We start from the raw sequence: 72,089 nt of genomic DNA on the forward strand, positions 1-72,089 counted from the left end.
CAGGTACTTGGTGGCAGGTTTGTGCGCTCTGTTCAGCCGGTCTCCCAGTTCGTGATCCAGCTCGTTGAAATGGCGAAGGTGGATGCGCGCGAACAGAGACCAGGTGCGGAGCCCCAGAGCTCCCGGGGAGCGCTTGATGAGTTCCGCGTAGCTGAAGAAGAAGTACAGGATCTGCCAGCCCTGGATGAAGGGGGCGAGCACGAAGTTGAGTAGGGCGAAGATCAGCATATGGTTCTGCAGCTTCCTGGCCAGCTCCATCCTGGATGGAGCCTTGGCACTCCTGAAGCTGCCAGCAGTTCTCCCACGGGCTCCAGGGGCCGTAGAACAGAATGAGCTCGAGGTTGTACTTCAGGCCCTTGGAGAGGAAGGGCAGCTCGCCCACCAGGGGCAGAGAGATGTGCAGCGGCAGCAGGCGCTTGTTGACCATGGCCACCAGGTAGTTGTTGTAGCGCAGGATGCGGTGGTAGATGTCCAGCTCCGTGACCTCGCGCTTGTGGATGCACATGTGCAGCTCCTTCTGCGCCTCCCGCACCCTCGTCAGCACGGTGCACCAGCTGATCCACCCCAGGTCGCTGTCCTTGATCTTCAGCTCGTTGTTGTAGAACTGCTTGGTGTCGTAAGCGTAGTACAAATTGTACAGAGTTCTCGCCAACCGGACGAGCCAGATGACGGCGCAAAGCGTGACCAAAAGCCACCACTTCAGAGATATTCTACTCACGCATTCGGGAGCGTCGTAAATAACATCGGAAATACTGATTACCCTCGGATTCTTGACATCGTTGTAGAACAACACGGGATACTTGACACAGTGCACCAGGAAAGTCAAGAAGACGACCACGAAACAGTATTGGAACAACTGAAAGCAATCGGAAACGAGCATAGCTAGAAACCCGCCTTTCAAGTAATATCTATACATCCGGGTGAAGAAGGAATCCAGATCTTCTATGTGCGTCCATCTCCCTTTGTTACTCTCGGGGACCACATGAATTATGACTCCAGTGGCGTCATCCTGTTCCATATCTTGGAGGTTCGTGGAAGTCGTGACTTCTTCATCCGGTTCGGAGTTCGCGGTACCGAAAGGCGGGTAGAATTCATTGTTCAAGGCGTTATAGCTCACTTCCCTAGGTTTATATTTGGCCATATTTAAAACTGTTTTGTTTTCAACTCCGTTTCTGTTTCGCGAAAGTTATAATTACGAGCATTTCACTAATTGATTTAACGTCAACTACAATAACATAAATAAAATAAATGTCAGAAACTTAACAACACATTACATTTTTCAATTTTGAGTCGAGTCCCTTCTCAGCTTTTCTCCGTCTCAGATGTTTGACAGCGTTTGACAATGCATATTATTGGCTATTTTGCTTTGAATTTATTATTCTCATCTATATGGCTTAAAAACACTAAATTGAAAGTCAGCTGTTCCATCAAAGTTACTGTTTTTAAAAATCATTTACGGGGTATGTTCTGCTTAATTTTTTGAATTTTTTAAAATAAATATTTTATCAATTACATCAACATCCCCAGGGGGAGTGTTGATTACACTCCTAAGAGCCTTTAAAAAAACTTGTGAACTTTAATATAAAGGCTAAAAGTTATTACAATGTAATACATATTGTTAATTAAAATTAAATTATAATAAAAGCAATCGGTATGTAGTTTTATTCTACATTTATTTATTTTATTTTTATCGGCGACCCAGTTTTGTCATGCCCGAAATCGTTAGACCGATATTGTTATTATAATAATTAAATGCAGTTTCATCAAGAAATATCAGTAGAATCAATCAATGTGGTTACGTTGTTATTATACAAATTCAAATTATTTTTTAATTGGTGTTTGAATGCGCTGAGCATGAAATAAATGCGCTGATAATTATTTACCTAGTCTATATAATATATATATATATATGTGTTAATTTTTAAGGTACCAAATTTACCGAAGTCAAATGAAAATATATATTTTTTTAAAGGTTAAGAATATATTAGACTCAGTGGGCAAAATATTCATTAAGGGCAAAATTGAACAATTTGGCAGTATTTAAAAAACGTATGAATGTTGCGTGTACTTTTAAAGTTTTGTAATTTCGGAATGTCGGCACTGAGTGGTATTTTAAAATTGTAAGAAAATACAATGATTTTTAAACAAATATATGGTTTATTATAAAATACTTCTTATTTACACTTGACTTATATAATAACCAACAAAGGAGGTAAAATAAATAAATAGCTAAACACTAAAAACACTGGAGCAGTAGAAATAAATGTGTGACTAGTAAATAGCACGGGAATGATTGGTTAGTCCACCTCTTCCACTGTGGGTCCTGCCGCGTGCGTCTGGCCTGCCTGCTGGGAGCAGCCAGTGGCCTGCCCCTGTGCGGGGCCCCTCAGCAAGGGGGCCAGCGCGCTCGTCAGCTCCCGCAGCCGGTGCTCGTACTCCTCCACCTCGGCTAGCGTATTGCCATCCAGCCACTGCACCGTCTCCTCACACAGCCGCTCGGCCGTGCGTCGCTGTTCCTCCCCCAAGGCTGCGCCCGCCTGCAGCAGGGACTGCTTGGCACTGAACACGAAGGTCTCCAGCTTGTTGCGCGCCTCCACCCTCCCACGGGCGGCCTCGTCCTCCACGCGGAAGCGCTCCGCCTCCTCCAGCATGCGTTCTATGTCCTTCTGCAACAGGCGTCCCCTGTCGTTCTTGATGGTGACGCTGTTGGACTTGCCGGAGCCAGCCTCGCGAGCTGACACGTTCAGAATGCCGTTGGCGTCCATGTCGAATGTGACCTCGATCTTCGGCACGCCACGAGGCGCAAGCGGGAAACCGGAGAGGTCGAAGGTGCCCAGCAGGTTGTTGTCCTTGGTCATGGCGCGCTCGCCCTCGAACACCTGTATGCTGACTCCGGGCTGGTTGTCCACGTACGTGGAGAAAGTCTGCGTCTGCTTGCAGGGAATGCGAGCGTTGCGCTCCACGATCTTGGTCATGACTCCTCCGGCTGTCTCGATGCCGAGAGACAGCGGAGCCACGTCCACGAGTAGAACGTCGCGGATCTTGGCGTCACTCTCTCCGCTCAGGATAGCCGCTTGCACGGCCGCTCCGTAAGCCACCGCCTCGTCGGGGTTAATGGAGAGGTTCAGTTTCTTGCCGTTGAAGTAGTTCTGCAGGAGACTCTGCACTTTGGGGATCCTGGTAGAGCCGCCCACTAACACCACGTCATGAATGTCCCCCTTGTCCATCTTGGCGTCTCTCAGCGCCTTCTCCACGGGCTCGAGCGTGCTTCGGAACAGATCGGCGCACAGTTCCTCGAAGCGCGCCCTCGTCACCTTGCTGTACAGGTCTACGCCCTCGTAGAGAGCGTCTATCTCGATGGTGGCCTCCGTGCTGGAGGACAGCGTCCTCTTGGCTCTTTCCGCGGCTGTGCGCAAGCGTCTCAAGGCGCGTGGGTTGCCGCGCAAATCCTTCTTGTACTTGCGCTTGAACTCCTCGGCCAGGTGGGTCACCAGCCGATTGTCGAAGTCCTCCCCTCCCAGGTGCGTGTCTCCAGCCGTGGCTTTAACCTCGAACAGGGAGCCCTCGTCGATGCTCAGGATGGACACGTCGAAGGTGCCCCCGCCCAGATCGAAGATGAGCACGTTCCGTTCTCCCTCGAGGTTCTTGTCCAGCCCGTAGGCTAGTGCGGCCGCCGTGGGCTCGTTGATGATGCGCAGCACGTTGATTCCGGCGATGATGGCAGCGTCCTTAGTCGCCTGACGCTGCGAGTCGTTGAAGTACGCGGGCACCGTGATCACGGCGTCGCGCACGCTACAGCCCAGGTAAGCCTCAGCCGTCCGCTTCATCTTGTCCAGCACCATGGAGCTGATCTCCTCGGCGGAGAAGTTCTTATTCTCTCCCTTGTACTGCACCTGCACGGCGGGCTTGTCTCCCACTGCCACCAGGCGGAAAGGCCAGTGCTCGGCGTCCTCCTGAATCTTGGGGTCCGCGAACTTGCGCCCGATCAGCCGCTTGGCGTCGAACACCGTGTTGCCGGGGTTCATGGCTACCTGGTTCTTGGCGGCGTCTCCCACCAACCGCTCGCTGTCCGTGAAGGCCACGTACGAGGGAGTAGTCCTGTTACCCTGCTCGTTGGCGATGATCTCCACATTACCGTGTTGCCATACTCCCACACACGAGTATGTGGTTCCCAGATCTATTCCGATAGCGACCATTTTCGTTCTTTTTTGTCTTTTTCGGTTCACGAATTTACTGATCTTCTTTTGTTGCACTCGCAAAAATTGTTTACTTGCACCGGTTATTCACTTCACAACTCTAGTTTGCTTGTAATTCTTTATTCTCTTGAATAAGAAGATTGTGTTTAGTATAGTTTTCTTTCCTTCACTATAACTCGCTTTGATTTTCAAATGCTTATGAAACTCCCGCCGAACATTGCCGCGTTATATACCCCTCACGACATTGGTTGGTTTCTAGAATGTTCCACTAATAGAAACTTCGCGATAGTTCTCGAGTACTAGGGGAGCCAAACATTTTTTGTTAGGTCTTTTAATATGAAAAAAAAAGATCTTTTTTTAATTAACTGCATTAATGTTTTATCTTCTCATTGTATTTTTCAGAAATCTTAAGAAAAATTTACTGTTCATAAATTGAACGTAGTTATGCAAGAAGCAGCCAGTCCACAATTTTGTAAAATGAGATTTTTGTATTATCGGCTGCAGTAAGATCTATTCTATGTTCTGCTAAAAACTTCCAGGTCGCTTGCGTGCAAAAAAATGTTATAATCACCTTTTGAAAATAGTGTCGATCACAAAAACGGCATTTCTCAATTTGCAGAAAATACCCACAGAACTAGAATAATCTTACGGTATTTTAAAAATCATAAAAACTGGTCAAATACATAATAAGATTCTTATTCGTAACATTAAAAAAAAGAATGTATTCATTGTTAATCATTTGTCGAAAGTCGAAAACATTCCAACTGTTGTGTAAATTAAATAATTCACCCTTTTCACAAAAGTTCTATAATCTCAGTTTCTTTTTTCTATGGCTGGCTGATTTCTGTATGACTACATTCAATTATGAACACAGGCTTGCATATTTATTTTATTTATTTAGAATACAAACAGATGTACAGGTTAAACGATCATAAATAGAAACTATAATGAAGTAATTATATAAAAATTATTGAGATTCTCAGAATCCCTGAATAAATTATAACTTACCAGGAAATGGCCATCGAATACCAGGGGAATGAAGTATTTTTATTCGATGCCATTTTCAAATTAGGAAAATGTTTCTTGTAGTATACGTACATATTACAATTAAATAAATGTTCACTACGATTTTATTAAATAAGTTAGGAAACATTATAATATTTTGATTGTTAATATTATTTATTAATGGTTTAAATAATTATGAGTTTATCGATAATCATTTTTTAAACTTATCTTTTTATGTATATTAGGTACATTATATAATTAGGTATATTTGAATTTTTGTGTGATAAAATAATAAACTTGTACATGTTGGAAATGATTATAAATGCATTTCTAACAATGTATTTTACAACTATTTATGAGCATGCATTTGAATTGTTCTGCCAATGTGACTTTACGTTGTGACAATTTTGTGTGACACTATGATATTTACTTTGACGTGACAATATGTTATTTTAATATACAATTTCGTTTAAAAAATGAGCCACAATATGAAAACTTTAATATTTTTTACAAAAGTACAAAGAATGTATTAATTTATTTATGAAAATGCACCTCTATTAATTTTGAAAATGACTGACATATTAAAATGTATCTTTAGAACCATAATTTCCTTTTTTTCTGTAGATTCTCTCTACTTCTCCTTTCCAAACTTCTTACTCAATCTGACATGTTATTCATACTTTTCCCCATCGTATAATATTGTATATGAGAGCAGTATTTTTAATTTTATTTAAAAAATCTATTTGTACAAGCTCTATTTGCCAAATTGTAGACCCTACGAAAATAAAAGGAAAGTATAGAGACCACAGAGGAGATGGACTGACGACATCATCAAAGTCGAAGGACATAGGTAGAAACAGAGTACCTAGGACAGAAAAACGGGCTGATAAGAAGAAGAAGATATTAAAATACGATTTGATTCGGTACACCTGAGATACGCATAGAAAGAACAAAGAAGAATTTACATAAAACACAATTTTAGGATACGTAGAGTTTATACACTTTGATCTGTTTCTCTTACATGTATATATTACAATCTTCGGTACTCACTAATCTGGCCAATCGTTTACTACCACTGGCTGAAAGTATCATGTTCAAGAATCAACAAGAAAGCCTAGAAACCAGAAACAAACAGACGATTCTAGAGCATTCGTGAGCGTCTATGCCAGTTTATCCGGTACATATTTCATTTTTCTATGAATCAATAAACTTGCGGGATCTGTCAAATCTGTTTGTTGTGTCAGCAGTGTCAAAATAACCTCAGAATATGGAAACATTAGTCGATTTGTGTCGGAACAGTAAAGTTATTCTCGATTGAAAGTAAAGTTTATGAGCCAAATGCTCGTAAGTTGCGGCAGCTTTTAATTTTCTGTTTCAATATGAAGAAATCTGGGGCTGAGGCTTATTGAATGCTCTCAAAAACTTATGGCGGGGCCTCTATTAATGAAAAAGGTTTCAATGCTTCAAGAACGGTGATTTTCACATCGAAGGCTCTTTTACTTTAAAAAAGTCAACAGATATGTTTAAACATAGGCAGAATGGTGAATGTTACACAGTGTGTAAAGTGGCCACTTAAACCAGACAATTCCAGGCCATAAGCCCTGTAAATGCCTAATAAATGAAATCGATGGAAAAATTTATGTATAAAACAGGTCAACAACCTTATAAATAAAAACAAAAAACGTTTGTATATAAATTATTGAATAAAATTTTTATAAGCTTAACACATCAATTTTTATTCATAAACTACCCCAGTTCAAATACTTAACACGTTTACGATTATGCCGTCAATAGCCATCAAAATCGTGCGTCTCGTTTAGGAAATGATGGCAAAAGCTGTCAGTTTAAAAGACATTGGTAGTAAAAAGATGACTACAGCCTACGTGGAAACGCAGTAATTATATGGCAGATGTTGTGTCCCTATAAAAAACAGTCAGCAACAAGTGTTCCAGTAGTCAAATAAGATTTCCTTCAAACCATCTATAATAGTCCAATCGGAAGTCGTCTGTGTGAGACGATACGCTGATATAATCTCGCAATGACATGTGTTAGAATTATAATTAGCGTTTTGCACAGTGAATTTATTCAGGGCGTCAATTATTTTTATGTTTTACCTTACACCGGGGCTGTCCAAATCAGATATGATCCCGGGCCAATCCAAATAACTAAACAGATTGGACGGCCGCAGAAACAAACACTTCAAACTTTTTGAAGGAAAAATAAAAATGCAGGGATGCTATTGTTATAATGTATTTAATTTGATTAGTTCTTCATTAATTTATTTTTTACAATTCTGTCAATATCAACATGAATATGGGTTGTTGCCAGACGCAGTACGTGTGTAAAGCCCAGAACACACAGTGAAACGCAAAAATTACAAAACTGCAACTCTAAGTTACTTTTTAGTTTATGTCATATAAAATATAGAAAACCACACACGACGCAACAAATTTGAAATGCATTTAAATCAGTTGCATTGAAACTGGCTTGCAGGAAACTCGTGTCGTGTTTTATTGTTTTTGCTGCGTTTTTTCTGTCAACAAAATGGCTGAGGACGAAAATAAAAATATTTACTTTGTTTTGGAAGTAGAAAAGTATCCTTGTCTGTACAAAACTTAATATTATTAATTCTAAATATTGATATTTCTAAATATGAATAATCTCAATATTAGTATTGTTAATTCTTTGGCAGCCACAAACAGACGACAGTTTACATTATTCTCAACGTAAGGATGTATCCACATCGTTCTTCTTTTATGCCTCCTTGCTTGTCGAAGATATAAATACATAACAGCAATATCTTCATCACTTGAACTCAACCTATTGAAACAGATTGAGACAGACATCGGCTCTCAAAGAAAACCAATGACTGTATGAAAATTTCATCACGTTTAGGTTGCGCCGTTGGTGGAAATAGCCTGAAACTGATTTTAAACTAAGAGTTTCATAAGGGTTTAGTTGCAGTTTCGTTTCACCGTGTATTCTAGGCCTAAGTGACATCATCGACACCATTTTTAAACCAAGATTCGTTAGTTTAAACCCCCTGCCTTACGCGTCAGCTAATGAACTGGACTATCAACTTGTCAACCAACATTTGGACATTTTTCTGTATTAACTATTTTGGCAAGTACCCTTTAATTATTTTAACATCATCGACCGGCTTATCATTGTTGTCACACTCGACGAGTCCTATTCTTTTCACGACGGCCATTCCCGTCTGCACCCGTCCGAATATGGTGTGTTTTCCATCCAGCCACTGCGTGGGGGCGAGCGAGATGAAGAACTGGGAGCCGTTGGTATCGGGGCCCGAGTTGGCCATGGACAGGATGCCAGCACCCGTGTGCTTCAGGTCTTCGTGGATTTCATCAGGGAACTTCTGCCCGTAGATAGAAGCGCCACCCCGGCCCGTACCCGTGGGGTCCCCGCCCTGGATCATGAAGTCGCGGATTATTCTAGAATGAAAATAATATTTTTTTTAACTCTCCCTTCCCAGTGCTGTGTAGCTAGTACACATTGCATCTAATAACTTTAATATCTCCATTAATATAATAAATGATGGGTTGAGATCTTCGGTATTCCTTCGTTATACATTTACGTATCGGTAAAAATGTTTTTTTTATTAAATAATTAATGCTTATTGGGGACATAAAAAGCATTTTGTCAAAAATCGGAGATATCACCAATACAATAGAAAGTTTACCAATGTGTCGCATGTTGCGTTTGTCGTACAAGAGTAATCATAATATATTATTGTCTCGCACACTCTTTACGTCTCACTTTCGATAATACGGGTATATTTGGGAGCGAGAGAGACAATTTTTAAGCATCACACGCACAAACAGCAAAGTTTCTTGTACTTCTCCCTGACGCCCGTAAGCTGCATTAGTAGCTACCGGGCTTTCGTTGGGGGCGGTTCTTTTGCGCTCACTGAGAGCATGAATTAATGTTTTTTTTCACGTTTTTAGCAATTAGATTAAAAATATCATCACTTTTGACTTCAACTATAAATAATTGAAGCAATTGCCGATGAATATTACACTTTTACCATTTAAAATCTCTCATTTTTTGCATGTGTAGTGACTACACAGCTCCGTAACTTGCGGAAGTTTTTAGAACAGTAAGGGAAAGGTTAAAAGTGGCCAAATAACCACTATTAGTTTTGTTTTGACCTTCACCTCCTTATGTGATTGTCCGCTAATTCCGATATCTGCATCCACTAAAATTTGCATCATAAATCTTTTTAGCCATTCTTTCACTGTCCGTTCGATCTTTATGTCCCAATCAATGCAGCACTTCTTTCTAGATTTTGTCAATAAATAAGTCTGCGAGTTTCACTGGAGTGTTGGAAATTGGATTTCTAAGAAGTGATCGTCTTAGACACACAGGTTTATTTCATATATTGATACTATTATGTAAGTCTAAAATTAACCTGAAGTTCAGTTACCTGTGAAATTTGGTATTGTTGTAATATCCTCTCCGAACCAGTTCCATAAAATTTCTACAAGTGTTTGGTGCGTGATTCCAGTACATTTCCACTGTTATGTCTCCCATCCTATAAAAATTGAGATTAAAACACCAAATAAACAAATACAAGCATCAGTGGCGACTTTAATAAGGTTATGTTTTACTTACGTTGTTTCTATAATCGCAACTGGCGGTTGCCACGCTTTATCGGGTATCCCAACATTGCTTCCCAATCCAGCCAACATATTACTCGATTAATAGAGTTTTGCAAAATACAATTGTGAATGTTATTTTAAAACATTGGGCTATCAACGAATCTGACAGCCAGTACGCCATTCAAATTTTAATGTTGCCAGCATGCCAGCTATTATAAATTGATGTGAATAATTTGTGGAGGCACCTACTTACTGAGTATGCATATAATTTTGTCTTGGTTCCCCTTGAAAATAAATCATGTATTATCGTAACGTAATTGTTATTTCTAAGAATAATAAATTATTTACTTTTATTCAGTTGTTATAAAAAAGTATTGATTCAACCTTTGTATAAATTATAGTTTTATGTAAATAATATGATAATAAAATAAATAAATGAAAAACCTAGGTCCGACTTATTTTTTAATACTGAAATGCTAATAAAATTTGTTAGAATAAGTATGCAAATATTAAATTAGACTACGGTCAATCATACAGCTAAATAAATAAAGTATATTATTTTCTATAAAACCTCATTCTGATTTTAGAAATGGGGAATAAAAAGAATGAAAACAAAGTAGGTAATAAATATTTAAATGAGATAAAATGAAATCACATTTGTTTATAAAAATGAATAACTTTTATTTTAGGCTTAAATTACAATAAATAAAAATTAACAAAAACAATAAAATTGAGTTAAATAATACACATAATTTATAAATAGTCTTTTATTTACAAAACATATAATTTTAGTATACAAATAAGTAAATGTTAAGAGCTTTTGTGTATGTGAAAACTTCGCCTGGCTTGGAATTTCCGCTCTCTTGCAGCCATATATTCCTTGCGACATGAACTAGATTGTAATTTAAGTATTCTATTTAATTTTTCCACTATTTCTTTCGCTATTGAACTTTCGCATTCAAAGTCATGATGCTTAAATATAGTGGTACTAGTGTTTAGAAGGCCTCGATAATGAAGCATAGCTAAAACAAAAAAAAAAACATTGAAATCAACCTCAAAATAAATTTAAACATAAAGGATGTTTGGGACAACATTAAAAATTATAATAAAGACCATGCTGCATAGAATTAAGAATAGTCCAGAAGGAGCGTAGAATCATATTTGAATACAACGGACTGTGTCCAATAATTCTCCCACTATGCCTCACTTTCGCTGCGCGCATTCATGAAGTTGCCGGGTCATGTTGCTTGATGGGAAAAAAATAAATCATAAAACAAATGTAAGGTAAAAAAAAAGCAATCTGTTAATTTCTCTAAAATTTTATTGCGCACGCGGAAACATTGATTGACACAACAGAGTAGATAAGTAAAAGGTCATTTAATAAGAGTAATTAAATTAGTGAACTTTGAACTTAAAATATAAAACAAATTTTATTTGACATAAAATGGATATTTTTAAATCATGTTAAATAATATTTGATGTTTTTAAGATAATGCTGTTCAAATGTCCCCGACGGCGTTGTTTAATTCGAGGTCTAATTTTCATTAGTTCTTTCATTAAATGAGCAAAGTAGTGTAAAAAAATTACTACCCTGGCAACACAAACGAAATTTCCATTTTGTTTCTTCGACAATCTGACAGATGGAAAAATAATTCAATTTTTAAGTAATGCATTTGCTACTTAAACATTCGTTTGTTAATTACATATAAAATGTGATGCCATCCTGTATCTTCAAGAGCCTAGCAGTATTTCTACACTTTAAAAGGACACAACACGGCATAGTTGAATTCAAATCAGGAGTTGCACACTGAGCGACATCTACAAATAAACTAATGGGTGAAAATGTAAACCTACTCATTTATGAGTAGTTTAGTCGCCTTCTGTTTGATGTGCGTATGCGGTTTCTGGACTTATCTTATTTCTATGCCATGCTGTTTAAAAGAGAGATAACATTTTTTTTCCTGATTGATACTTTCCATGAATATTTATTGCTGTGGTTCAAGTCAACCCACTGCCTAAGTAAAGTATTAATTTATTTAAAATTGTGAAAATCATACTAAATACTAGAATTAATTATCTTCTTATTCAATAAATTGTATTGAATTAGTGGATGAAAGAGTGGCTCCTCAGAATCAGAAGAAGTCAGCTAAATGAGGTCTTAATAATAAGAATTTAATGCTGCTGCAGTTGGTAATTTTTAAAATTATTTATAATTTAAATTTAATTTGTTAGTTTGTTAAGTATTTTGTTACATTAAATTTTTATATTTTTGTTTTTTTTTAACTCTTTCATAAATGTTTTAAGTATTCTATTTTTGTAATTTTTTCATATTTATTACAATAAAGCATAATTAGTGTGCTGTTGAGAATAGACTTCAATTAGATCCAACACCATACTATCGTAATTCTTAGCCAAAGTTTTGATTAAATTAAAAAATTTGGACAAATTTACTAAGTCGAAAGATAAAAAAGAACCTAGCATTTAATCAAAAGTAAAATCATTCATATTTTGTATGAAATGTGTACATAATAAGAGCCTTAGTTGCGTCTCACCATGAAACGACAGTTAAAGTCAAACAGCACTAGAGCATCACAAAATATTATTTTTACTGTTTTGGGTGAAACAAACATTAATACGGCTGTGCTACACTGCGCGGTACTGCATACAAAATTTTGTTATGCAGCGCCGAAGCGCGCGATGATGCTCGCAGTCAACAGCATATTTTTTTTATTGCTATCAAGAGATGACACTTACAGTCAACAGCATTATATCATCACCATAAGATGAAGTTCACGGTTGAAAACATATTTTTTATCACGCCAGTCCAAAGACGAGCTACAAAGTTGTCGCCGACCCTAAAACGGCTTCCACATGTGGAGAGACTGAAAACCCTCGATCTCACAACGCTGCAGGAACGGCGAGAAAGGGGTGACCAGATAGAGACATACAAGATACTAAACAGTCACTATAGCTGCCCAAATTTGGATCCCATGTTCAAGCCTAAACAAGATGCTCGTCTTCGAGGCCACAGTCTCAGGCTGGAGAAAACGAGATTCAATCTAAATCCACGGAAGCATTTCCTGAGCAATAGGGTTGTTGATGGTTGGAATAAGCTGCCACAAGAGCTGATCTCAATGGGATCAAAAATGAAGTGCGTCAACAACTAACTTTCGTTTAAATGGATATATACATATCAGCTTTAAGCTGCTCGCTTAAAACTAACAATAGTAATAATAATATTTTGAAAAGAAATTTGATTGAAAATATTTACCATTGGAAAATGATGGTTCCTGACTTGGTGAAGGGTTGCTATTTAAAGAATAGATTATCCTAAAGGTAGACTTATTAGATTTAATTTCAATCATTTCACACCATGCAATAGAATCCATATTGTAAGACACTGGTTTCATTCTCGCCTGAAAACGAATTAAATAAATATAAACACATTTACAAAATGGTTATTTAGGTGGTATAAAATAATTAATTCATTTATATTTTTAACGGAGAGCAAATATTATGACATTTTTTTGTAATTTATATTAAAAGCATTAACTTTGTGATCAAACATTTCAACTAATGTGAGTAAATACAGTAGGTCCTTGACAATCCGGAGAAGCAAAAAACAGGACCTTGGGGAATTGTCAAGACTTCCGGATTGTGGTCTGCAATATTTAATGGTAATAAAACATAGATATATTTTTAACTTTAGAAATTTCTTTAATTATCAAAAGACAACCTCGACAATATTAACAACAGTGAATAATTAATTAATAAACAGTGCGTTTGAAATGAAGCTAAGTTTTGCGGTATTGCAGTTTCACTGACGATATGCCACTTTTCCCAGAATGTTAAGCTGCATTATATGAGCCATGGATATCGGATGTGAATTTTGGTGTTTACATTTAAAACTCTCTTGTACGATGTCCATAAAATGAACTGATTTTCATATTGCAAAACTATCTTTTTAAAGAATTGTCGTACACACAAAATGGCTAAATAATTACTCTCCTGTAATATTACAATTTCAGACATTGGCTTTTTTTCATTTTAAAGGATTTTATTTAGATAAAAGGTGGTTTTTGTTTCTGTTCACTATTTTTACACTGTCTGATAGTAATCGAGCGTAAAAGAAAACTTACCCAAAATTTATTTGATGTTGGAACAACAGGGTCAATTTCGATTCTTTCCCCAGATATTCCGAGTAGGATTTGGGTACTTGCTCTAACACGACTCGCAACCCTGACCCGGTAAGACTGGTATAATGGGGCTTCTATGACTTTTTCGTGCACCTTCATTCTATTTAAAGCTTCAGTTTCTTGGGGGGATGATGATAAACACTTTGTTGAATCTATAGATAAAAATATTTACATTCATATGGCAAAATCAGAAGTTTTGATATAATATTATGTACATATATATCGGTGTCTCTTACACATAGTTTAAAATAACATACCGCAAAAAAAAACAATTTTATACAATTATTTAACAGTGCATAACAGTAATACTGTTGCGGATGTCAATGGAGTGTAGCGGCCCTTACAAAGGCCATTAATATCTGATTAGAATAGGGACCTCGATATGTGGTAGCGAAATACTACCACCATTTGTTACTTTCAGGAGTGGTTTTTGCACTACCAAGGCATATAGATGTACATAAATACTCTGTTTTTAAAACTGTCTGAATATTTGTTAATTATCTTCGTTTTTTTTAAAGTTAGTCTTCCTTGTTTATTCTCAAATTTAATTTTAAAAAGTATATTGTTAAGTGTCCTCGGCACGGGAAACCCCAGTGAGGTCACATTATTTTTATTATTTATTATCGTTTGTAAGCAAAAAATATGAATATATAAAAAATAAATAAATATAGAATTAGTTATAATTAATATAACACTTTAATAAAAATATACTGCTCCAAATAATTCCATGTTTTTTCAATTCCATTTCTATATCAAATATGTTACTTCCCGCACGGTCTACACCCTAATACGGTCGGGTGGTGGGGGGAGGTAGTCCTTATACATGGCGAGAGGGAGACAGATAGAGCAGGCAAACAGCGCGCGCTGTCCCTCTCGCAGCGTGATTGGTCGGTCTACTCACACCTGCTATTGGCCGGACGGTGTAGGCCTTGCGTATTTTCTGTGTATAGGCCACAAGGGCCCATAATAAATCAGTCTCACTCTACTACTCGTGTTTGAATCATTTCTCCGCTCTACCCTTTGCCGATACTGACTACACTACAAGACCTTCGCTCGCCCTTTGGATTTGACTACTGGACTTCTTAATCAACGGATCTCTACCGCGATGCTTCTGGATTTAAAAGTCCTTTTAAGGACTACAAGTCAAATCGGCTTTAATTGGAGTTGGGGCGAGTGTGCACTCAGTTTGTCGGATTCCACTGCCTTATAACCAGCGGAAGGGGCGTCCTAGTGATTGTGGTAGACCCGGTAGCGCGTCAGCTACAAATACCATGTATTTGTTTTTGTATCTTCCTACACCCTATGCATGCGATTATTACTCTGTAGGCATATAGTGGATGTGGAATAGAGGTAGGCATTTAATTTTTTAATAAAAATAGCAATAACAGTGACTGTTTCATGAAGACGTTTAAAAAATAACAGTTTATACTTCGCTCCCATACATCATGGAAAAAGGTTCTTACAAAACCATTGTGTTTTTTAGACAAAATAAATGTTTGTAACACTAAAGATTAACATTTCTATTACAGTATAATTGATTGCAGAATACACTTTGTGATTTAATTTTAGAAAATATTATCTACAAACTTTTAGGTAAATTCATTAGCGCTAACACATTCTGAATACTTGCTGACGCCTGTTTGGACTATAGCAATTTGCATATTTAAATAACTTACCGAGTTCTGTTTCGAGCCACTTTTTTGCTTGTAAGTGGAAAGGTTGCGAGTTCCTCAAATTAACACTCCCAAAGGTCACATTTGATGATGTTTCTTGTATTGATTTTTCAGTCTTGATAGCGCTTGGCATTTTCCCGATTTGGAAGACGGTTGGTGCCGTTGCCTGCTTCTCCTTGAAGTCAAATGTGGCAGACCTGCTTCGCATGCTCTGCTCGTTGCTTTTATCATCGGGAATATGTATCACATTGAAGCCACTCTTTTCTGGAATAGAAGACGTCTGGACGTCGCAGTTCTTGGGTGGATTCGACTTCATGTCAACCAGTCCGAGACAAGTGAATCCGAATTTGGAGCAAGCTTCTTTAGCGTCCAGGCAAGGAAACTCTAAATCTACCTCACCGTCGTCCTCGCATATATAAAGGCCATAGGAAGGTACTGAACCTAGTGTAATGTCCGGGTGCTGGATACTGTAAAAATAATAATTATCAATAGTATTTTTATAATTAATTCAGATTATACATATCGTCGCCTTAAAAAAGTCACTAAATTAAAACTTCACAGGAAACCATAAAAACTTTGTAAATCAGTAAGTTTGTATGAAACATATATGTGTTTTTTTTTTGTCTAATTTGTTTTTAAGGTGTACATGATTTTTAAGTGTTTCATCCAAAGTCAACAATTTCTTCATTCAAATGACAGAGATAGATGTTATATTGTACGGTGAAAAACAATCAATCATAATCTCAATAGAGAAAAAAATTACTTACTTTATATTAAAATTTAAGCGACAATATACAGTAATAATTAGTATCAAAACTTCTAAAACACATTTAATCTGAGCCTATTTTGTATATATAGGTAGAATATGCATATAATTTATTATGTGCACATAGAGTCGGGTTGTGTTCCTGTGGCTAGTGTCTCGGACTCACAGATCAAAGGTCCGTGGTTCAAACTCTACCCCAACTTGATTCCTATTTTTTAATAGATAGTTATTTACAACTCGTTGAAAATGGCCCTCAAAATGAAATATTTGTGTGAATCATAAGAACGCAAATATTTCTTTTTATAAAAAAATAAATTATATACCTGTATTTATAGCAGATAAAACCAATCAACTCTATGATTTTAGCACTGGCTACAATGCTCACTTGCACCGGATAATTTCTTTTATCTTCTGGTACCATTGTCATGAAAATCTTGTATGTTTTTGTCGGCAGTCCACACTGCGCCGTGCCGTCGAATTTCGCATACTCCAAGTACTTGCTCTGCGGCAGAAAGGGGCATTTCTCTAGCTGGTCAGTCAAGAGAGACTTTCCTTTGGTTTTCGAAGGTTTAACCTCTTTCCGAGAGAATAAATGTTCTAGTTCAGTACTGGATAAGACGTTTGGAGGGTCTTCCCATTTGACAACTTTGATTTTTGCCGCTTTTCTCTGCGCCAGCTCCATCTTTTCTAGTTTTTGTGCCGTGTTGGATCGCTGCCTGTTAAATGCACTAATAAAAAATAAATAGTTAAATAAAATAAAACAAGTGATAGGGTATTTTTACAAGTCGGAATAACGTTAAAAAATATCATATTTATTTAGAGCGGATTTTTACAAATCTAATGATATAAGTACCAATGTATTCAAAACGGCTCGCAGTTGGGATCTCGTGATTTTGACATCACGCGTTATGACAACCGACTGCGCTTCTAATGAACATTGCGTGAAAGTTTGGTGCCAAAGGGTCATACATGCCGTTTGTCCCACAGGGCAGAAAACATTTCGTTTTCAGGAAAATTAAAATATGCATATTTTAAACCTTTGTAGAAAATTTATCCAGCATCGCACGAAAAAATCTTTGGTATTGATATCATCTTAGGGTCGAATAGGGTCTATTCAAACTTGAATAGACCCTATTCGATGGTCCGCAATGGTGGAAAATTATTGCAAGTGTAAATTTGACTTTTACAACATTACTATTTTTTTATTTAACTTTTTCTGGATACGTTGGGGGGTTTATCGACAAGCGGAAATTTCTTCTAACCAACCTATACAATAAAATGTGTTATTTGTATAATTTTACTTGCAAAACGTATGCGAGTAAAAATTAATTAAAACAGATACAAAAATAGAACTAACAATATGTATATAAATAAATTAATATCGATACAAGAGAAGATGGGAAAAGTGGAGAGATTAAGGAAAAGAAAGTAGATGTTTTTTCAGGCGCTATTCCAAGTAGAGGAAGCGAGATATGTATGCAAAGACAGTATTGTGTCTTTCTTTTGTCTCTGCCAACCCCTACAGTTTGTTTGATTAAATGCAGTTTTACTGAGAAATGTCAGTAATAAAGATAAATTAGAGTTAGATTTATTTATTTATGACAAAATACATTGTTTTAGCTTTACATATTACATTACATAACATATTTTATTTGTACGAAATATTCACAATCAGCAAAAGTGCCTGTATGAGGGGATATAATATATTATGACACAATAGTTTTAATAAAAAGTCAATAAAATAACACCACATATCACTCGTCACACGGGCTGTAAGAACTGTTTTATTGAGGTGTTTTTAAAGTACATACTTGGTTGCGCCGATATTATGTACTTATATATTTTTATTTATAATTTTATATATATTTATATTACCTACAGTTACATTAATATTCTTATCCGCACCTGTACCTGTCCCTCAATGCCCAGTAGTTTTAGTTAAGAATTGACCACCGAGTCATCTTGATCACCGCCGCTTACCGCTTACCGATCCGCACCACGTAACCGCTCCCGCATTCCGCAAGAACAACTAATTAAGTGAGAAGTGAAGTGTCCCAGAGTCATCTCCAGCCTCCAGTCAAAACATCAAGATAGATCCGGAAGGTAGGAGATTCAATTAACTTTCTGCGGGATCCAAACCCGTCTCCTTAGTTCCTTTCACCGCACTGCTCCGCATAGCCCCTCCATATATGTTTTGTATATTTTTTAAGTCATTAGAAAGTGAATTGTAGAACTTTATTGCTGAATACACAAGACTGTTTCTTTTTCTGTTAGTCCTAGGTTGTCTGCAAGTTAAATTATTTGATGCTCTTGCATTTCTTTGATGTAAATTAATTCATCTAAATTTAACACTTTTCTTATTTAGTATAAATATAAATCTGTAGTTCTAGTAAATTTATTAAAATGAAATGTTACTTTAAGTGATTTATTCATTGTTCTTTTAACTGATTCTTGCATTTTTTTACTACATTGTGACCATATTATTAATCCATATACAAAGTGTGGAAGTATGAAAGCATTGTATTTCATTAATTTTGTCCTTTTATCAAAGACTTCTGTTCTTCTCGCTATCCCAATACCTAATTGGACCCAGTTTTTATATAACTGCTTTGATATGTTTTGTCCACTAATTTGTCATCCACTTCCAAACCAAAGTAATTTACATTTTCTGTTTGTTTAATTTGCTCATCTTTAATTATTGGGTAAAGCTTTATGGGGCGTTTGTTTTTATGTTAAATTATCATATATTTAGTCTTATTTGTATTTATTGTTAATGAGTTATTACCTAACCAGTACATACATTTATTCAGATCCTCATTGATGTTGTTTTGCAGATGGGTTTCATTATCAGCACTATATATCACTAGAGTATCATCCGCATAGAAGAAATACCTCCCCGATACATTTTAATGTCCTAAGTTATCAATATACAATAGGGGGCCTAATATTGACCCATTAAATAATAGATAATGTTTATAAGATTGAAAACAATGCTAACAATATCAAAATTGTATTAAATTAGTACCTGTGAAGTCCGAAATCCATGTCATGTTGAGGATCATAGCTTTCCGTCAAGGGGTCTATATCATCGTCGTCATCTTGATCCAGTTCTGGGTAACATTCGAATTCCATAACCTTTTCTCTCTCAAACTTCTCGTCTCCGCTATCGTCCTCAGTTTTAGGAGGCGTAGAAATCTCGATAGTCCCTCTTTCGGCGACACACTTTGCGTGAAGTAATTTGGGAAAATCTTCCCCTAACATTACGGTTTCGCACATACCCGTGTCGTCGGTCGATATGAAGGAATTTCTTATGTGCGACAGGAGCCAGTGTTTGTTATCGTACGTAGCCATAATTGCAAAATATAAACAAACTCTCCAATAATAATCCGTGTATTATTACCGCCGGCTACCTTCGCGACATAACATTTTTTGACAGCACGTCAAAGACGAAGAACAGCCAACGAAAACAACAAAAAATAAACACGCTTGTAAAGTTGTTATGAAATATTCTCTAAGTTGGCATTTCCGTTCATTTTCTATGGCAAACTTGGGTTGCCAAGTATCAAAAATCTCGATCGACCAATCAGAAATAAAATAATTTCCAAGTACCAACATTACCATGGCAACGGCGAAACTACAAAATCACGATTTTATTTATGAAAATTATTGTGGCGATTTGAGGACGATCTGTCAAAAACGTTTTATTTCATTTAATTGTGCAATAGAAACTCAGACCCGGTTATTTTTCAAAACAATTATATGCTAAACGTAAATCCACATCTGAAAAGCCTGCAAACCTTTCGAAAAATTAAGAGAGCGGCGTAATGTTGTTTCGGTAAGTTTATTATTGTATGTTTCTTTCACAGTTTTAGGCCTTTTAAAAAGATATTTTGTTCGTTCGCGTTTCGCGGTGTCTGTTCACTGAACAATTTTTTTTCAGGAATCCGCCATCACCCGTTTCATTTTTTTAAAATGCACATGTCGAATATAATGAGCATGAAATCTACAATAGCCTTCTAAAAAGAAGTAAAAAAAAAAAAAAGAAAAATAATTTTATAATAATGTTTCACCATGACCCAAGCGAGAATACTCGCTTATTATCTGCGTAGCTTTTTGTACATTATGTTATGAGCCCATCGCAATGAAGTGAACCAACTGACAATATGGTCAATCTTTTGTATTCAAAATTTTAAGCGGAAATGCGGTCGGACTCTTCTTCGTGCAAACGTATTCTCGTATTTTCTCTTTGGATTATGGCACTAGAGCAGTGAATTTTTTACACACTATAGATATTTACAATTGGCGTGTCTCTAATGTTTTGGTTTCTTGATACATTGTTTCTTATGGTAGCTAGGACCATCTATGAACCCATAAGCGCCCAGTTTTATTTGCCGTCTTCGGACGCACGGTATACAAACTTGATCAGTAATCTTAAACAACGGAAAAAGTATTCTGATACTCTTTCTAAAAAAAATAAAGAAATCTCTTCAGTTTTTTGTGCGGAAAATGGGACAACGTAACCTCGATTTTGTCAATTTTAGCTAGGCATAATCAGTCTGATGTGCAGTTATCATTTTCGCACAATATCAGGAAGGCATTTTCGAGAGAGTTGCAGAAAAACTATGTCGAAATATGTATTCATCAAATTTCTCTGACATTGCTTATTGCTATCCCAAAGCAACCCGAAATTTCTGAGCTTGAGATACACATGCAGATATGTTAATAAATGAATGTTTTCAAATAATAAAATACTGAAGGTAGATAGTTAACCTATGTGAAAATATAGAATTCGTAATCTACTTCAAATATCTTTATTTTGTAAGACCCTTTGCACACCTCAATGTCCGATTATCCATACCATACCTTAGTGTTATCATTGATAGGAATTTGCGATGGGAGGCTCGGGTCCAGTCACTAAACTCTAGGTTGAGAAAGCTGTGACATCTATTCTGCTCTCTTAGACATTCTGGATATTGGCACTCTCAGAAGTGTGTACTTTGCTCTGTTTCAATCCACTGCAACTTATGGAATAGTTAGCTGGGGGGGGGGGGGGTTGTGCGGCATCCATCTTAAAGCCTCTCATAATTTCACAGAAATTATCATTGAGAATAATATTCCGGTGCCCTCCAACATACGCATCAGAACAGTTGTTCCAATACATGAAGGTGCTGGATATGAGACAACTGAACCTAAAAAAAGCACTCACACACTTCTGGTCGAACAATAAGGAGAGATCTCAGCAAAATATTTGTACGAGTTTTTCTCAGAGCACAAATTATGTCATACCCAAAACCAGTATGACTTTTGTTCAAAGACATCTCTCCTTTATCGCACCGAGAGTGTTAAATATTTTAGATGAGCGTATTAAGCTCTCAAGGACAAAAACTATTTTCAAGAGAGGAGTTAAGGACTGGATTTTCCTTAGTGGGAGGGATTTAAGTGGGAAACTCCTTAAAGATTTTCCAAATGTTCGAGTTTACTGTTTACCATATTGATGTGTCATATATTTGTTTTTTTATTGTTATTATTATTGCTGGTCAGACCAGTCTGATGATGCCCATTAGAGGGTGAAAGTGCTAATTGGTCAAAATAAATAAGTGGAAGTGTACCAAGTATTTTTGAAATTAATAACTTATATGTAAATATAAGTCATTACAATGGAATTCCACCAAGAATTGTCAATAAATAATTTAAATGAAATAGTTATTATTATTGTTGTGTTTCTGATCTTATAAAATATGTGTGATGATATACTCATGTGTCTGTCAACTAATTGCACATCTCAACTAGACACAGGACTTTTAGTCCCATGGAGTTTTGGGACTTATGTCTCAAATAATGTGTAATAAACTGCCTTTAAGTGGATAAATAAATATGTTTTTCAGAGAAATCTCACTGTTTCTTTTAACTAGCAATATCCTCTTAACCAATCAAGATCGTAAAATTACTTACTACACCTTTTATAAATGAAGTAAAGAAATAAGTATTTACACATTCTGTTTTTTAAATAATTTATTTTATTATATTGGTAACAGTAATGAAGATGTCATGAAAGCGATGAAATCAGTCACTGGTTATTCCAAATTTGTGGATTTATGTATTACTTGTCTTTTATTTTTATAATTATTTACAATGAACTTCCACTAAGATTTTTCACCAACAAACTTGAATTTTTTAACAGTAATAAATTACGCTATAAAGAATACAACATTTGAATAGTATATACTTGGCTAGTCTTGGAAAATAATGTCTCACACTGAGATTCAAATCATTAATAACTATAATTAAAAAAACTTATAGGCAAGTACTGGATTCAACACCGGGGAGTGGGTTATCCAGATTGCAAGATATTTGAGTAAATTTTTGCTAAAACTTTTATATAAACATTTTTATTATATTTTCCTAATATTATGTGTTAAGGTTTGATTATATAATTTTCAGTAATGAAGAACATGTACAAAATCTTTTATATTCTCAAAGTATTTAGGGGCGGGCATAATACAACTTTTTGTAGACATTTTAACATTATGTAGAATACTTCTGTTGCTAATTGTGTTAATAATTGTGTTAATAATTGTGTTGTACTGTGCATGTCTGTACTAATTTTGTTTCAGTATGAATGAGTCGGTAAATAAATATACTGATATGGATGTGAATATTGTGAACGACTGGCGAGTAAAATAAATTAAAACTTATTAGAAATAGAAAAGCCTTGTCCGTAAATGGATTACCGAGAGGATTAGAGAGGAGGCTGAGAAATCAACACAGTCATACAAAATAAAACAGTAACAACAAATAACTAGAACAATTTCGGGTTTCAAATAGGAAGAATAATTCATTATAAAAAAGTAAAAAATATTTTGTATGCATCCGAAGTATAAAAGCACTGTAATTTTTTTTCTTTTTTATATTAGATACCACTATAATAAGACTAGTAAAATTATTCTCGTTTGTGTGAATAAAGTTATATTATACCGTGTTTAGGACAAAGCTTCAAACCACAGTTATGGAAAAAGCGGTTTCATTATTTTAAATTTGTTTTTAACTACAGTTAAACTACAATTATCTGGATTAATGAGTGCCAGACATTATGACATAAAAAATTACTTCAACATTTCCAGCAAAGTTAATTGTTTTGACGAAGAAACACACTGGCCGCAATCGCCCTTTTTTGTTATTAAAACATCTTCTTTATTTTTTATTTCCTGAACGATCCGGATGACTGTTCGATGAGTTCGGATAAACTGAGTTCTACTGTAATTACGTAGGTCTTATTTATTTAATAAACGCCCAGAGGGCTCTTCCAATATACAGTTAAAAGTACATAAAATATTATAGAAAATAATAAAAATAAAATCATAACTATTACACTCAACGTGTAATTCATTCTAAAAAAAAAAGAAAAAGGAAATAAAGTGAAGATGAATGGAGAAACACATTAAATAGGGGAGAATTGAGGGAAGGCCATTCGATGGATAGGATAGCTAATTTGATAGCAGCAGGAGTGGTGCGGAGCAAGTCCAACAGCGCATAATTATTACCTGTTCTGTGGATGCTCACTAGGGGGGGGGAGAATGGTGGATAAAGTATTCTAGCGAGTAATATTTAAAACGCGAACACTTATTGGCGCAATCCCTTTTGCAGAATGCCTATAAGACCCATGTAATTGATTGAAAACACGTCAAAAAAATTAAACCACTTTTTCAACAATTGTGCTAAAACATCTGACTCTCCGGCACTTGCCTACGGGCAGTTGAGTGGCTACATCCACAAACATTTATTTAATCTGTTCATATAATTAAGAGAGTAGGGAGTAGGCACCTCCTCATGTTCTGTGGCAAAGATGATCTTTGAAATATTTTATTGTGAGGTATTCAAATATGAGTAGACATCTCGTAGTATTCTGCAACATAGGTGGTCTTTGAATTATTCTATTGTGACATTTCCAAATGTGAGTAGACATCTCCTAATATTCTGTTGACAGAGGTGATAGTCTTTGAAGGGTGGTGCCAGAGTTTCTTCGTATAATTTCAATTCTTCCGTAAACTTAACAAGCGCTTTCCCATAATCTCCTTTCTCCATCAGACTCTTGGCTATTCTCTGTGTCTTCACAGTATCCTGAGGAAGAAATAATTGATTGATTTAACCATTATAAAATGAAGTCAATTTCGACTGTACGTTTAAATTGTAATTACGTTTTTGACATAAATTTGAAATGCTGTAAAGGGCCGCGTGTAAATTATTTGAGAAAGGGGAAAAAAGTTTTATAAAATCATGTTTTTTTTTTGTCAATATTTTACTGTCAATTTTCATTGTAAAAATAATACTAGTATACTAAAACTAAAAATGGTATTAATCAAATCAAGAAATATGTTTTTTTAAATGCGATAGTGTTTTTATTAAAGCTGCCATATTAAGGTCCTGCCAGAGTTAGCGATGAAACACTTCTGTTGTCACAAAATATTTAAATCAAATATAAAATAGTTGTCTACTAATTTTTCTTTTTTTTTTCTTTCAGAGTTAAAATTCACCTGAATAATCTATAGGAAGTCAAAATGGACGACGATGATGATAATACAGAACCCACTAACATTGGTAAACTTAAAAATAAAAAAGAATTTTAACCACCATAAAAATCTGTACAACATGGATATTATTTGTAATATTTTTTTTTAGCATTTTTTTATATGCAATATAAATTTTTCCCATGGTGGTATGCTTTTTTTTCTTTGTGGCTGTACTAACAATTTTATAACTTTTTTAACATTGAACAAAAATTAAATTATTTATTTATTCATTTATTATATTTATCATACAACAAAATACTTTAAAAAATCACAAAAATGATTATTCACTATCACTTCCTGGTGAGAACACAAAAAAAAAAGATTTTTCTCAAGCCTGGGTGTTCTGTGCTGTGATTCACCACTGTAATTGTGCCTCCTGGCCTCTTGTAGTGCGAAGAAAAACAGCTTGTGCAATATTTTCATCCAATTTAAAAAAAAAAAAAAAATTGTCTGAAATTTATATTTGAATATAGTTATGCAGAAAGCAGCCAGTCCACAATTTTGCGAAAATGAGATATTGGTGTTATCGGGTGCAGTAAGGTCAATTCTATGTTCTGCTAAAAACAGCCAGACCGCTTTCATACAAAAAACTGTTATAATCACCTTCTGAAAATAGTGTCGATCACGAAAACAGCATTTCTCAATTTGCAAAAACACCCACAGCACTAGAAAATCTGCCGGTACTTTAAAACTCATTAAAACTGGTCGAATACATAATTAGATTCTTGTTCGTAATATAAAAAAAATAATGTATTCATTGTTTAACATTTGTTATAGTCAAAAACATTCTAACTACTGTGTAGATTTTTTTATTCACATTTCATAAAGATGCTATTATCTTAGTTTCACTTTTCTATGGCTGGCTGCTTTCTGCATAACCACGTTCACTTGAGTCACTAACTTTATGGTTATTAATTATAATAAAATAAATATAAAACAGCTTTGTTTTTTTTTTTTAAATGAAAAGACCGACCAATGACTGAGGCCGACACATAAAAATAATAAATAAAAAAATTCACTTAGTTTAATAGTTTAACAAATAATTAACAAATATTTAAAAAAAAAACACCGAACTTCCACACTATATTATGCATATTTAAATTGCTATTATTTTTATTTTATTTGTTTAATTTTTGTACCGTGTTATTTTAAATCTGTTTAAAAAAAGATACCAGTGTGCTTTGAGATTTAAATGTTCAGTTGTTGGTTGTTTCACCGGACAGTTTATGATTAGTACGGGAAACAGTATGTTAAATGTATAGTTTTATGGAGTTGCACTTATGACTAATTTTTATTATATCTTTTGCAGAGGAACCACCACCACCGCCTGATATTCCTCACCTGGCACCTCCCAAATATGAAGTCCGCCCAAAACTATCAGACAGGTAAACATAATCACTCAATGATACGAGGGTTCATTGATATGCTCCACCGCTGACCTGCTTCCAGTTGACCAGTGGATTCTGACCGGGCCAATTAAAAAAAATATGTTTTTGAGATACTCCGCTGTACAATTAAATGTTCTAATATTTACCGCGTGCATGAAAACATTTGGATGCAACAATGATGGATGTGTGAAAAATGCGACATTGACGTTCTTTTATATTTCATATTGAAAAAGTTATATAAAAGATTTATTTCAGGTTTGAATAAAAAATTATATACATAACTAACCCAGGTATCAAATGGTATACTTTTGTACTTATCAAATTGTGGCATAAAGTGGCAAAAAATGTTTTGACCGCTCTCAAGAAAATGACATGCGTCGTTGTTCTACGCTCCCAACGAATTTATCAGATTTGTTGCTCTGAATTTCCTCATTTGGAGTTATTCTTCTTCTTTTTCGCAGTCTCAATCCTGGGGATTGACTTGCAGCAAAGCCCAACATATGAGGCGCAGCTCAAGTCCTCGCGCCCTCTGTGATTTGCCCCCTCAGCCATTCCCGCGTATGTCATGCCGGAGACCCTCATTGCGCATAATGTGATCGATCCATAGAGTTATTATGTTATAGAAATTATTACATTGCGCTACTAAATGACCAGCATTTAAAAACTTCCAGGTTCCAGGCGGCAAGGGTGAAAGAAATCTTGGACCAGACGATGACGGAGACATTAACAGGGCGTACATACTCGAGCACTCAGGCTGAAAAGTGGGTTAGAGAAATCACTAGCACTGTTCTTGAAAGAATTAAGGCCCTGGATATGGAAAGGTGATGCAAAAAATATATAATACTTGTACTTTTTTGTAAACATACATCAATTAATAAGAAAAACAAAAGAAATATATGTTGTCACACTACTCTCTTTGCAAACATCTCTTCCTCTACATCAGTGTTTCTTAACCGTATTGAAAGAATCGCCCCCTTTATCACAGTAAAATTATCCAGCGGCCCCCCCCCGGAACAAAAATCGAAATAAAAAATTTACACTTTTTTCTATGTAGGTATGTATTGTATCCGATAAATAGGAAGATGAAAATGCGATGATGGGTAATTTTGCTTCTTTCCACAGAAGAGGGTATTGATGGCGAAAACGCACCCAAAAAGCATTATAATCACATTGATTGAATACTATTTTGGCTTCGCAGTCATTTTGCAAGTTAATAAAATGCTCTTTTAAATTTGAACTGACACTTTCCGAAAAAAATGGATTACCAGCCTCGGACGGTACAAAACTTTCACTCATAGGTGATATTTTGAACTTTTTTGAATGGGCCTATATTTTAAATTCCTCTACCTGTTTTTTAGTATTCACAGTAATTTTACATTAAGTCATACTTTTATTTCTTTCAAAAACCATCACATTTGATTTATCGACATTCATCAGCAAATCGCTTCCCTCGCATACATCGTAGACTTTTGTTACCAAGAGTCTCAGTTCAGAGTCTCGGGCGAATGTGTGGTAAAACTATGTACGATAGATGCACAAATGTATAGATATGTAAGTACATTATGTAAGGCTGAGATGTGCATTATCGACAAAATCAAGAAAGGAACTCTGCCCTGGTTTGGACTTGTAGAGCGAACGGACAGCAAAAGAACGGCTAAGAATATTTACAATGCGAATGTTGATGGCTGCAGAAATATAGGAAGACCGTGAAAGACATGGCATGACACAAATCCAACAAATACTTGAAGATGGACATGTCATAAGTTGGAATAATCGCCGCCCGTGCATGAAGACACGTTGAATGTAGAGCAAGCGAGATGTGTATGCAAAGATAGAATGATGTGGCGTTCGTTACGGAGAAACGGCGTGATGGTTTGTTGTTGTAAAGTAATTAAGGTATATCTCTTATTTTTAGTATTTAAAATTCAATTTTGAACATGTTTACAGGTATAAAGTGATAGTGCATGTGACGTTGGGGGAAATGAGGGGCGCCGGTATCAAAAGCTCCCTTCGATGTCTCTGGGACTCTGAATGTGATACATTCACAAATCACACATTTTACAGTGACAGCATCTTTTGTAACGCTACCGCACTTGGTGTGTACTTCTACTAGAATGTTCCACGGATGACCACAAAGCGAAAGTGGTAGTTATCACAATCAAAAGTATCATAAGAAAGAAAAGAAAAATGGAGTACAGAAATGTAAATATTGAAAATAAATAAGTACGGATTAAATAAGAAAAAATGATCTCAGGCAATAAATAATGACAAAGTCCAGTGGTTTTTTTTATTGTTTTTTTATGAGTCAATTGTTGACGGTAAGTAAACCGGAAATCTTCCACAACTCTCTTATTTATTTATTTATTAATACTTTTACAATGTTTGTATTATTTTTTTATACATAATGTTCCCTCACTGGGGTGTCCCGTGCCGAGGGAAACATTTTACAAAAAGTGAAACATACCTTAAATTAGTTATTTAACAAAGTCAACGTAATAATAAAAATACGCAATTAATCTATTAAACCTAATTATCATTAACATAATGACTATTTGACCTAATTTGACCTATTTGGCTTGATCCACTCATCGATCCGTGCGCAACCCACCTCCACTATCCATTAGTTGATCCATCTTATCATTAGTTTATTCATATAAACTAGTGACGTCCTTCAAAGTATTATATATTTCGTATATATATATATATATAGTATATTTTTTTGTATATTTTCAAGAAACTTTGCCGTAAGATTTAATGCTCTAATTTTTACAGCGCATAAGAAAACATTTTTCAATCCAATTTCCAGTAGGACTAAAGTTCCTCACTAGGAAACCTTATTCTTAAAAAGTTTAACGAGTCTCCCAAGTTATTCATGTTTCTCGCAGTGTTTGCGTGACTTGTACTGTCTACGCAAGCGAGATAGAGGTTTATAATATCGTGTATCGGAGGAGAAATAATCGATGCTGAATATGTCTGGATTGTGAATCATCAGTGTGCTGATAAAACCCTCTAAATGACAAACTTTGAGTAAACAATTTGAAAATGCAGTTATATGTCATTTTTCAAGCACTATCAACTGATAAAATCCTCTCAATTCTCCAAGGTTTAGTTTCAAAGTTAGCATCTATAAAAAACCACTAAAAGTACTAAAAAAAACCCACTAAAATGAGATTTTTTTTGCTGTTAAAGAAAACCTCAAAAGGAATATAAATTTAGTGCCTTCTCATTTCTGTAGCATAATAAATTTATTTATTGAATCAATTAATGCTTTTCTTTATTATCAATCTGAGCTCTTCATGACGTACATATCAAAATTAAAAATGAACCTTGAATATGGCTTGTTAATTCAAATTGAAACTTGGAGTTTTGGTGTAAAAATGATGAATATGTACATATACCTTTATATTTTTTATAGTTTTATAAGTAAATTTATAAAAAGACAATTCATGTCTTTCGATACAAAAAAAATAAACAAGACAAAATTGGAAACACTAATTATACGATTTTAGTTTTAATCTTTTAACACACATCATCATCATCATTCCCTTTACGCACCTAATGGTGCATAGGGCACTGCATTGGTAGGGTGCTAAAAATCATTGTACACCAATCTTGATCATTTTGTTATTTGAAAGTAAGATAATCAGTCTTATGCTTCAGGTAAAAACACCCTTTTAAATAAATATTTCATATCACATATCCATAGATGGTATGCCATGTCCTCTTTATGAATAAATTCAATGGAAGATTTTTGATAAGTGATGCTGCGCAATGTAGTTCATACTTTTTTATGCATAAATTATTTGAGACATACACGGTACGGCCATATTCGTTTGGAGGTTGATAATAAATCAAATTATTACCTCTGCAATCAATGTTTAATAATAAATTAAATTACAATATTTGAGTTTGTCCAAATGTTTGTAGACAAAAGACTGGATTTCACCCCCTCGGGAACCAACTGGTCCAAGAAGAAGTTTAAAAAATTGGAAAATTGTTTTCAGGCGTTGCCTAGTATGTAAAATTATTCAGTCAGATGAATCTCTTCACAGCAATAAAGGTTTCAGCTCTTTAACTACACTAAAATCAACAAATGGAAGAAATGAAGAAATATGGATGTTCAAACATAGGCAAAATGGTGAATGTTACACCGTGTGTAAAGTGGCCACTTAAACCAGCCAATGACAGGTCATAAGCCCTATAAATGCCTAGACTTCCATATTCCGTTTTCTCCATCCCTGTTGTAATTTGTTAATAAATTAAATGATTTACTTGTAATGATTTGAGTCCTTTGAGAATATTGGTAAACTGCTGACACAGTCCACACTTCACTAGGAATTCTTCACAATTTACCGGGACAGGAATAATATTGTGGCAAGTGTTTCCAGCATCGCATCTGTAAAAAAAAATGTTAATAGGATGCTCTGCAAATGGGTGTTTCGATTGAATCGATACACCTCTTGCGGGGTCAACCTTAGTGGCCATTCAAGATATTCTTTGTATCAAATGTCCTTTCTTGGTTGTATTTATTTTTTAACACATACAACATTTATAGGTTAAATGGTATTTTTAAATAATATAATAAATTGAGATGGTAAAACAATTATAATTTAGAACAAAATTTTTATATGAAATAAATCTAAATTGTTTCATTCCTAATTACCATTATTTGGATACAGTCCAAAGTACGAGGTATACCCAGAAAATAAGTTCTGTTCGTGTTTCTAGCTATCACAGTGGTGCGATCTCAGTTTCTGACCTATTGAGGAGTTGACGCCATTATGGGTTGGCTGACTGCTGTAAAATGCCAAATAAAATTCATAATCCCACCGCTTGTGAGATAAGGTCTGTGATTCGTTTCCTTAATGCGAAGAACATTAAACCAGTCCACATTCACCGACAGATCTGTGTGGTTTACGGAGAACATGTGATAAGCGATTTGATAGTAAGGAGATGGATGATAAAATGCACAATGACAGATTAAATGAGCGTTTATCTTTGATTAGTGATGCACTGGTTTGAAAAGTTAATGAAAAAGTTCAGGAAAGCAGAAAGTTTATGATTTCAGCTCTTTCTATGGAATTTCCCCAAATTTTCTGCATGAAATTGTTCATGATAAACTGGATCTTCGAAAACTTCTCCTTTGATTGATTCTCTCCTCTGTGCTCGTTTTGTGCCAAAAACTCTTACTAAAGGACACAAAAATCACATCACAAGTGGCACCCTTTTATGAAGAAGGAATACAAAAACTTGTGCCTTGCTATGACAAGTGCCTTCAAAGTAGTAACAGTTATGTAGAAAATACATTTTTTTCCTGAATATGTACTTGTTTTCTTTAACTTGTCAAACAGAACTTACTTTTTTAATAAACCTTGTATTATAAAACATGTAATATTTGGCATTTCCATTGATATTGTTATGATTTGGCATATGAAAACTCACTGTGTAATAATGAACAGTCCAGCAAATTATTAATTACTTTATATTTAATTTCATGTTGATTTTTGTTACGAGGTTAGTCCTACAAAATTGACAGAAGCAGAACAACACTCACTTGAACCTCATTATTCCTTCGTCCATGTCCTCAAACAATGGCCACCTCTGCTCACAGGCAATGCAGTGGCAATCGAACCAGTACTGATCCCTTAACTCTGACCTACGCTCCTCGTAATTCTTCCTTGTGAAGAGAGGACCGTAGTTCTCCGACACTTGCTGTCCTTGTTTTATACTTTTGATAGCCTGGACTATGACAGAAGTTCCTTGAAAATATCTATAAAAAATCGATCAATCGACATCTTGACAAAGAGAAATAAATGTTTTTAAGAAGATAATATCAGGTAATAACATATAACGTGGGAGGGTAATAACATATATTCCTTAGTGGGAGGGATTTGAGTAGGAAACTCCTTGATTTTCCGAATGTTTGAGTTTACTGTTTACTATATTGATGTAGTACCATATATATATGTTTTTTAAAAAATATTTTTTGTGTTTCTGATCCTATATTTGTGGTGATATACTCATGTGTCTGTGTCAACTAATTGCTCGTCCCATCTCAACACAGGACTTCTAGTTCCATGGAGTTGGGACTTATTTCTCAAATAATGTACAATAAACTTATGTATGTAAATAAATAAATAAAAACTACAATTCAAGCATACTAAAATATTAAATTCTATTAGTCATATTAGTTCTATATGGACTTCTGCCTACTTAAAAAAAAAAGCATTTATCAGCTCAAAATGCTTGATCAAATGATGTAATAGACACCAAATCCAAGAAGAAACGTTTTGTGAAAATTTGTCCTAAATAATTGGAAAAGTTTTTGTAAGAACGTGATCAGTACAATGCAGATTCATTAGTCAAAAAATGTTGCAAGATGAACACAATACAAACTCATTTGAAAAAAAAAAAATGCCAACAGCCATCGCCATGGCGTAGTTGGTTGGACAGCTAACTGTGAAACTGGTGTTGCGGGTTAGATTCCCGCCATTTGCAAGAAAAAAATCTAAGAAAGATTTATTTCTCAATTTTCCATAACTTCCCTCCACATCCTCCCATTCCCACCTGCTGACAAGCCTCTAAAATAGAGACTTAGCGGGTTATTCCTTTAAAAAAAAGACTGCTAAAAATACCCCTGTAAACAGTGCTGTAATGTCATGTTACTTTGAGATATTTTTAAATACAGTTATTTAAAAAGAAAAAATATCAAGTTTATGTACTAATTCATAATCTATTTTCCATAATTTAGGCCTTTTACAACAAAATACGACTTCATAATTATTTTTTAAAATGAGAGATACGAGGATATTAGAAGCTAAAAGAAGCTAAACCAAAAAAACGGAAAATTAGTTATTGATGCCAAAATGAACTATACATAAAAACTACCTACCTAAATAATAGCGTAATTCAAAACCATCTCTAAATCCTGCAAAAACAGATTTCAATTATACTACTTGACACTGCAAACTTAGTATTCTCCATTGAGTTAGTGAAGCATAATTACAAATCTCACAATTCTTTTTTCAAAGTTTTTCACAAATATCTCGGTAACTTTTTCAATGGGAATTTCTAAGATTGCGTCTGATACCCTCACATATCAAGTCTTGTATTTTATGTACTCATGTGACATAGCCACACAAGGGCTAAGTGTGTGTACTATTTAAAAAAATAAAATCTTTGTAGTATGACATTATCACACTATTGTTAAATAGAAGGATGGATGAAAAGAGTACACACTGCTAAATAAACATCAGCTCATCAATAATAAATAGCTAAGGTTTCTAATTTAGTTTTTTTTTTAAACAATGAAAAACTTCATTACCTTACAACACCGGGTTCACACGAGTGATTAAAAAGTGCAAGTGTAGAATAAAGACCGCCTCCAAGAAAAACAGACTTTCCTAAATCTTTTCTTACTATTTTATTTTCCTCTTTCGGTTTTTCACAACAGACTTCAAAAATCTCATGAGCGTTGAACTGCAAGACTTGTAAATTCCTCGAGATAAGCCCTCCGATGTACGCTTCAATATCCTTTGTACCTGAAGAGCCATTACTAGAACATTCTTCCGTGTCACTGTCGTTTAAGAAATATCTCGTTTTCTTTAGTAGTTCCATTAAGAACACAGCCATGTGTGTTCTCTGGAAGAAATCGGCCTTTGATCTTTGATTTTCGTGTCGAACCAAATTGTAAACGCATCGATAATCATTGCTCGTGTATTTTCCTGACACATTTTCTTTCAATTTCGCCCTCAGTTCTTTGAAATATGACAGTGGTCTCTGAGTTATGATTCTAAGGGCCATATGACAGGTAATTGAACATCCCGAATCCCAAATAATACGCATTATAGAGCATTCGTAGTCGTGGTGGGAGTTGAGTGCAATTTTCTTGCAAGACTCGCTGCAGAAGATTATGTTTGAACATGTTGGGCAAGGAATGGGCACAGAACATCTGTAAAAAATGTAGGGATGTTTTTGTTTGACTATCATGTAATGTAATTCAGATCTCATTTTACAAATATTTACTTTAAAGCATCTCACAGAATCTCAAAATCCACACGCAACTGTTCACACAACAGCATATTATACATTTTATATTCAGTTAAAGAAATATGAAATAATTTGCTGTAAAAGTCATATAAATTGTTCTAATTTTCTGTTAAAAATGTACCCAGTAATATGTATTTTATGTTTGTTTGACCACAAAGTTAATACTTTAAACATAAATTATCATCTTAGTTTTTAAAAATTGTTTTAATGGATGAGATTTCGAAAAAACATATCTAGGAAATGGAATTAATGGTTTTCACCAGAAAACATTTTTTTTTCAAATGTCTGTGTTTGTGCATGGTAACTTTGAAACTAAACTAAACCTCGGGGGATTTAGAGAATTTTATCAATTGATAAAGTTTAAACAATGACATATAACTGCATTAATTTATAACTTGTTGCTTAATTTAGTCATTTAGAGGGTTTTACCATTATAGCGACGAGATACAAAAAAGACAATCATCTTATATCATTGCTGAATATACTTTTGTTTGTAAGAATAGTATATATTCAATTGGCTTTGGTTGTAAAATTATTTAAACAGATAAAAACATGTGTGATTAATAAAAATGACTAGAAAGTACCTTTTGAAACATTCGTAACAATGAGTCTGAGCATTCTCAGCTAGGAGAACGCTGCAATGAGCTTTTTCAACAACCATTATTTCTCCAACTGATACTTCTCTCACTGCTACGGCAAATCTCCCTTCAGTCTCCGTGGATCCCACGGTCAAAGCCTCGGATGCCGCCACATATGTCTTATTACTCTTCCCGCTGACCTGAGGAAGCTCCACAGACTTCTTAAGAGAGTTAGACTTCTGAATTACTGGATTTTGCTGTTTGTTCTTCGGGTTGAGTAGCTGGTTGCTTTTGTTGAGTATTTCAATCATGAGTTGAGCGTCTGTTTGCATCTTCTGACGCTTGTCTTTGGGTATTTTTGAGTCGTCCAATGCGGATATTGTTTCTCTGGAAAACAAAATATTTTATTCTTGTAAAGAAATCTTAAGTCGTATTCTAACACGGTTATTTATGACTAATTGAAAATGGACCAGGAATTGGAAAATGTATTTGGGTGAATCATGATAATGTTGCTGACTCGCTGATTTAGGCTGGTAGCCACGATTTGTTTTTGAATTTGTAAACATAATATTATATTGCGATTTTTTCAGCTTCACAATGGTACGTTCCAGAGTATAGTAAACGCCTTCTCGTTTAAAGTGAAAAAATCCGGTGAAGAATTCAAAGTATAATTGCCTTTCAAGATTATCCTACACTATGAGGACAACTTATCTTTAATAGATTTAATTTTTCAGGATTTTTACCAGAATATACCCATCAAGTTGAAAGTTCAGATTTCTGCTTTATACATACAAATTTATTTTAAAAAACTTCAAGCACAAATAAATACTCGTATTATGCACTTTGGCGAGCTTATTGCTAAAACAATATATCCTAGCCAACCAAAAAACAGACTTGTCAAAAGAAAGTTGGTCTACATTATTGAAAAATATATGAATACATATATTTATTTTCAAATTACTGCTGTTTTTTAGTGGGAAGATAGAGCTTGCACATATTAAACACTGATTAGTAAAAGCCACGGAGATAGTAAGTGGATACACATAAATAAAAAATCAAGGAATGTTAGGGTTCTAAAGATACATTATAATGTTTCAGGCGTTTCTTAAAAGTAGCCAAATTGATTTTACACACTTAAAAGCAGATATGGCTTCATTGTTCCACTTGAGCGCCAAATAGCAGCGGGCTTTCCTGTCCAGAATCTTGAACTTCAGATCCTTAGGATATTCGTAGAGCAGGGCCAATTCAATATCAGCTAGAGCCTCCTCATACATTGCCAAGTGATAAAGTGCCGCTGAGCGATTAGCAACTATGATTGCAAGATCGGATTCTAAAATAAATAAAAGAAAATAATTATGTGTTTTATTAATGAAAGAACTTTGTTATAAATAAATATTTGAAACACTAACTTTGTGATTTTCCATGTAAAATAATATAATTAATTATTTTCTGAACTTTGTTATAATCATCATGCCCCTTTCCACATCCGGTGGTGCATATGGCACTACATTGGTAAACCAAACGGAGAGTATTTAAATTATCTGTTACACGAAGGTAAAGTGATCAGTCCTACACTTCACGCGCTAGTCTAGGAACAATATAGCTTAATTTTACTGAAAAATCACCTCAAGGGTTCTTTACAATTCTATACTTACGAGGAAGATTTAAATTTATATTTTTAGTGGGTAACTCAAAATTGCCCTACGATATATAACTTGCATTTGGACTAATCTAAAACTACATATAAAACTTTTTGATTTTAATTTTGAGGGTATGATAAACAAATAAAGTGGGATTTCAGTTGAGATCCGAACTGATTGGGACTTGTTTATTTTTATTCCAGTAAAATGGCTGCATAGTGCAGAGCCAATTCTGCCATATTAAACAAAATTTTAAATTTGAAGCACTTATGTGCAACAAACCTGTCTTAAGAGATTGATCTCTAATATCAGTAGGTTACGAATTGGTCACTGTTGCACGAATAGCCACCTGTACAAAATTAATGTTGTGGGAAGTCCATGGTGTGAATGTGGTCTGGTCCACGAGACTCCAGACCACATATTCTTTGGTAGCCCAATAAGGGACAGATATAGTATGTACTCTTCTTTAAAAAAATATCCTTACCCCATGGATATTGGGCTTATCCAGAGACCTATATACGTATAATGAGTTAGAAACTACCTTTAATATATCTACTCTTCAAGACCGTCGAAATAAATCCAACCTTATAGTCCTATTTAAAATTCTCAACTCACTCTTTGATGCGCCTGAACTACTGAGCGCAATAAAATTAAATATCCTAACTAGAAACCTCAGATAAAACTTACTCTTTCATACCGATAACCATAGAACTAACTATGGTTTTCATTACCCTATGCCCAGAATTCTTAGGTCTGCCAACAAACATACCAGTCTTGATTTCTTTGATAACAAGTTGTAAGTAAGTCTTTCAAACGATCACTGAATCAAATTCAATTATAAACACCTCTCTCCCGCTTCCACTCCCACAAAGTCTACTATAAACGCCTCCGTGGTGGCCTCCTGGTGGCCTCCTGGGCGGCCTCCGTGGTGTAGTGGTCAAGACGCTTGACTCACAGACGGAAGGTTCCGGGTTCGATTCCCGGTGAGAACACAAAAATTAATGTGATTTTTCTCAAGCCTGGGTGTTCTGTGATGTGATTCACCACTGTAATTGGGCCTCCTGGCCTGTTGTGGTGCAAAAATAAAAAATAAAATAAAATAAAATAAAAATAAACCATCGAGTCTTTCTACTCGTTTTATAATAATTTTATATGTATAAATGTGTCCATAAAAATGCCCATTGGGCGTATATATAAATAAATAAACATATCATCACTCCTCTCCATCCTTGATCCTGAAATTATCCACCAGATACGAAACTTCCTGTCACAAAATGAGGTAAATTTTTAGGTTTTCTTGGTTTTCATTTTTACTAAATTATATTCCTAATGCCATGTTTATATTTTACCCTAATGGCAGAAATCATCCTTCTTAGGATGGATTGCCTTAATAAAAAAATAAAAAATAAATAAAGCACTTATGGTGGTCTCAACATATCCCCCCATCGCTCGAATAAGGGTGAATGGATCCACCCTGCAGTGGCTTAGAGAAGCTCGTTATTGGAACTTTTCAGGCGTTCCCACAGGCTCCAGGCTCTTTGGCGAAGTAGGGCAGCGAAGGTGTTTACCCGTCCAGCTGTGAACATTTCGGAGGCACTGCAGTGCCTAGGCAGTCCGAATAGTTGCCTGTATGAATTATTATACGTGACCCTTAATTTATTCCACGCTGCTTGCGTATAATTAAACGTAGTTATGCAGAAAGCAGCCAGCCATAGAAAAGTAAAACTGAGACAATAACACTATTGTGAAAAGAGTGAATTATCAAATTTACACAACAATTGGAATGTTTTTGACTTTAACAAATGACAAACAATGAACACATAAGTTTTTTTTATATTACAAACAAGAATTTTATTGTGTATTTGACCAGTTTTAATGATTTTTAAAGTACCATAATTTTTTCCAGTGCTGTAGGTGTTTTCTGCAATTTTAAAAATGTCGTTTTTGTCATTGACACTATTTTCAGAAGGTGATTATTACAGTTTTGTGTATGAAAGCAGTCTGGTTGTTTTTAGCAGAACATAGAATTAACCTTACTGCACCCAATAACATCAATATCTATTTTTTTCTAAATTGTGGACTGGCTGCTTTCTGGATAACTACGTTCAATTGTTCTATAGTTCCGCTGTATACATGGACGTCAAATACGATGTAAAGATTATTTTCTTTACTTCGTCACTGCACTGAAAGAAGCGTCTTGCTAGCATAAGATAATTCGCAAGTGTAGAGGCAATTCGTTACAAGCATAGGGGTTGGCTATGGCAAAAGTGCGATCTCCGAAACTAATGTTTGGCCAGCGCCAGAGTTCGACAATTTTAAAGAGTTTTGATGTGTATTTTCCCCAATACAGAGATCCTGCGCCATTTCATGAAGGTATTTAAATACTGTCCAGCACAGCTTATATTTGACTCTCTCTGGGCCTTTTAACCAGTGCAAATCTGATTTAACAAAGATGTTTTAAGGTGTGAGAAGCTTTTTACACCTGTAATAAGCCTAGCTGCCGCATTGAATACGGTTTGAAGTTTATCAGTTTGGTATTTTGGGAGATGTGCGTATATTCCAGTGCAGTAATCTAGACTCACAACGCAGAAAGAAATCACAAGCATGATCTTTACTTACTATTATCTTCAGGCATCAACACAAAACTTTTAGTATAAAAGTTCAAAGATTTTGACCAGTCTCCTTTCTGCACAGCTGCGTTGCCGTCGTCCTTTAGCATCTTGGCCCTCCTACTATCCTTTTTCCCTGACACAGTCGAGGGTCTGCCATCGTCTTCCAGCACTTTCAGCCCATCGTTGAACTCCCTGACCTGGGGGATGGCCGCTATGAACGCGACCCTAATTTCGTCGCCTTCGAGGTTCGTAAAATTCTTTAGAGTGACATCGTCGACAGAAGAGCGGACATGTTTATGATGTTTTTGAAAAAAGCCTTCTGCTACTGTCTTGTTTTCAAGCAACATACTGAAAAGAAAAGCAAATCCAATTAGTTTGTTATTTGGAGTAATTTCTCAACCGAGACGAAGAAAATATCTCTGATAACTCAACAGAGATAAAAGATTTTTTATCATTTAATTTTTTTATTTATCTTTTAGTGAAGTTAACGAGCTGAAACCTTTATTGTTGTGAAGAGATTCATCTGACTGAATTATTTCACATACTAGGCAATGCCTGAAAACAATTTTCCAATTTTGAAACTTCTTGAACCATTTGATTTTTGCACTAAAATCAACAAATGAAAAAATTTAAGAGATATGGATGTTCAAACATAGGAACAATGTTAAATATTACAGTGTGTAAAGTGGCCACTTAAACCATCAGCCAATGACAGGTCATAAGCCCTGTAAATGCCTAGACTTCCATATACCTTCTTCAAGGTATTCTCCATCCCTGTTGTAATTTGTTTATCTTTCCATGTTAAAAATCATACCAACTTAAGCAAAGTATTGTTCCACATGTTTCGTACGATAATACCATTCCTAATCATTATTAAAATATTATTTATTTGACTTTGCTGCTATATTTTCCCACTTGCAAATTTGATATTAAATGCAGGTATATAACTTAGGATAAAAATAATCGTAACCGTATCAAAACCAAAACAATTTGAGCCGAAACTTATAATTTACAAGTATAATTTGTTTACCTACCTTTATAGTTATAAAACAGAACTATGTTAACTTTTATTATAATTTGTGGTTTATTTAAAGTATTTTCAGAAGTTGAAACACGAGAAGTCGGTCCGGTAAACACGAGAGATTGCCACGCCGAGTTTAATTTTAAACTTTTGAAAATAATGTCTATTTCGAGACTGATTTTTGTGAATAAAAATACAATGCGCGCGCCTTGCTTGGTGCACCCGAGATTCACACCATCGTATTTTGAAAGATGAATGTTTTAGCTTATGTGTGTAGATGGCAATAATATTCGCAAATTCAAGTGATAAATGAGGAAGTTCTGTGCTATGGGAAATCATGCTGGAAACAAGGGAAAATAAAAAGGAAACCAATGGAATATTACAATGAAAAAAACATAATAACTGACCGCAAATCAGACTAAAATATCATGTAGAAAAAAAGGAAAATCAAGCTGAAACTAGGGGTAAATCAACATGAAAAAATCATAAGGAAATTTGCCGAAAATTAGATTTTAAAAATCATGCTGGAAACAAAGGAAAATAAACAGGAAACTGACAAAATCACAATGGAAAAATCATGTCAGAACTGGCCGGGAAACTAAAAAAATCATATTGGAAACAAACGGGTAACTAGCGGAAAATCATAATGAAAATATCATATCATAGAAAATATCGAGAATTATCAAGAACATATATTTATATAGAAATATCAAGAAAATATCATAGACAATATCAAGAATTGGCCGAAAAACAGACTGTAAAATCATACTGGAAACGGAAAGTAAAATAAACGGGAAACTAGCGGAAAATCACGAAAATCGTATAAGAACTGGCCAAAAATAAGATTTAAAAAATCATACTGGAAACAAAGGAAAATAAACGAAAAACTAGCGGAAAATAAACTTCATAAAAATCATGTAAGAACTGGCCAAAAATAAGACTTAAAACATACTGGAAACTAGCAGAAAATCAACTTTAAAAAAATCATACTGAAAAAATCACACTAACGAAATAATCATAAAAAACAACCTCGAGGTCTGAATTCAGTATCGTCTGTAAGATTAGACAGAACCATTGATGTACGAGTATGTATACCTCAGTGGACAGAAACAAATATTTAATACTTGGTAATAATATTTTTATTTATCTATTTATTAGAAATACCGTAGGTATATTAGTAGTATATGTTATATATGTATTTGTACGGATGTTGGAGGACCGGCAACTCAAGCCCGCGATGGCGGCATGCTTCTCGGCACATTACCTATGTGTATTATATTACGACTTTTATGATTTTTTGTTATTGTTATTATTGATTCTACTATTTATTTGAATGCTGGCTGGCGATAGGGTCTCCTGGAGGCAACTGGTGGTGTCCACATGCTCCACCGGAGCGGATGTGGAAAAGAAGAGAGACTTACATATTTATATATGTATGTGTACAACTATGCATACATTTATGTGTGTGTATGTATGCATGCGCATATATTATTAAAGGCCCAAAGGCCCTTATTTCATTATATTATACATTTGTCAGAAGCCATTTGGAATACGCCTCTCAGATATGGAATCCCCAGTATGCCATATATATAAGTAGAATAGAAAATATTCAAAACAAATTTATAAAGTACCCTAAATACAAAACCGGTATTTCTTATGTATCTACTCTCACTGCCTCCACCTTCCATGGAATCATTTCTCTACAATACCGCAGAGTGTGTGCGGACCAACTACTGCTTTACAAAATTGTGACAGGAATGGTTGACTGCACAGAGCTGCTTGGTTTAATAACAATACATGTGCCAGCCAGGATTTGTAGACGGTACCACCTGTTTCATGTACCAACAAGTAAAACATCGTATGTTAAAAATGCTTTTTTTCGTAGGACTTTTTCAATGTACAATACAAAATTTAAAAATATAGATTATACAAACATCACTCTGTCAGATTTAAAATTTACACTAAAAATGTATTATGTAACTTAGTAGACATTATAATAATAAATATGTACATCTCCCCCCCCCCCCCTCCTTATCCTCTCTTCAAGCATTTTTGTCCTTATCCCGCCCAATTTACAGTAACTTAATGTTCTTAAAATTAATATTTAAAAAATCTTTGATTATTGAGTACTTGAAAATAACATTTTTATATGTATAAATTGTATGTATTTATTTGATATGTAATATATATATTCTTTACTAACTTTGTATACTATGTGGAAATCTGTTATTAGTTCTGAGTTTATACACTATATCTGTTTGTTTACTAAGAATATGTATGTAGAACTGTTGATTTCTCTAATAAAATAAAAAAATAAAATAAAAATAAATAAAATAAGTACGAACTGCTGTTATTAGAAGATAATATAAAAATTATGTAAATGAATGCCTCGACACGGGTTATGCCCAGTGAGGTGTTCATATAGAAAATAAAAAGTTTTATGTGGAATAAATAAATAAAATTAGGAATACCGTCGGTATACAATACATATAAAATAATATTCCTTCTGAAATTTTGGCAAATATTTGGGAACAGGCAAAATATTTCGTTTTGAAAACGTATAAAAATATGCTATCTATCTTAATTTTTTTATGTAAGACAGTGTGGAACGAAGCAAACTTTTGCTTATGTTGATTTGCAGAGCTCAAACTACGCTAGGCATTCACCTTTTCCAGGGCTCCACGTGTTAGCAGTAAACGTAGAAATAATTTAGATTTCTAAAATGGACCCCCTTTGAAATTAAAATAGATGCTTTTCAAACATGTATTTTCCAAACTGTAATTATTAAATATGTGTAGTACTGTCTCTGGCACCGATTACCTTAATTTAAAAGAATACATTACGATACATTCATTACCTCTGTTTTATTCAAAACTTTTTATTTTCATATCCTGCTATTTTGTCTTGTACCCATGCTACAGGGCTTAAATGTTTATATTTTTTTCTACGTTTGTCACATTTATTTTGCTTATATGCACAGGTATTTTATTTTATGATAATATTTTGTATACTTTGTTAGAAGCATAAGCTATTGAAAAAAAAAGATTTTGCATATAAACAAATTAGCAATTATTTACTCTGTGTAGAACAATCTCGATCAACGTGAGGCGTTTTAAAAATATAAACAATATTAACATATTACAACATAAATTAAGAACATTTAAGAAGAGGTAATAAAGAAGTCTAGGCATCTACAGGGAATATGACCTGTCAATGGCTGGTTTAAGTGGCCACTTTACACACTGTGTAACATTCACCATTCTGCCTATATTTGAACATCTATATTCCTTCGATTCTTGCACCTGTTGATGTTTGTGAAGTTAAAGATCTGAAACCTTTATTTATGCGGGTGAGATTCATCTATTTGAATTATTTCACCTTCATACTAGGCAACGCTTGAAAATGTTATTTTTTCAATTTCAATACTTTTTCATGGACCAGGTAATTTATCAACAATATTTTGAGTTTGTCCAAATTTTTGTAGACAAGGACTGGATTCAACTCCCTGGGGAGCTGTTTATATGAACTTATTACAACAGAGATGAAGAACATTTAAGAAAAGGTAATATAGAAGTATAGAAGTCTATATAAAGGTTTCAGCTCTTTAACTTCACAAACATCAACAGGTGCAAGAATTGAAGGAATATAGATGTTCAAATATAGGCAGTTAATGGTGAATGTTACACAGTGTGTAAAGTGGCCACTTAAACCAGCCATTGACAGGTCATAAGCCCTGTAGATGCCTAGACTTCTATATTACCTTTTCTTAAATGTTCTTCATCTCTGTTGTAATATGTCAATATAAACAGCTCCCCAGGGAGTTGAATCCAGTCCTTGTCTACAAAAATTTGGACAAACTCAAAATATTGTTGATATAAACAATATCCTACGTCATCTTTACTTCGTCTGAGACATATGTATTTGGGTAGGAATATTTTAAGCGTGCTACGCCTCACTTTAAACACGCTTTGAATGGCAAATTATTTTGTACAAAATTAGACAGTTAAAAACTGAATGACACAAATACAACCAATTCTGAATGCCTCACTTCTTTGTTATTATATTTTCTGTTTACTTAGCAAAAACGACATAACATATAATAATAATATATAATAGTAATATTATAATGGAGACACGCCTTGTACGAGTATATTGCGAACAGGGTGCTTAGTTTTTTTAATGAAAAAAAAGGATAAAAGTAGTAAACTAAATATCAGGAAATTCCATTGAGTCATGTATCTTGAAATTATGATTTTTTATCTCAGTATCGCCAATATAAATATTTTTTATTTTTTCCTAATACACGGTTGGGGAAATAGTAATTTCATATTTTATTATTTATTTTTTTATTTATTTATTTATTATTTACATACAATATTACATTTTAGTTATTTTTAAAACATTTTTAATTTTTTTTTCTTACAGGACTCACCAAGCCAATTAATATGGCTTGTCGGTAAAGATCCTTTACATTAAATCATATGATAGTCCTACATAGCTGTATGATAATAATTACTATTAACTTAAATATAAGGAGCGAAAATCGCGCCTTTTTTTAAAAACTCAATATATCTCGTTTATTATTGGTCACATCGAATCATACGTTACGGCGTTGTAAAGGTGTGAGTGTATACTACAAACCTTTTTTTCACAGTATTGCGCTTGGTCGGTTCAGTCGTGAACTATCGTGCGTCGAGTATGGAGGTCTCAAAGGTAGAAATTCGCCATATTTTACATTTTTACTACCTGAAAGGGAAAAACGCGTCGAAAGCGACCAAAACAATTTGCAATGTGTACGGGGCCGATACTCTTTCGGTTCGTACTGGACAACGGTGATTCGAGCGATTTCGTTCCGGTGTAGTGGAGGTGAATGATGCACCACGCTCTGGCCGGCCTGTCGTCAAAAATGACGATAAAATCATGGAAAATATCGAGATAGACCGTCATGTTAGCAGTCGTAGCATCGCCCAAGACCTGAATATTGATCATAAAACTGTTTTGAACCATTTGCAGAAGGCTGGATTTAAAAAAAGCTCGAGGTTTGGGTGCCACACGAGCTGACGCAAAAAAAACTCATGAACCAAACTTCCATCTGCGAATTACTGCTGAAACGCAACAAAACCGACCCATTTCTGAAGCGGATGGTGACTGCTGATGAAAAATGGGTCACATACGACAATGTCAAGCGATAGAGGTCGTGGTCGAAAGCCAACGAAGCAGCCCAGACCGTGGCCAAGCCAGGACTGACGGCCAGGAAGGTATTGCTGTGTGTCTGGTGGGATTGGCAGGGAATACTCTACTATGAGCTGCTCCCCTATGACCATGGATAAGGGCTTCTACAAGAGGGGCATTCGTTGGATTCTCGTTGGCAACAAGTTATCGAACAGAACTGCGCATATTTGACTTAAATCGGATGAATGTAACACTTTTTATAAAGTATTAAAATAAAGCGAACAATAAAAAAGTACCTTTTCCCTAACCGATACGAAAAAACTGTTTTACCAAATGAATAAATAAATAAGACGCACTTTTTTTACCTTGTTTTTTAAATCAACCAAAAATTAGGGTGCGTCTTATGGTCCGATGCGTCTTATCGTCCGCAAAATACGGTATATTACAGCACACTTTCCAATAGTAAAATTGTTTTTAAAAACCTTCTCTTTCTTATGAAATAATTGGATGGGGAGGAGCCTTTAATAATCATACTAAGCCTTTAGAAACCGAACAAAAACTCATTATTAAGATTAAACTTCACCAAAATTCAACCTTTCCCTCCAACCAATTATTTCACGAAGCTGAACTTTTGAAGCTACTAGAAATCTATTGCTAGCAATGTCTAAAATATGTTATGTTTCGATTTAAATTTTTGTTGAAATTATAGATAAAAAAAAAACAGATTTAAATAGCTTATTATTATATGCTTTTATTTACAATTTTCTCATTTTTATTGACAAAAAAACGTGTTCTAATAAAAACACTTATTTTTTATATCTATCGTATTCTTCCAGTAGCCATTATTGAAATTTGAAATAAAATCTATACCCACACACAGGCCATGCCTTTGTGGGATTTTTTTTTTGCGTTCATGTAATACCTTTTTTGTATTTGTAACTTATGTATTGTAAAATGCAAAGAAAAAAAAATATTAAATAAAAAAAAAGCTATCAGGCGACTCTTGTATTAATCAATCTTACCGGGAATCGAACATAGAACCTAATGCATAGCAACTTAACTGTACTGTGCGACGTCATCTATAGTTAATTATGATTTTTTACTCTGTGTTCTATGTTTTTGAAATACTTAATCTTAATTACTGCATCACGGTAGACAAACAAAAAATGCTTAGTTATTAAATTCTACACCACAAACCACAGTATTCAATCGATTCGATTCGAATCAATCATTTATGTAATTATATTCATTTTGGTCACTAGTATAATAAGTAGGTTCGATTATAAACTAAGAACGCTTTTTATAATTTGTAAATTAGTGGGTGTCCGAACCTGTACAATCTTAGAGTATAATGTATATACTCTAAGTGTACAATACAGTTTGATTTAATTGATTAAACAATAAATTAAGAGAGAATGTTTACAATAAATAACTACTCTAGTAAGATTCTACATTTAATTGTTATGTTACTCTTTTTTTCTTTTTCACACCCTCTCTTAAGTGGAGCATTTTTATTCATCTCAATTTTACGTTCCGTGTGAAATGTACCGAAATTGTTGGTATACGAAATTCATAATCATAATTTTAATTACCACTGAAAATAATGTTTTTATTTTGTCCAAATTTTTGTAGACAAGAACTAGATACGTCACCCTAGGGAATTGTAAATATTAACATATTACAACAGGGATGAAAAACACTTTAAAAGGGGGAATATAGAAGTCTAAGCATCTACAGGGCATTTTACACACTGTGTAATTCACCATTCACCATTCTGCCTTTATTTCTTCAATTCTTTCATCTGCTGACGTTTGTGAAGTTAAAGCGCTGAAACCTTTATTGATGCAGGTGATTTTTCAACAATATTTTCATGCGTTGTCCAGTACATGTGCAGGTGAAATAATCAAATCAGATGAAGATATGTTTGTTTCGTATTATTTGTCTAAAATATGAATAGTTGTAAGATTACGATATTATTCCAAAATCAGATTTTTGGCCAAAAATCGGCCAAAACTTCGGCTTTGCCGAAATCTGCGGTCAGTATGTGTCGGATTACGTTCGGCTGTAGTCGGGTGCATATCATGACTCGTGACTCTAAGTTCTCGTGAGTTCTAAGATCTTTTATATTTATATTTTTGTGATTCCTTTATAGTTATATAGTTTCCCTTACTGTCCTAAAAACTTCCGCGCATTACGGTGCTGTGAAGTCACTACACATGCAAAAGATGAGGGATTTTAAATCGTAAAAGTTTGATATTCATCGGCAATTGCTTCAATTATTTATAGTTGAAGTCAAAAGTGATGACATTTTTAATCTAATTGCTAAAAACGCGGAAAAAAACATTAATTCATGCTCACAGTGCGCGTAAAAGAACCGCCCTAACGAAAGCCGGGAAGCTACTATCGCAGCTCACGGGCGTCAGAGAGAAGCACAAGAAATTTTGCTGTTCGCGCGCGTGTCGCATAAAAATTATTTATTTATTTCTCGCTCCCAAATGTACCCGTAATATCGAGAGTGAGACGTAAAGAGTGTGCGAGACAATTATATATTAGGATTACTCTTTTACTACGAACGCAACATGCGACACATCGGTAAACTTTTTATTGTATTGGTGATATCTCCGATTTTTGGCAAAACGCTTTTTATGTTCCCAATAAGCATTAATTATTTAATAAAAAAAACATTTTTACCGATGCGTAAATGTATAACGAAGGAATATCGAAAATCTCAACCCATAATTTATTATATTAATGGAGATATTACAGTTATTAGATGCAATGTGTACTAGCTGCACATCACCGGGAAGGGAGAGCTAATACGTTAAAGTTCCTGTTACGTATATTAAAGATCTGTTACATATAAGTTATACGTAGAATATAACAAAGAACCATTGAATTTATAGGAACAGGACGAGACATTTTCATTAACGATATGAATCGACAAGTATATGAATCGTGCATATTGCCGGTGACAACATATGGACTAGAAACCATGTCTATAACACAAAAAAGTAGCCAGAAATTAAAATGCACTCAACGATCCATGGAAAAAGAGATGCTCGGTGTATGTCTAAGAGACAGAATAAGAAATGAAAAAATAAGGCGCCGAGCCGGAGTCGTGGATATCATGGATCGTGCAGCGAAATTGAAATGGCAGTGGGCAGGGCACTTGGCGAGACAGAATGATGGCAGTTGGACACCCAGAATAATAAAGTAGAGACCATGGGCAAGCAAAAGAATTATTGGAAGGCCACAGAAAAGATGGGTCGACGACATTGCCTCTATTGCCGGTAAAACGTGGATGATGAAAGCGGGCGATAGGAAGGAATGGAGACGTTTGGAAGAGGCCGCCATCCAGCAGTGGAGAGAATAAGGCTGCAGAAGTAGAAGAAGAAAAAGATTGAATTTATACCTTTTGTTTCATTATGTATTTTATTTAACACTTATTTTAATGAATTCGTAAGATTTATTTTATCTTATGGTTTCAATTTGTCGCGCGTCGGCAGAAATGTGTACATAAAATGTGTCTCAATTACGAAGACAACTTTCATTGTATCATAATGATATTTATGCTAAGTACTTGCTTTAGTGTTTCAGTGCTATTATTGTACATGTTAGTGAGGATGAGTATATGTGTGTAGGGTGAGACAGGGGCGAGCCGTGATTTATTTTATAGGTAATCTACAATAAATGTTTATTAATTTGTACTTACATATAAGTACATGATATGTGAGAAATACAGGGTTTTTTAAATATTTTTATATCTATATTTGGACTCCTGTATTTATTAGTAGCCTTACTTGTCATGTACAAGGCTCAGATATTCGGAAAAATCGTTTTTGTTTGTCTTGGAAATGGGATGTTCGATCACTGATTTTGGTTTATTACCTTTATGAGTCCAGTCACCATTGTTGCAAAGTTCAATAACAATGGCGCGTGATAACTACTTTTAACTACTGATATCTGTGGATATTCCATCTTTCCTGCACTCCTAAACTTCTCACTGAGAACGTTCGGGTGCACGCGATTCAAACAATATCTTCAGTATACATACCTAGCTACATATGCGTATTTTCTATATCAACGTACGTACTAAATATCAAGGTATCTTGTTCTTGGTAGTATTTGTTGTATACGCGGGATGCTGCTTGTCGAGTTGCGTCTAGTTCCCATTGCATTTGCCCAAATTTTCGCGCATGCGCTTTAGGTTCGTACGGTTTTAGATTTCCCTTTCGAGCCTCGGAGAGGTAAGAAGCATCCAACTTGTATTATGCAAATAAAAACTACTCTAATAACGTTTATCATAATGTTCAAAGTAGCGCATTATTGTCACTTGGCCCAAATTTATGAACGATTGTCTCGGGTCTTGTTTTAGGTGTTTTGATGTTTATATTGTTATCTCCTTTACACACCTACGGGGACCGTCCTGGAAGACCGTCGATGGCGATCTTTCAGCTTTGTTCGGCGGAACTAAGGGACGCGGAATCGACGTTGGAGGAGGCGAGAGTGCTGGCTAACGATAATATCTCCCGGAAGCGTCTGGTGATGTCCACATGCTGCACTTAGGAGTGGAAAAAGAAGATGAAAAGAAGAAAATTTACAGCTTCACCTCTAGACCTGTGCTCCGTCAATTTATTGATTATCAACTATTGATTATTATTACTCCAATAGACAACTTATATAGCTTATTAAATAATTCTGAATAAACCTGCTAAAATAATGAATATGCTGGTTTTTTGTCAGCATCCTTACTGATAATCTTACTGATCACCGCACGCGCCTGGTAGACAAATATTTTACTGCTTTCCTAATAGAAAACCTCGCGCGCCCTTGCTATGAACCTACATGTTTGTACCCTTTATACTGCGCAATTGGAATATTAATATAAATTCATATATTTAATATGCAAAATCACTGCAGTTATTTTGATAATTTATTGATGTATTTGTATAATTATGATTATTACTGAATACTTCAAAAAATAAATAATCGTTTGCACGAGTAAGTAGGAACCTGCCGCATAATTGCAATAATTTAAGTTGACCTTGATATTATTGGTCTAATAATGAAAAAAAAATCTGAACCCCGTTTTATATAAGACAGAAAACTTGTTACTGAGTTACTAAGAACCCAGGGAACAGCCAAATGTGAACCAAATGCTTTTACAGTTATTTACTAGGAAAAGGACAACATTATTATTATTATTATTATGGATAACTTATATAGCGCCATTTTCGTAATAAAATACCTCAAGGGCGCTTTACATAGTGATTCTATTGTTAAATTAATTTAATTGAAGCTTTTAAATTTGTAATTTAATTAAAACAATTTATTTTGTTGTCACGTGCTACGGATTTATTCAAACGATTTAGAGAACAAGTGGGTTTTGAGTTTTTTCCGAAACATCACTTCACTTTCACAGCCTCGCACCTCTGCTGAGAGAGCATTCCATGCCATAGGGCCTGCGACCGCAAATGCGCGTTCACTAAATTTAGTGCGCTGTTTGCGTAGAGGTATAATAACTTTTCCTGTAAACTGTAAACTGCATACCTAAATAAAACAGGGACCCTTTGAGTTTGAGTATCGTCTATCATCTTGTTAACCTTAATAATAAGTTAAGGAATGCTATCTTTGTTTAGTTTTTTTATATTTGACTTTTTGTGCTGTTACATGTTCACTTAATTGCCATACTTACTAGTTCTTTGCTTGATGTATTATTATTGTGTTTTTTATTATTTTTTTAAAGTTAGATTTTTAAAATCATTCGTATGTTGTTAGCGTCGTGGAGGTCGTCTGGTTTGGAGGCGCCAGAAACTCGGAATCTTCTTTATTCTTATCCTTATGTCCGTTTTATATATTTTGATGTTTCGTTATATCGTTTAAACCGTTATTTGGTTTCATTATTGATTACTTTAATTTATATTTTGCACACCATGTTTAAATTATTAAAAGAATTTGGTTTTTATTTTTATGATATTACTATTTTGGGAGAGTGATTTAATTATATAAACCCCAATACAGTCACAGCAGCCCGAGCGATGCGGGACTTTTGTACGGGGGCATTGTCATGAAGAAGGAGTACCCCGTGACTTGACTTCCCCAGTCGCTTCTTCCGTATTGCCACCTTCAGTTAGTTTTTTCAAAACACCAGCGTAGTAGTCCTCTGTGATTGTTTCCTTGTGGGAAAGGTAATCAATTAATAGCAAACCTTCATTATCCCAGAATATGGTTGCCATAATCTTCTCAACGGACGGTTGAGTCCGATATTTCTTGGGCGTCGGAGAACCCTTATGTTTCCACTGCATTGACTCTTGTTTTGTTTCCGGTGTCTTAATGGTGAATCCAGATTTCATTACCTGTTACTATTTGAGACAAAAAAGCTTCGCCGCCTTCCTCAAGTAGGTCAAAATTTTCTTTTGAAAACTGAACCCGTCGTTCCTTCTGGAAAGGCGTCAGCATTCTTGGAACCCACCTCGCGCTGACCTTACAGTTTTCTGTTTGTTATTTCATCGCTATGATTTATATTTTATTAGTTTTATAAGTTTTTAATGTTATTTCTTTTATTTGAATTGTTACAATTTAAATTAAATTGTTATTTTTAATGTTGAATCACGTGTACCCTTTTATTATTATCAAAGTATTTAATGTTTTTTCTTGTATTTGGATTGTTTTTGAAATTTCTTTTTTGTTGTTAATCATTAATAATTATTCTAATATTTTATTTTATTTGGGAAATCAACAGTTTTACATACATATTTATAGCAAACAAACAGATATAGTGTATAAACTCAGAACTAATAACAGATTTCCACATAGTATACAAAGTTAGTAAAGAAAATATATTAATTATCAAATAAATACATATGAAAATGTTATTTTCATGTACTCAATAATCAAAGAATTTTTAAATATTTATTTTAAGAACATTAAGTTACTGTTAATTGGACGGGATTAAGACAAGAATGCTTGAAGAGAGGATAAGGAGGGGAAGGGAGATGTACATATTTATTATAATAATGTCTACTAAGTTACATAATGCATTTTTAGTGTAAATTTTAAATCTGACAGAGTGATGTTAGTGTAATCTATATTTGTAAATTTTGTATTGTACACTGAAAAAGTCCTACGAAAAAGGCATTTTTAACTTACGATGTTTTACTTATTGGTACATGAAACAGGTTATACCGTCTACAAATCCTGGCTGGCTTATGTATTGTTATTGAACCAAGCAGCTCTGTACAGTCAACCATTCCTGTCATAATTTTGTAAAGCATTAGTTGGTCCGCACACACTCTGCAGTACTGTAGAGAAATTATAACTTTATATTTTGTTGTTAATTATAATGGCTAAAGACGGGCATAGCGTAAAAAGACATTGTTTAGCATATGAGAGTATTTTTTATAATTTATTCAGTACACCTTACTGAAAATCTGTATTTTGCGGACAATAAGACGCACCGGTCCATTCTGCACACCCCAAAATATATCTATAAATATTAAGAAGAAGAAAAATGTTTTTAACGAAAAAGTGCGTTTTATTATCCAAATAATACGGTACGTCTCGTTTTCAGTTTTATCGGATATTATCTGCGTCATAATTCGAACAGTTTCTCGTCCGATTTCTTTCCCATTTAAACGGGCTTTATATGAGAACTTAAAGAGAAAAAACACATCAATTTTTTGAAACACTCTGGTTATAAAAACATCTCACCACTAGCCTTGACATTCGCATATGAAACACGAGTGTCACCGCATTCATTCAAACACACGAGTACTTAGAAGAACAATAGTGTAATAAATTGAACCGTTTTCTAAGAAAAGTGGCATGGTTGCTCAAATTGCAAAGGGGTAATTATTCCCAAGTTGAAATAGAGCAATCTCTAAAGTGGGTATGCGGGAAGAGCGGTTTGATGAATAGGTATTTTGAAGCACAAAGCGTATTATATCTTCACGGACAAAAAATAATGGATTTCGCATAGAGGTGGGTAAGACCCTGTCACCGAAAAGATATGTGTCACTTGATCTGTATCTTTAAAGTGACCGAATCTTTAAAGTAGTTCGATTGAACGAATGTATCTTTTGCTCATTTGGCTCTTTAGATCACATATCTTCGCATCTTTCGCATCTTCGTATCTTCGTATCATTTGTATCTTCGTATCTTTCGTATCATTTGTTTCTTCGTTTCTTTCGGGTCCGTAGTTCGTTTAGTTATTTTGTTCACTTGAGCGGAGTGTGTGCGAGTGCAAGATAGAAGCTAAATTGCACGTCTTGCAGCTACAAAACGAATGAATGTTTGAAATTCATCCTTACACTGCTCGAAAAAAATTTATATATTTTTCAATTATTTAAAAAAAGTCAAAGGTAAATTATTTTTGAATTAAGTACTTAAATGAAATATTGTCGGCCTCACGGAGCAGTAATCAGCGCGTTTGCCTACCATGCAAGAGGTCTCGGGTTCGATTCCCGACATGGTTGACATGAAATATTTAATTAACACTTTGAGTACCGGCCGAATACACATAGAATTTACCCTGTGCCCGGCCCATTTTTGTGAAATTTAATGTTTTGTGAAGTATTTCTTTTAAGTGTCATAATTATGAAAATACTACGTTAAATTAATTGAAACTTCTCTATCTCTTACTCCATTTGAAATAATTCAATTAGTCATTTTTGTATGATAGTTTGGTCAACATTTGCTTTTATGGAGAGCCACATTGCGCATTGCAAAGTTTGCACATATACAGGTTCTCACTCCTTTTTTTATGCTTTGTGTCTCGGAGCCGTGTAAACACGTGATTATAATAACCATGCATTGTGTGCCAGGCCAGTGTTTCTCTCGCTCTCGCGGCCATAGAAGACACTTTCATCTCGCGTACTTTTTATGTAAATACGCGAGATAAAAGATTTTTCTACGGCTGCGAGAGCGTTTGGAATATCACTCCTGTAGCTCAATTACAAATAACTATCGACGTGGCAATAAGCGACGCGATAACAATTTCTCACCATAGATGTTTATCGTATTCGCGATCACAGTGGAACATCCGTGAACACCTAATATTAAATGTCAAAATATTTACGTTTTGCGACGTATAATCCTGCTGCTCAATCACATATTTGAATTTCACCGGCGTAAATATGGAAAATATTCCAAAACTGCTATTTTTATTTATTTGTTTATTATTTATCATGCTATTTATTGCATTTAGCTGGCGGTTGGCAAGCCAAATGTCAAGAAAAGCAGTCGCCAGAGTAATGAGGAAGTTCAGTGGTTTTTTTTTTTTTTTAATTATTTGTTAATGGACTATTAAAGTAATTAAATTGTTTTTTTTTTCAATTTATAATTATCAGCGCTACGATTTTTTTAAGTTTTGTATTTCTTAAATAACTCCGCGTGTAACGTCAGAGGTTCATTTCCGCTTATTCTCATTCAGTTCTTCCCATTGGTCCAGAAGCGACAAGCAGACCGGAAATCTTCCATAGCTCTCAGATCATAGGTTGATTCACACGAACCAGTGACGTCATTCAAAGTAGTGCGTTTTTATTTAAATATTTTTCATTATTTTTCCGTACATTTTTCAGAATCTTTGCCGTACAATTTAATGCTCTAATTTTTACTTCGCGCAAGAAAACATTTTTTGTATCCCATTTCCCGTAGGGCTGAAGTTTTTTTTTTTTTTATAAATGAAAAATAAATATTAGCGTTCTTATAATTTACACAAATATTTCAATTTTAGTAGCCATTTTCAACGAGTTGTAAATAACTCACTATTAGAAAATGGAGATCAAGTTGGGGTAGAGTGGGTTTGAACCTTGGGCCTCCGGCCCGTGAGTCCGCAACACTAGCCACGCGACCACAACCTGATTCCTCCTTGTTATTTAATTTTCACGTTTTTGTTTCAGATACTCCTTACTATATTGTAAATGCAATATATTGCAGTATTTTTTATAGTAAACGCCGATTTTTGCCAGTGAACTGTATTTATTTACGAGGAAAACAAAAAACAAACCGACGCGAGTGTTGACTTAAAGGATTACGCACGCATTGATTTATGACTGCGATAACTTAAGCATGTTCATTGTGTCGCTCAAACGCCTAGCATGTTTTTAAGCACGTCGCTAGTTATTTGTGATTGAGCTACTGGGGTGATATTTAAAAGCGTGCGAAGAAAATGCATTTTTAAAGCGTATTTATGTACTAAATACACGCTAACAGAGCGATCTCTTCGCGCGTAATTTCGTTCAGAATGAGCCCAGAGGCGCGATTCTGTAACTTTCCTTAAGTACGAAATAAACGGTCAAAAGTCAAAATTGTAGTAATTTTGACCCTGTGGTTCCTCCAGCTCTAAAGGGTTTTGGCTATCTCTTAACAGCCTATAATGGAGCCTCATAAAATTAGCTTTCTCTGCCTCTACTATATTCCAGGCGAAATACCCTGCAGCCGTTATTGAAATATTTTTTATCCATAATCCTAGATTGAAAGAACAATGCATAGTGTGTGCGGACCAACTACTGATTTACAAAATTATGACAGGAATGGTTGACTGTACAGAGCTGCTTGGTTTAATAACAATACATGTGCCAGCCAGGATTTGTAGACGGTACCACCTGTTTCATGTACCAATAAGTAAAACATCGTATGTTAAAAATGCTTTTTTTCGTAGGACTTTTTCAATGTACAATACAAAATTTAAAAATATAGATTACACAAACATCACTCTGTCAGATTTAAAATTTACACTAAAAATGTATTATGTAACTTAGTAGACATTATAATAATAAATATGTATATCACCCCTCCCCTCCTTATCCTCTCTTCATGCATTTTTGTCCTTATCCCGCCCAATTTACAGTAACTTAATGTTCTTAAAATAAATATTAAAAATTCTTTGATTATTGAGTACATAAAAATAAAAATTTTACATGAATAAATTGTATGTATTTATTTGATATGTAATATATTTTCTTTACTAACTTTTATTATGTGGAAATCTGTTATTAGTTCTGAGTTTATACACTATATCTGTTTGTTTACTAAAAACATGTATGTAGAACTGTTGATTTCCCAAATAAAATAAAATAAAATAGTCAATAATTACATGACACTGCCGTATGTCCAAAAACAATAATTGTCTTTAAACTTCGATGTGGTTGGCATACTTTAATTAAAAATATTTGTTAGAAAACAATCATATGAGTACTCAAGCGATTATTAAGTTAACTCGATGTATAGTGAGCATCTACAATAAATTAATTTCATTAGGTACTACAAAGGTTCTTTCATTAACGTTTGACAAAAGCATAAAGAATAGTAATTACTTTACGTAGATGGTAATTAATAATAAAAAAAATACAGAATACAGTAAAAAACACTGTTTTCTTACGTTTATATGCGAAATTAAATATCTATTTAAAATACTTTTATGTTAAATACAAAATTGCACAAAATCCTTAGCGTTAGCGTTGGGTAAAATGGCCGCGCTGTAGTCTGGTAAAACGAACGCAAAATTAGGAAATCATACGATTTTTCCATTTTAAAACGAACGTTTTTTTTAAATCGCGCAATAATAAAAAAACACAAATTAGATAAAAACAATATTTTCCAAAGGTATTTCTGTTACAAAATATACTTAAAAGTTTTATTTCACTAAAATATAATTACTTTTATACCGGCAGATTACGCCATTTCAAATTTAGACTAAACTTAGGTATCTGGGATCTCAATAAAGACTAAGTAAAAAACTAAAATTTGTCAATAATTTAAAGATAATAAATTGAACATGAAAAAGATTTATTTTGATTTTGAAAAGGAATACAAGCATTTTAAACAACATACATTTTTGTGATATTTTCTTTTATTTCTACTTAAAATTATGCCTTTTGGTAATACTTAAAAAAATAAAAATATATTTAAATACTTTAGTTGAAACCTTTTTTGTAGAATTGAATTCTTTTTTTTTTTTTTTAAAAAAAAGACGATTCTGGTTGTAATATTCAATTTAAAACAAAATATTCTTGACTTTTTTTGACCTTCAGACCAGCCTTTACCGAAAACGATTAAGGGCCGGTTGCATCGACAAAGGTTAAGTTGAAGTCAGGGCTTAAGTCAAATAAAAGTTACTTTTATGTCAAAATGCGTTGCATCAAAAAAAGTTTACTCAATATTAACAAAAAAGTTACTTTTATTTAACCGGCCGCTAGGGGGCCGTTTGAAGTTAAGTTTAAAGTTAAATGCGATCTGCCATCTGTCAAAAAAGCGTTGTGAGTGTTGAAATCCATTGATCGATCTGTGAAAAGTTGCACAAAATGTCAATTTTATCTGATTTTTCGTCTTCCGATGACGAATTTATCATCAAGTATATTCTAAACCGAAAAAAAAAACTGTTCAAACCACGAACGGACCATTTTTTGTGGGAAGAGTCCGACTTTATCGCAATATTTTGAAAGTCAAAAAAGTGAAGAACTATTAATTATTTGAATTTTTAATTGTTAATTATTTTTCAAAACACGGGACTTGATCATCAGCGGGCGTGGTGTAAAATAAATCTAAATCATCACTGTATTGAAATGCTGTTTATTTATTTTTAAACAGAGCTAGATTGAGCTCAATTAACTCTTTCTGGGCATTTAAAGCTGCCTTAGTTGCCCGAAAAATGACATTTTTTGCTCTATTTCTAGAGTAAAAAGTTCTTCATTTTGTTTTAGCTTTTGCTCTTTTAATTTTTTATCTGGTTCAAAAAGGACGATGTCCCCTTTGTTCTTTTCTTCTCCGAATGCGCAGTGTTGCTTCGCCCTTTCGCACACACTGAAAATTGGAACGAAATTTAAACGTTTGTGCCCAAAGACGCGTCGCGGGGCATGTGTATTGCTACATGTAAATAAACAAGTATGTGCTTGCGCAAAAATCCCAACCATTTTTAGGGTGAAACTTGAACCTTTACAGTGGCAACATTCTTAAAATTAACTTTACCAAAATAATGTTGGTGCAAGGGAATTTTTCAGTTACCAGATTTTGATCCTTAACTAAGTTTAAATATTTAATTTTAAACTAAATTTATACCAACTTTGATGCAACCGGCCCTAAGGCAGGTCTGTCTTTAAATTATTTATCTTAAAATTATTACTACATATTTTAGTTGAATACTTAGTCTTTATTGAGATCCCAGGTACCTAAGTTTAGTCTAAATTTAAAATGGCGTAATCTGCCGGTCTAAAAGTAATTATATTTTAGTTACATACAACTTTTTCGTATATTTTTTAACAGAAATACCTTTAGAAAATATTGTTTTTATCTAATATATGTTTTTTAAATCTATTTATTATTGCGCGCTCATAAAAAAAATATTCGTTTTAAAATGGCAAAATCGTATGATTTTCTAATTTTGCGTTCGTTTTACCAGACTACAGCCGTAAGTTAAGGAAAGTTTTAAGGACTTTGGCCTTCGCGAAAGGAACTCATCTGTCAAATTTTTGATCGAGAATCGCAAACATCCTAAGCTAAGGATTTGATCCTTAATAGTTGCCTTAAGTTAAGGAACATAGTTGCAGAATCGCGGTTCAGGTCTACAATAAGAGAAAAATAATGGTTAGAGAACATACCAACCACTATACCACGATATGGACTTGCGCAGCGTCATATATTGAAATAAAATACAATTTTCTTCTCAAAATGGTTCCCATCTTTGTTGAATTTTTTATCTATTTGCATACTTATTTAAAATCACGTCACGTCAAATTCGTCAGATGGATTTTGATAAATGCCTCTTTATTGTAAGTTTTGTGTGGACACGTTTTGGTGACGTGACCACAAAAGTTATGCAGACAAACTTCTTAATTTTCAACGGTCATATTATTATGCACAAACGTAATTCCGAAAACAGGATTTATCTGTTTTCCCTGACAATTTATTATATCATTATAATCACTACTATTGACAGGCGCCGTGGCGCAGTTGGTTAGACGGCTAAATTTGATACCAGCGTCACGGTTTCGATTACCGCCGGTTGCGGGAAAAAATCCAAGAAAGATTTTCTTCTCAATGACGAAATTCGGTGGTTTTTTTCATTTTTTTGTTTGTTAATAGACTATTTATTCAAAAATATCAATACCCTTCAAACTTTCTTCTGTCCCCTAGTTCGCCCGCACCTAGAGTATTCCTCTGTTATCTGGTCTCCATATTATGATGTTTACATCAAGAATATTGAATCAGTTCAACATCGATTTTTGAGAAAGATAGGCTGGAGGTTGGGCTTATCCAGAGACCAATATACGTTTAATGAGTTAGAAACTACCTTTAATATATCTACTCTTCAAGACCGTCGAAATAAATCCAACCTTATAGTCCTATTTAAAATTCTCAACTCACTCTTTGATGCGCCTGAGCGCAATAAAATTAAATATCCCAACTAGAAACCTCAGACAAAACTTACTCTTTCATACCGATAACCATAGAACTAACTATGGTTTTCATTACCCTATGCCCAGAATTCTTAGGTCTGCCAAAAAACATACCAGTCTTGATTTCTTTGATAACAAGTTGTCTTCTTTCAAACGATCACTGAATCAAATTCAATTATTAACACCTCTCTCCCGCTTCCACTCCCACAAAGTCTACTATAAACCATTGAGTCTTTCTATTTTTTTACGAATAATTTTCTATGTATAAACGTGTCCATAAAAATGCCCATTGGGTTTATATGTAAAAATAAATCAATCATAATTCCCTTCCCGCACCTTATGGTGCATAAGACACTGCATTCGTGCACCTATAGCAGGGTATCTTGATAATTTTTGTTACATGATGGTAAGTTGATCAGTCGTATGCTTCAGGTACCAGTCCAGGTACTATGGAATATTCTAGTGTGAAAAGACCTTTTTAAATAAATATTTCATATCAACTATGTCGGCGAACCCGAGACCTATTGCATGCAAACGCGCTGACCATTACACCACGTACGCTTCAGGTACCAGTCCAGGTACTATGGAATATTCTAGTGTGAAAAGACCCTTCTAAAAAAATATTTCATATCAACTATGACGGCGAACCCGAGACCTATTGCATTGCAAAATTGCATGCAAACGCGCTGACCATTACACCACGAGGCCGAGAATATTAAACTAAGCCAATTTTTTTAAAAAAATTTATGTATTGTATTATTAGCGCTATGATTTTTTAAAGATTTGTATTTCTTTTTTTAACTTTTTTTTTTAATATTTGAAATTCAAAAATTTTTTAAAATATTTTTTTTAATTGTTTTTTTTTTCCATACACATATTATTTACATAGAAATAAAATTACAAAAATACATCTTAAAATTAAGCTATAACATGAATTGGAAAAAAATGCTCACAAAGACTACAGCGTCTGAGCGTGGGCCATTCCTTTTTTAATTATTAAAAAGTTTATAGCACATATATATGGTATGACATGACCATGAAAAGAAAAGAAAAGAAAAGAAAAACCAAATTAACGTATGCTGAAATGAATATATGATTCATTTGCAGTATGCATTTTTATTATTATTTTTTTAAACATTTTTTTAATATTTTTTTTTTTAAGAATGTGTCTTATCTGCTCCTTCCATGCTAATTACTCCGCGCGTGTTTCCGCTTCTTCTTAGCCAGTTCTGACGATTGGTCCGTTGACGATACGTAAAACGCAAATCATCCTCAACTTCTTATCATTGGTTGATTCATATGAACTAGCGATGTCATTTAAAATAGTTCGTTTTTGATTTAATGACCCCAACTTCAGATAAAATTCGTTAAAAAACTCCTAAAACCATTTTAAAAAAATAAAAAAATCGTATTAATTTTATAAATAAAGGCTTTCTCAGAACTATTGGGCTAGTATTCAAAACACAATTATAGCGCGTTATAGCGCGTTTTTACATACTAAATACGCGTTATAGCGCGCTGTAAATGCGTTCGGAATACCAACCCTGTACACTTAACTCCATTTCGTTAAAAATGGTCTGTTGGACAAAAACGAACTAAAGCGACGAAAAATGTATCTGTTGAAATACTGTAGACACGTGTTAGGCATTTCTACAGTATCTGATCATCATCATTCCATGTCCGCTCCCTAGTTGGAGCATATGGTGTACACAAAGAGTCTCCATGATAAAATATCAAGGATTATTTTTGCTCCTATAAACCTCGCAAAATGCAGATTCGATAGTATTCGATAGACAGGCGCCGTGGCGCAGTTGGTTGGACGGCTGACTGTGAAACTGGCGTCACGGGTACGATTCCCGCCAGTTGCAAGAAAAAAATCAAGAAAGATTATTTTCTCAATCGATCTGGTGTTGTGTGTGTGTTGTGGTGTATTTTTCATTATCTCCTTCCATATCCCCTCTATCCCACCTGCTGACAAGCCTCTAAATAGAGGCTTAGCGGGTTATTCCTTTAAAAAAAAAATATATATTCACACAAATACAAATGATATATTATAAAAAAAAAATAATAACGTATCCCAAACTCTATGAGGCCAAGTTGAGATACAACATACAAAAAAAAGAATACAAACAATGTAAAAGTATAAATAAATAAACGTAATGGAAAGTGGAAGCATATACATTGTACATGATTAAATAATAGCAAAAAAGAAAATAATGCATAAACATATATTTCAGCAAACATCTGGACAACACGCTTAATAATATCGAAATCTATGCAATATCTCGCAGCAGTCTCCTGCAATGGTCTCTTTTCTTAGAGAAAACCTATACTTGAACACTCTTTCTGAAAATGGCTTTCTTTTTGGAGAACTTAATATGTTCATCTAGGACATTGAACACTCTTGGGGCCACAAAAGAGAAATTCCTCTGAGCAAATGTTGTACGTGTTTTTGGTATTAAATAATTCAAATTACAGGAAAACGTCGAACGAGCATTCTGCTGCGTTCTGCTCTTACGTAGAAACCGTCGATATAACTTAAGAAATATATTTTATTTTTCTTAAATCGGTAAGGTTAACAACGCCAACGTCACACTATTCCAGCATGCTTGTACACATTAACACCGATAAAAGTTATTTATGTTGGTAGCAATGATCTTCAACTGTCAACTTTGTCCTTAATAACTTATTTTTGAAAAGAGAATACCTTTGTTAATCCCAAGAGATAATAAAGTGGTAATAAATATGCTTTTGCGTGCCGTAAAATATCAAAATTTCAGCTTTGTAATTGTATTTAAAGGGCTTAATAAACATGCGAGAGTGCTGTCCGTGCATTCTGAAGTATTTGCGTCATGTGTAGGTACACTTGATAAAGATCAGAGTTTAACCTTTACGGACGCTGGAAATAATAGTGTCACAACTTAAAAAACTCACTTTTACGGGAGAGCAGATACACGGACGCCAGCGCCATGAGTAAACTTTGAAGATGTTTTTTAAATTAACTTAAATTTATTGTCTTTGTATATATATAGAAAACAGACGAAAATTAAATGACTCGCTTTTTTGTTTAAAATAATAATATCAATGTTCGATTGTTGTGAACTTATCAATTTGATTAATGGGCGAGTACCTGGTCGAGTTACCCGATCTAATACTCTGTTCTACTGCGGTTCATCATCGACTAATTACAGCGCAAATTCACCAGTAATGCGTATGCATGTACTCGCGAACCAATATGCTAACAACATCGATGTCTTTAACGCGAGTCTTGTAAATTTTAAATATCAATATATATGTACCATATCAAATACAACTAAATATTCTGTTCATATTGTATTTTATAACATTATGTACCTAGATGCTTTAAACCTTTAACTGCATATCTTTAGCTTATTTAAAAATAAAAAAATAAAAAAATATTTTTTATTTATTTCTTTATTTTAAAACCAACTAAACTTTTAAACACAGTTCTATATTTTATTACTTTATATTGTATTTTTTTAAATTTATTTAGTTAATACTCATCTTTTTATTTTTATTTTTATACCAACTATACTTCTTAACACTGTTCCTATCTTTTATTTCTTTTTATTGTATTTTAAAAAAATTTATGTTGTTTCAACTCATCTTCTTTTTTTTATACCAACTTTACTTCTAAACTCTGTTATATTTTTTGTTGCTTTATATTGTATTTTTTACATTTTATGTTGTTTATATACTCCTATTTTATATAACTTTCATGTATGTAAAAGCCTTATGGGCGTGAAAAATTAATAAAATAAAATAAATAAAAAATATTTTTGTTTTACATTTCTGTATATGTTTTTTTTTGCATTTGATAATGTTTTTTTTTATTCTTATTTATTTTAATTCTTACCTTTTAATTACTTTTATACTATTTATTTTTTTGTAAATACGCTATTAGTAAGATTAACAAACTTTTAAAAATATTTTTACTTTTATTTTAATTTTTAAACTACTTTCATTTATGTTTTTTTCTTTTTATAAAATTTTCCTAAAAATAGTTCATTAGATCATAGAATTAAGATTACATGTAATGATAATACACGTAATATGGAAACTTCACTGGTCCATAAGAATTAAGTCTAACTGTATCTTTATATATATAATTTCTTTGTTCGTGTGATGTCACCGTACTCCTAAACGGCTTAACCGATTTACGTGCGGTTTTCAGAGAAATATAGATATTTGCGCTGTGCGTGTTCGTAAATATCAAAATTTTCAATCTAATAAGTAAAAAAGAAGTTAGGAGCATAAATGTTTTATTCATCGACCTACCAGGGTTGCATTCGAGTAGAATGCATTTGCAAAAAAAATGAAAGATGTTGTTTTTTTGTGTATGAAAAAAATTTTGGTAGATCTCAATCATATTTTTTCCTTGAATTTCTTATAATTTCTACCCATTTATTTATTTTTAATGGACTTTTGGTAACACTAAAATAAAATAAAATTCAATACATTTTTAAAAATCGTATTCCTACATAAGTACACCCCTTTGTTGGTGAGACGACCGGAGTTTGACGTTTGCAAAAAAAATGCCATATTTGAAAAATATTTATTTTATGTTTTGGAAATCAATGAAAAGTATTTTGCCGACGTTCAGACAGGACAACGTCTGTCGGGTCCGCTAGTATATTATAAAACTATGTAATTGTACTGTATGTTTAATGTACTGTATGTTTATGTATATAACATCGGAAAGGGGATGGGATTTTACTAAAGGTGATTTCCGCTCCCTTTACGACTCCTTTTTTAATGCTGATTGGGACGGCATAATAGATTTAACTGATGTTAATGAGGCTGTTCATTATTTTTATAACACTGTTTACAATTGTTTAGATATGTGCTTTCCGAGGAAACACCCGGCTGTGAGTAACAGGAGATATCCGAGGTGGTTCTCTCGTGATATTATCAGTGACATCAGAAAAAAACACGGATACCACAAAAAGTGGAAGTCTTCTGGTGATCCATACTACTACTCTCTTTTTAGTAATCTTCGAACCGAGGTAAAACAGAAAAGAAATGCAGCCTTTGACTTTTATATTTCCGATATCGAATCAAATATCTTGCGAAATCCCAGTGACTTTTGGAGATATATTGGCTCTAAGCGCCGGGATGGAGGGATCATGGACTCCATGACCTGGAAATGTCAAGACGTTCGAAATGTGGATATTGTGAATGCTTTTGCTAGTAATTTTAAATCTGTTTACTGTTCTACTCCGAATAAAGAGGTGCATCTAAATAAACAAAGTTCGTCTCAAGGCTCGCAAAATATTTCAATAGATTATTTCAGCGAAACTGATGTCTTCAAATCTATTAGTTCTTTAAAGAACACTTGTTCACTTGGTCCCGATTTTGTTCCAACCGCTGTGCTGAAGAGTTGTGTACACATTTTCAAAAAACCACTAACTGTTATTTTCAATCTGTCCTTAAAAACAGGTGTCTTTCCGGAGTTATGGAAGATCTCCAAAATTTCTCCAGTGTTTAAAAAAGGGAATAAAACATGTATCGAAAACTATAGGCCGGTGGCAATTTTATCTGCTCCTGCAAAGGCATTTGAATGGTTGATATATCATTTTGTCTATCCCCAATTAGAACCATTCATATCAAACGAACAACATGGATTTCGGCCTTGGCGTTCAACCAATACAAATTTGATGGTGTTTACGAATTTTGTCACTAAGTCACTCGACAAAGGTGCTCAAGTAGACTGTTCGTACAACGATTTTTCCAAAGCGTTTGATAAGGTAGATCACCAACTTTTGCTTCTGAAACTTCAGAGGATTGGCTTTAGCGACATTCTTCTGAAGCTATTCACAAATTATCTTACAGATCGTAAGCAATATGTGTCATATGGACTGTATCAATCTGAAACATTTAATACCTCTTCAGGGGTTCCTCAAGGATCTAATTTGGGACCATTGTTATTTTTAATCTTTATAAATGATATTGGTAAAGTCATAAAATTTTGTAATTTTCTCTTATTTGCTGACGACCTAAAAATTTTTTGTGAAATACTGACTTCTTCTGATTGTATTAAACTTCAGTGTGACATTCAAAATATAATTCAATGGAGCAAACAAAACAAATTGTTCTTCAATGTTTCCAAATGTTTTGTAATGGCATACACAAGAGCATCCAAAACAATATACTATCGTTATCTCATGGACGGAGTAAGACTTGAAAGGGTTTCAACGTCCAGAGATCTCGGGGTGTTGTTTGATGCTCAGTTATCTTTTAATCTTCATATAGTGAATCTATGTAATGACTCCCTTAAAATGCTTGGTTTTGTTCTTAGAAATGCCAAGATCTTTTCTAACACTCAGATTTTGAGGACATTGTATAATTCCTTGGTAAGAAGTCGTTTGGAGTTTAGTTCCATTATTTGGTCGCCACATGAGACTCGATACTCTTTGATGGTGGAGAGAGTGCAGAAAAAATTTCTGCGCTATCTGTACCTTAAAGAGTGTGGATATTATCCTTGGCTCTTCCCAACTGACTTTTTACTGGGAATGCTAGGCTATCAGTCATTATGGAGGAGGAGGGACGTTCATTTGGGTGTTCACTTTTTCCAGGTGATCGGTGGTCGCATACATAACTCAGAAATTCTGATGGATGTAGGTCTGTTCGTACCTGATAACTATCTTCGACAAAGACAGCATCGATTGTTTTACCTACCGCGATGCAGAACCAACCTGCCAATGGTTATGCCGGTTGGTAGGGCAATCTTGCTACTTAATCGCATCGCCTCGGATGTCGACATATTTCACGACAGTGGGCCTTCCCTTAGGAAAGCACTTTCTAACATTTAATTTTTCTTTTTACATTTTGTTATATTATTTTAATAACATAATTATCTACTGTAATTTGTGATTTATTATTGTATTTAGAATGAATTGGGTCTTTTTCTGTAATGTTCTAAATATCTGAATAAATAAATAAATAAATAAATAAATAAATAAAATAAATAAATGTGTGAATCCAGTCCTTGTCTACAATATTTTGGACAAACTCAAAATATTGTTAGAACACCATTGTTAAAACCAATGAAAACATTAAATAATTTGTTTCCCACGTCGCGACGCTTCGTTAGATGATATAATTTTTAAATCTTTAATTTTCAACTATTTGTTGAACCACGCAACAATTGAAAGAGTTGATTTCATTAGAGATCTTGGCGTAATTTTTGATACTAAACTTACATTTATCAAACATATTGACAAGATTTCAAATGAGGCGCTAATTATGTTGGGTTTTATATGCAGGGTTACTAACAAATTTAAAAGTATCACACCAATCAAGTTACTTTATTGCTCCCTGGTTAGAAGTCGTTTTGAATATATTTCTCCAGTCTGGTCGCCCCATTATCATATACATTCTGATTCACTCGAGCGCGTCCAGAAGAAATTTCCGAAATATATTAATTTCAAACTTCATATTCCAGCTGCTTTATTTAATTATAATCAATTGTTATCTTCAGCAAATCTTTTAAGACTTTCTGAAGAATCCTAATTTTTTTTATTTTTTTTTTTTAAAAAAAGATATATTTGCGTTCTTATGATTTACCCGAATATTTAATTTTGAGGGCCATTCTCAACGGATGAATCTCATCAGCCGGATGAATCTCACCCACGTGATAAAGGTTTCAGCTCTTTCACTTCACAAAAGTCAACAGATGGAAGAGTTGAGGAAATGTGGATGTTCAAACATGGGCAGAATGGTGAATGTTACACAGTGTGTAAAGTGGCCACTTAAACCAGCCAATGACAGGTCATAAGCCCTGTAAATGCCTAGACTTCCATATTTCCTTCTCGAAAACTTTTTCCCTCTCTGTTGAAATAAATTTAAAGAGTTGTAAATAACTCACTATTAGAAAATGGAATCAAGTTGGGGTACAGTGGGATTCGAACCACGGACCTTTGGTCTGTGAGTCCGAGACACTAGCCACGGGACCACAACCCGACACTTGACCTAATATTACTTTGTAAAGTGATCAATTCATTAATTGACTGTCCTGATTTGCTGGAGTTGGTGTGTTTCCGTGTACCTGGTCGACACACCCGCCACAGATCTCATTTTTGTTCTGCAAGTTCTAGGACCAACTATCACATGCACTCGCCTATCCCTAGGCTCCATAGATATGGCAATCAGTATGAGGACAAGGCCGATATATTTGGTTCTGGACTTGATGGTTATAAAACGAGTCTGATTTCTTTTTTTCTCTCGCAATATTATTCTTAAACTTTTCTTTATATTTAAGAATGTTTTTCCTTTTTTGTTTTTTCTTATTTATGTATTTATTTCGTTAATATTTTTGGTTGCTTATGTGTATTTACCTACTTGTTACTATTGTTATAGTTTGCAACTTTATAATTTTTTGTTATGTATTTTTTTTTCATATTTATGTTCAATATTTGCTAAAGGTAATTTATGCCGTTTATGTAAAAATAAATTAATAAAACCCTATGTAGTTTGAATATTTAACATCAAGTTATTCGTACTTGCCGTTTGATATTTAATGAATAAACAGAAAAGATGTTCAATTGTCACCTTGATTAAGCCTTGTGGGTGCATCTTATCTTTTATTTCGCGTCTGTCAAACCGAATGTCAATTTGAAAATAAGTTCCGATGGAGACCGCTTTTGCGGATGAGTCGAGGTCGCGCAGCACTGTCGCCTGTGCATTTCTATGGAATTTCACGGCAAAACAATAAACAAAGGGAGTTCTAGAGGTCAGTAGTTCAAAGTGAACTTGGTATTAAATTGGACAGAAGAAATAACGCCATCTTATTTTGGGCCGTTTATTTTTATTACCTTAATGTGAACCTTCTTAAAATAAACACCATTGTCTGTGGTGATATTTTACACGCCATCGTTCGTCTTTTATTTTATTTTGTCACTTTTAAACTTGTACCTAGGTCATCGGTTTTCAACCTTTATGGTACTACGCCTCCACGAAAAAAAAATATTTTCCGCACCTCCCTAGCTTTAATTTTTTAAATAGTAGTAATAATAATAAAGACACGTTTTAAATAATGAAAACTTTATTACAACTAAAAAACTATAATTTACAATTAACAGAAGAATAACTTAAGTACTTCAATATAGTATGATAGAATAACAGTTGTCAGCAAAAGTGAGGACATAACTTTGTAGTAACGTCTAAGGAGTGATTTAGATTGACACATTAAAAATCATTCGTATCTGGCATGTTAATTTATGTTTTTAATACAATGCTTGACATAAAAATCAACATAATTATATAAAATCAGCTTTAAAACTAAAATAAACCTAATTATTTACGACGTTCTTACAATGTTACGTCATTTTGCAAAAATGTTAGAGACTTGATCAATGTAAATCGTTCGAATAAAAAATAATTCATTTGATGTTGTTCATGAAAAAAAGTATAAATGTCTTATTTTTTGGTGAATAATTGTCTTAAACACACTATAATAGGCTTTTTTTTGCGTTTTTATATCAATTTTCTGAAACAGAGTCTCATGTTTGCATGAAAAACTGATAAAATCGATTTGATCGGTATATGAGCAGTGATCAATAATTTCCCATCACTATGACATTAGTTTGACAGCTGTCACTTTAATCAAGCTATATTTTAAGAACTATAGGTTATGCTATAACATATACTTTCATGTATATTTATTTTGGTGGATGGTACATCATTTAAAAATTGAATGTGAGGGTTGTTGTTGTTTATTGGCACAAAGTTTATCAAATCTTGGGAGCAATGTGGAGAGTGCCACTCTTATCTCCTTTTCGACTACTAACCTGGCTCGATATTTAGTGTTTATTGCAGCCAATGCCAAATAGCCCATTTCGCATAAATAAGACGTTACAAACGGTAGAAGTACCTGCATTTCTTTGCAATACAAAGATGCACACTCTCCGCTAAGATTCACCCAAAATTGGATTAAGAACTTTTGTTTTAGTGAGCTTCTTTCTTCGCAGTTTCAATATTGGGGACTGGTCTGCAGCAAAGTTCTGCATCTCGTCCTCCATTGGTCTCTATTCTCTGCTGCCCTTTTCAACTCGGTACATGAGGCGCAGTTTAAATCCTCGCACACTTGCTCCAAATACTTCCGTCGGTGGTGCCCTCTGTGATTTGTCCCCTCAGCCATTCCCTCTATTATGTCATGCAGGAGACCCTCATGGCGCATAATGTGGCCGATCCATTTAGCTTGCCTCTCTAAGATGGTTTTGATTAGGTGCCTCCTTTCTACGATTTTGCTGAGAACCTCTTCATTAAGGATGTAGTCTCTCCAGGAAATTTCTAGTATTTTTCTGTAGCACCACATCTCGAAGGCCTCTAGTCTTTTTTTATCTCTTTCGGTAAGGTACCATGTCTCACAACGGTACATCAATATGCTCCAGACACATGTCTTAGCAAGTTGCTTGCGGAGTTTTAAGTTTTTATTTTTATTATTATAATTCATATTATTTGAATTATAATAATAAAAATACGTTTATAGTTTTATTCTACTTTTATTTATAAATTTTTACCAGTGACCGACATGTTGTTATATACAAGTGCAAGCAGGGGTTGTAAATCATGATTTTATATAATAATGGAAGTAAAATAATTTAAATTAAAATCATTTAAATATAAGGTAATAATTATAAGAATATAAGTTTTGTTTGATTATAAGAATAAAAGTTTAAATAAAATTTAAATAAATAAAATTCAAATACACTTTCATTTTAAAACTTCATTAAATTATAAAATTTACACCAGTTTTTATTATATACATTGCACTCGATAAAAATTTGTTTGGTCTCCACCAGTCTGACGATGTCGGTCACGACGAAACCCGGTCACTGGTAAAATTTTATAAATACAAGTGAAATAAAACTATTTACGCATTTTTATTATTATAATTCAAATGCAGTTCTACCAAGAAATGTCAGTAGAAAAACTCAATTTATTTTATTATTTTACTTAAAAAATTTCGATTTTTTGTTCAACACAAGCCTCGCTTGGTGTATGCGGCAGTCGATATATCTAGTGAGCTATCGCATGATAATTTCATTGCTATATCGATATATATTAGTGAGCTATCGCATGATAATTCTATCTATTTTATTAGCGTTTTTTTAAAATTCTTTTTTCGTTTCTTTTCTTGAATTAATTTATAAGTACAAAATATTTCTCTTCATATTTTTTTTTTACATCATTATATATTTTTATACATAAATATATACTATTTACCCAAGTATTAGTTTTTAATAATAATACAAATATATTTTTATTTTTTTTAATGTTATTCAAAATTGTTTTCTTAGTTTTTTTTTTAAACTGATTCAAAGAATTTCCAATACCAAATTATCTTTTTTCTATCGATAATTCTATAACTGTAATATTTTATTCTTTTATATAGTTTATCTTTATTAGACTTTCTTAATTTGTTAATAAATAATATTATTTTAAATCCTCTGTATTACTTATGCTTACATGTATGTATGTTTAATTGTTTTTGTAACTAATATATAAAAGGCACTAAGTGCCGTTTATTTTAATAAAATAAAATAAATATTATTTATTATTTTTAATTTTTGGCGCCTCCCTTGGCTATAGTCCGCGCTTCCCAGGTTGGAAACCGCTGACCCAGGTGACGATTTAACTTTTTATCACGTCTCAAGGAATTTGGTTTTCTGGTTAACAGAGATAGTCATTTCTGTTTAGAATTTTGCAGAAATATGTAAATAAGATATTTTTTACATTGATTATACTCAGGGCCTTATTCATAAGCTTGGTATAAAGTTGCGCCTAGGCTTCCTCGCTCCTTCGCTTCCTCTCCAGTTCCCCACTTCCAACATTGTCATATCTGCACTGATGCAGTCCATCCATCGCATTCTGGGCCTTCCTGGTCTTCGTCGTCCTTGTGGCACAGAGAGAGTTAGACGTCTATGGGGTTTTCGTCTTCTATTCTAATTATATGGCCAGCCCAGCTCGAACGTCCCACCTTGATGGAGTTGATTACATCGGGCGCTCCGAAGATTGTGTATAGCTCCCTATTGTAGAGACAAAAGTTTTGTAATAATTTCGGCAAATAGATTACCTCTAATAAATTTAGTAATTTGTTACTAAAATGAATTATAAGCTAGAAAAATAAAAACATTAAAAAAAAAAGAAATCTGATTAACAAAGCATTAAACAGTAATCTTCTGTAAATAGT

The 72,089-nt window shown here is 34.1% G+C and overlaps 6 protein-coding genes across 6 annotated transcripts; 1 reads left to right on the forward strand and 5 right to left on the reverse strand.

Annotated features, from left to right (window-relative positions):
* Positions 1-3: 3 nt before the first annotated feature.
* Positions 4-1,288, reverse strand: Atg9 (autophagy-related protein 9; the record flags this gene model as incomplete). Its single annotated transcript, XM_088229425.1, is given in 2 exon segments — positions 4-262; positions 264-1,288. Coding segments are annotated over 2 exon segments (1,137 nt in total), but the record flags the coding sequence as incomplete, so codon positions are not given.
* Positions 1,289-2,137: 849 nt separating this feature from the next.
* Positions 2,138-4,412, reverse strand: LOC148279776 (major heat shock 70 kDa protein Bc-like). The gene has a single exon (XM_088229422.1). It carries the CDS (start codon positions 4,194-4,196, stop codon positions 2,298-2,300), a length of 1,899 nt encoding a protein of 632 aa, XP_088085548.1. The 5' UTR covers positions 4,197-4,412; the 3' UTR covers positions 2,138-2,297.
* Positions 4,413-7,435: 3,023 nt separating this feature from the next.
* Positions 7,436-10,075, reverse strand: Cypl (peptidyl-prolyl cis-trans isomerase-like 1 Cypl). The gene is made up of 3 exons (XM_088229415.1): positions 9,834-10,075; positions 9,646-9,753; positions 7,436-8,653 (listed from the first exon to the last, which is right to left on the reverse strand). The coding sequence occupies exons 1-3, from the start codon at positions 9,908-9,910 to the stop codon at positions 8,317-8,319; spliced, it is 522 nt and encodes a 173-aa protein (XP_088085541.1). The 5' UTR covers positions 9,911-10,075; the 3' UTR covers positions 7,436-8,316.
* Positions 10,076-10,572: 497 nt separating this feature from the next.
* Positions 10,573-19,961, reverse strand: Sin1 (SAPK-interacting protein 1). Its single transcript, XM_088229424.1, has 6 exons — positions 19,481-19,961; positions 16,779-17,183; positions 15,693-16,156; positions 13,960-14,168; positions 13,092-13,236; positions 10,573-10,842 (listed from the first exon to the last, which is right to left on the reverse strand). Exons 1-6 carry the CDS (start codon positions 19,804-19,806, stop codon positions 10,631-10,633), a joined length of 1,761 nt encoding a protein of 586 aa, XP_088085550.1. The 5' UTR covers positions 19,807-19,961; the 3' UTR covers positions 10,573-10,630.
* A 132-nt stretch (positions 19,962-20,093) lies between these two features.
* On the forward strand, positions 20,094-28,687 carry LOC148279779 (dynein light chain Tctex-type protein 2B-like). The gene is made up of 5 exons (XM_088229421.1): positions 20,094-20,290; positions 24,974-25,050; positions 26,332-26,407; positions 27,082-27,231; positions 28,358-28,687. The coding sequence occupies exons 2-5, from the start codon at positions 25,011-25,013 to the stop codon at positions 28,521-28,523; spliced, it is 432 nt and encodes a 143-aa protein (XP_088085547.1). The 5' UTR covers positions 20,094-20,290; positions 24,974-25,010; the 3' UTR covers positions 28,524-28,687.
* On the reverse strand, positions 22,450-40,486 carry Smyd4-3 (SET and MYND domain containing, class 4, member 3). The gene is made up of 8 exons (XM_088229420.1): positions 40,324-40,486; positions 39,297-39,637; positions 36,172-36,367; positions 35,044-35,424; positions 33,735-34,361; positions 31,965-32,180; positions 30,683-30,806; positions 22,450-24,573 (listed from the first exon to the last, which is right to left on the reverse strand). Exons 2-8 carry the CDS (start codon positions 39,634-39,636, stop codon positions 24,382-24,384), a joined length of 2,076 nt encoding a protein of 691 aa, XP_088085546.1. The 5' UTR covers position 39,637; positions 40,324-40,486; the 3' UTR covers positions 22,450-24,381.
* Positions 40,487-72,089: the final 31,603 nt, after the last annotated feature.

Source organism: Micrasema longulum, unplaced genomic scaffold, assembly GCF_059751315.1.
Source record: "Micrasema longulum isolate JH-2025_06_02 unplaced genomic scaffold, ASM5975131v1 h1tg000668l, whole genome shotgun sequence".
Taxonomy (NCBI): Eukaryota; Metazoa; Arthropoda; class Insecta; order Trichoptera; family Brachycentridae; genus Micrasema; species Micrasema longulum.

What these genes read in the sequence shown, in the direction of transcription:
- LOC148279776 (XM_088229422.1), bottom strand. Translation starts at nt 4,196, where the DNA reads ATGGTCGCTATCGGAATAGATCTGGGAACCACATACTCGTGTGTGGGA.
- Cypl (XM_088229415.1), bottom strand. Translation starts at nt 9,910, where the DNA reads ATGTTGGCTGGATTGGGAAGCAATGTTGGGATACCCGATAAAGCGTGG. An exon ending in GTTGCGATTATAGAAACAAC is followed by an intron (nt 9,754 to 9,833) that starts GTAAGTAAAACA and finishes CAATTTTTATAG; the next exon opens with GATGGGAGACATAACAGTGG. An exon ending in AACAATACCAAATTTCACAG is followed by an intron (nt 8,654 to 9,645) that starts GTAACTGAACTT and finishes TTTTCATTCTAG; the next exon opens with AATAATCCGCGACTTCATGA.
- Sin1 (XM_088229424.1), bottom strand. Translation starts at nt 19,806, where the DNA reads ATGGCTACGTACGATAACAAACACTGGCTCCTGTCGCACATAAGAAAT. An exon ending in ATGGATTTCGGACTTCACAG is followed by an intron (nt 17,184 to 19,480) that starts GTACTAATTTAA and finishes ATTTTTTATTAG; the next exon opens with TGCATTTAACAGGCAGCGAT. An exon ending in GGAACCATCATTTTCCAATG is followed by an intron (nt 10,843 to 13,091) that starts GTAAATATTTTC and finishes TTTTTGTTTTAG; the next exon opens with CTATGCTTCATTATCGAGGC.
- LOC148279779 (XM_088229421.1), top strand. Translation starts at nt 25,011, where the DNA reads ATGGACGACGATGATGATAATACAGAACCCACTAACATTG. An exon ending in TACAGAACCCACTAACATTG is followed by an intron (nt 25,051 to 26,331) that starts GTAAACTTAAAA and finishes TATCTTTTGCAG; the next exon opens with AGGAACCACCACCACCGCCT. An exon ending in CGCCCAAAACTATCAGACAG is followed by an intron (nt 26,408 to 27,081) that starts GTAAACATAATC and finishes AAAAACTTCCAG; the next exon opens with GTTCCAGGCGGCAAGGGTGA.
- Smyd4-3 (XM_088229420.1), bottom strand. Translation starts at nt 39,636, where the DNA reads ATGTTGCTTGAAAACAAGACAGTAGCAGAAGGCTTTTTTCAAAAACAT. An exon ending in GAAGGAATAATGAGGTTCAA is followed by an intron (nt 30,807 to 31,964) that starts GTGAGTGTTGTT and finishes TTTTTTTTACAG; the next exon opens with ATGCGATGCTGGAAACACTT. An exon ending in AAGGACTCAAATCATTACAA is followed by an intron (nt 24,574 to 30,682) that starts GTAAATCATTTA and finishes TTTCTTCCTCAG; the next exon opens with GATACTGTGAAGACACAGAG.